This window comes from Fringilla coelebs (assembly GCF_963513975.1).
Source record: "Fringilla coelebs genome assembly, chromosome: 6".
NCBI lineage: Eukaryota > Metazoa > Chordata > Aves > Passeriformes > Fringillidae > Fringilla > Fringilla coelebs.
Window position 1 is genome coordinate 29,083,327 of NC_140034.1, and position 72,089 is coordinate 29,155,415.

Here is a 72,089-nt window from a genome sequence, read left to right on the forward strand (position 1 = left end):
AAAGTTACCTGTAAAACTGGAGAAAAAGCTGGTGTGGTACCAACTCCTCAAATATGCGGACTATCATCTCAAGACAAAGAATAGTGAGGGACTGTTTCAGTGAGTAAGAAACATTATACTGAAAATGACTAATGGCTCAATTTCAAAATACAGAAGTATTTAGCATATTTTCTTAAAGGGAGTTGTTCATATCCAGTGATTACTCTCCACTAGCTTCTCCAAACTTTCACATAATTTCTTGCGCAACTGACTGAAGTAAGATTTTTCTCTTGATATTGAATTATTACTAGCTAGAACTCTGAATAGTAAGTGTAATTCAATTCAGATTTAAGAGACATGGTTTTTACACCCTATACAAATGTGTACAATTAAAGAATACTTTTTTCCCCTCAAGCATTTAGTCATATTTTTGGAAGACTTTGACTTGAGCTTTCACTTATTTATTTGACTGTAAAAATGTAACTGAGCTTCATGCAGCTTGTATCTACTGTGTTCATACAATGCAGTACAGTTACAGAACTTGTGGCAGGACATTTCATTTTCAAGCCCATGCACTTAAAGGGGGGAGGGGTGCAGAAACTAACAGCAAAAAAAAAAAAATTAAGGGGGCCACCAACAGTGGAATCATTTTCTGCACAAGAAAAGATTCTGTGTAGGAGGGTATAAGATAGTCACTATAAGGCTTTTATTTCAATAATTATTCTTTAGCCTTTGAAATGTCATTATAGGTCAAAGAGGCAGCTTTTGTTCCAAGTAGAGCAGAATTTAATAAGAAAGGACTCAATAGATATGTCAGATGGATAATAAATTGAAATGATGTCAAATTATGCTTTGTTACTAGAATCAGCTATGTGATAAGAGTTGGCATACTCCGGTTTTCAAGTTCACTGACTCTTGTGCAGCATTTTCACTTGTTTATTTTGTTGGAAACACCATGCTAATCTGTCCTATCTAGACCATACTCATTTAGTCATCTGCTTACAGCAAGAGAGATAAATGATGCAACTTTATTTCATTTGAGTTTTCATTTCAGGGGATATAGAAAAGGATAAGTTTACTATGAGCAAATTATGGGCATTTAGCTAGCTTCCCCTAGATCTCTATGCTTCTCTAAGGACAGGTATATCCTGGTCATCTGCAGTGAATCAAAATTTTTGCCAACACATTTCTTTGTCCTTTAAGAGATAAGAGTCTATGAGTACAGGATGATGGTTGGTTTCGGTCCACGTTGTGTATGGCACTGCTAAACAGAAGTTTTAATACATGAGGCCTTTTAATACATGAGGTTAAAATTCTAATACATGAGGTTAAAATTTTGACTCTAAAATTAGAGTTTTAGGTATGGCATCACTTTTGCCGGGTAGGAATATTTAGTGACCTTCAGCAGCTGCATAGGTCTTGTTACCTCAGGTCTTTTGTGAGCTTCCAGTTTCAGGTTTTTACACATCATTAAGCATGTCCTCAAGTTAAAATAGAATTTACAACATGTGTTTGAATGTTCAGAAAGAACTTAGGCATAGTTTTGATATCCAATTCATCCTACAAACCTCATTCAAAATGAGAATCCATCAAGCACCAGATTCAGCAGCCATATAAGTTTAAATGTAGTTAAGATGCTCGTGAGTGCATGACACTGGTATGCCAGGTTATTCTCTATCCACATCCCATTTCAGCTCATTTCATCATGCCAACATCTAAATACTATCACAGCTGTCTGGAAAACCCATAATTACAGTCAAGGCTGGCAGTTGCCACTCTGAGAACAGGCAGCTTACAGAATTTTTCTTGGCAGTAGACATCATAAACAGATGACAAAGAACAATCTCCTGGCATGACTGCCAAGTAGTTTGCTACAGGGTTGGCTAGCAGAACATGTTTTGTTGTACTTTATTAATTTACTATCATCCGTCAAGAGCTAACCCAAATAAAGGGAGCCTGCATGTCCTGGTCTTCCCTAAAGTGACTGACCACTTGAGTTAATACTTTTATTTGCAGAGGCATGTTTGCTGATTAAAAGGCTCGAGTGTGCATGTGCATATGGGAGGGAGGGCCACACTGACTCATCATTAGTGAACCTGTTTGTGAGGAACCACTACTGGATTCAATTAGCAGAGCTTTCTCAAGGATGCCTTTTCAAAATGTCACACCTATTTGATGTTGCCTAGGCTGGTAACCACAGGGGGATAATATACACTGGACCCCAACATTTTTCTTCTCCATTTTGCAATTTCAAGTGCATGAAATTCTTCCTCATTAGAAAGATTCTGTCCCTGACCCCCTTATGGTACTAGAAAGGGACTTTAGCAAGAAGTCTGGATTGTATGAGTTTCATTTGGTAAGGGGTGCTCATACACTAGAAACCATTTTATTCAACCTGCAAGATATGAAAGGTATGGAAATCTGATCCTACCCTTTGCAGTCCTCTCGTCCCAGCATATATTTTTTCACATCCATGAAAACATCAGCGTTATATTTTTCAGTTGACGTTGTAACAATCCTGTTTCTCTGGAAAGAGGTAAGAAGATTATTTTGTTTGTCCCTGGGCTTCAGATGGAGAGAGTACTTGGAATAAATACAATATCTGGACGGGCCATACTTTAGTAGATAGAGCAATGCCTTACTTTGCACTGCAGTTTGATATGTCACATGTCTAGTCTTTGCTTCTACTGCAGTACTGTTATGTAAGTAATCCTGGTTATCCAAGAGGAGGGTGAACAGATGGAAAGCAGCTGTTCATTCAAGGTGTTGTTAAAAGGGAGTGTGAAGGTTGGGGTGATCAAGGGAGGCTTTGTGACAAAACAGAGAAAAAAAAGATACTTAGGCTAATTTGAGGTATTAGCCTTCTGCTTTCTCAGTGATGCAAAGAGAAAAGGTAGATTGTCTTTGAAGTTGAGGCACCAACTTGCTAAGAACTGCCCTCTGAGTGCCAAGAGGCAGAGTGGAGCAGAACTGCATTTCAGCTAAAATGAAGCAAACTTATTTGTGTTCTCTGGGCAGTTAAGTCACAGACCATGAAATGGTTTACAAAACTATGGAAAAAAGATGCAAGTCCCAAGTGTGCTTATCTCACACAACTGTAATAGCTGATGTTGGATGAGATTAATTTTCTGGGCAGCATCTTTTATAACCTAAAATATTAATCAATACTGTGAGCACTAAGGTGTTGTCATGTGCCTACTAGATAGGAATATACTCAGTGAGTTCCAAAGGCCACTTACTGCATAAAGAATGCAAGTATAAAAAGGGAGTGATAGTCATCCAGATCTGGGTTTGGAATTATTACCTGACAATTAATATTATTATTATTGGCTGAAGTTGAACGTTTTTCCTATCCTTAAAGTTATCTATGGTGCTTGAAGACTGTTGGTTAGAAACTATCATATAGAGATCAATGAGGAGAGTAATATGTGGATTTTTTCCTGGTTTTCCTCTTCGAAGAAGAGCAGGAGACATGACCTTTCTGAAAAGATTTCCTCATGAATTGTATAAAGCAAATGAAATTCTAGAAGTTCTTATTTTGCCATAATACTGATTGCTAAATACTTTTTTACTGATATCTCTCTTTAGAGTAAAAATAGGTTTTCTTACTTTAAAATCAGGGTATTTTTTCTCTCCCCACACACCCCCTTTAACTGCTTGAGGGTTTTGTTATCTGTGAAATTTTAAGAACATAAACCAATATTAGCATATTTTGATATTCTTTTAACAGAAATGGTTTTACTGGTATTTAAATTTCTCTGATTTTGAATGAAATATATTCTTATGTCATGCATGCATTTTTGACAAAAGATAACATTTGATTTTCTCATTCTCTAGTACACTCTCATTTTGTCAAAAATGAGTGGGAGCATATCTGTAAAAAGTAACCCACATGCTTTCAATTGTGCTGGAGACAAAGGAAACAGTTAAGACACAGATTTTAGCTAAGGTGAGATTTGAATTTTGATTTCAGAATTTTTGAAAGCAAGGAATAAAAATTTTTACAGTCAACAGAATGGCCATTAGAAAAAAATGCAATATTTTCTACATGGTCAAAATTACCATTCTTCCTTTTTTTTTAACCCTGTAAATATATTTTTGTATAATCTTACCACAAAAAATACTGAACTGGATTCTCTTGAGTTGCTCAGCTAAAAGACCTTTTAGGAATGACTACTTATAGTCAGAAATACATATATATTGCTACATTATAGTATAGCAACTATGCCAATTTTTGTTTGAGTTAGTATCCACAGAATGTGTTTGCATTGCAGCACTTTTGTTACACTCTAGATAGCACCCATCCCAAAACCTCAACAACAAACAGTTCCTTATTTCAGTGCTTTTAATAACAATCTGACTTTCAAAAACAGTCAAAAATTCATCATCTCCCAATGTGTTTTCTAAATCATACTGAAGTTAAGTTGTTCTCAGAGAAATATATGTGTGTTACAAAATTCAAATTAATGTATTTTCCTACTTCACTACCTAGTAGCATTCACTATGGAAAGAAAATTTCGTATAAAAAATATAATTTGCTTAGCAGTTCTGGTATGACCCAAATAACCCCATTCATTTCACAGAAACAGTTTTAGAGGCTATGTTGCATTATTCATTAATGTTGTGGATAACAACTTCAACCTCAGGACTGTTGAGCCAGCACTTTCATGAGCAGTAAATTCCCTGAGGGAGGAAATGAAAAAAATTGTCCCTACCCTGAGGTCTGAAAAATATTCCTCACTACAGGAAGAATTTGCTGAGGGGTTGCATCTAATGAGAGGAAATTCTCTGAGATGATAATCATCCCCTGGAACAATTTTGGAAACCTGAAGCTCTCTATAAGACTGCTACAAGAAACTTTTTGTTAATCCTCCCATTCCATGACATGCATATGCTCACTCCTTGGGACATCCTGAAAAAAGCAACTCATGCTGAGAGGAGGGGATTTATTGTCTTTTTAGACCTGGTGTTCTGAATGACAAGAAATGGTGTCCTTACTACAGAGAATATTGTATATGTGAGCAAGACCAAAATATTTGAGATGAGTATTTAAGGAGAGGCAGTGCAGAGTTCATCTCTTTCCCATACCAACAGACAGGATTAAACCACTCTAAACTCCTCCACTAAGCTGACCTCTTCATACTGACACCAGTTTTGAAGTTTGTTTCTTTTGCAAGGGGCAACAGTGGGATTTAAGCTAACACTGACTACGCTTAAAGTTATTTAGTCTACGCTAAAGTTATTAGTCTTTAAGAAAATGAGTTGTTCTTTCCTCCCTTTCTTGCAAAAAATGTGCTTTTATAAGGTAGCGATACTCCTTAAAAATGTTCACTTCAAGTAATATCCACTTCCTTGTTATTCATTTTTTTTACTGTACATGGGCGATTTGGCCACAACATCCTCAGAAGTAACCTCTGTTCATATTCTTGTTAAAAATTAATAGATATTTTGTGACAAATACAGGTTATAAAATTATTTTTGTGAAACTTTCATAACCCGAAAAAGCGTTTCAGTCATGTCAACACTAGGGATTAATATTTCCCTTCTCATGCGTTGCTATACTCTACAAATCATGAGTTTGATTCTGATGTCTTTTCCAGCAACATAAATTAAATCTCTTCCCTTGTAATCAAAGGAAAAAATCAGGATAGGATATAGAATCAGGAATTACATGGTTTTGTTTTGAAGAGCAGTGAAACACGGAGACAGATTGACAGTAATCTGTACCGCTCTAATTTTTTGGAGGCATGAATTATTCAAGGGGCATCACAGCATATATTAAAAATAATTGAAATGTAAGCAATATTGGAACTATGTCTAGCATGCTTCAATAGTTCTAAATATTTGCAAATAGAAAATATGAGGCCTTTCTGATCCTGATATCACAATTTCGGATTAGGATGGGCCTCAGGATATCAGCAGGTTTGGAGGGATCATGACTGACATTTTTTAAAACTAAGATGATAAATAAATACCTATGGATCAGTGTGCCAACTTATGCAGCTCAGGTGAATTTTTCCACAGAAAACCAGGTCACAACATCTGCGGAAAATCACAATGTTTGGTGAAATTAACTAATGTTTAGTGAAATTGTCAGGAAAGAAGAAAGTGAAGTAGTGGTAGCTCTCTAATGGTTGGAAAAAGGAAACAATTTTGGAAAAAAGCCGAATTTAGTTTTGTGATGAAGACAATTTCTGTGAAGAACACAGAAATTATCCAGGAACTTGAAATAGCGTTGATACTAGTTGTCATATTTGGAGATTGTTCATTAATTTATTACATAGTTTGAAAATATATTTCTTCTTTATATACACAAATTAAAATACAGGGAAAACAGTAATAAGTTTGGTTCTTTATCTTTTGAACATCACAGAATCAGTGTCTTGAGGTTTAAGCCTCTTCAAATTTGATTTTGTGGGGGTTTTTTTAGGAATACAAGGAATTATAAATTTAAGAATGTTAGAGTTAAAATAACTTTATTTAAATTCCTACAAATTTATTGTAAACAAGAGATGAAGGGCTTGCAAACAACCTGTAAAAAAAACCAAGAAAAAAATCTATAAATCTACATGAAATGTAAAGAGGTAGTCAATGATTTAAATGAGATCTATTTCTCTGTTTTGGAGTAAAAATTCAAAATAACCCTATCAGGTTTCTATCAAATGGAAAGAATCTCTTACATTAATTGTTTGGGGTTTTTTTATTTTGGGTTATTTCATGCTTACTTGTAGAGTTCCCCTGAGCTTTACCTCTAGCATGAAGCAGTCTAGAACTCCAGGAAGCTACAGCCTTACTGTGCTGTGGTGGAATGAGGTATTAGTTTCTGAATGAAAAACAGTTTCCTCTAATCCACAAACACTCAATGTCCCCACAGCTCTTAATTCAAAGGATTGCAAATCACGACAGGACTTGGGGCTCTCAGGCTTCTGATATATAGATCTATGGTTCTTCCTCTCTCATCCCTTTGCATTCAGATCTCCTCCATGCTGCTTCAGTATCAGAAAGAGAGAGGTGACAGCTCAGTAATGCTTTTTGCATTGGAAGGTGATTCTTCCTATTTTAATCCTAAATTTTCATTTTGAAATGTCATTCCAATATTTTCTAATACAGTCATTCTCCTCATGACCCTTAAAAGCATTCTTCCCACTATTTCAGATTATTGAAGAGCATTTGGTGGGTGGTTTTACCCCTCTTTATGATTCAGTCCAGGTATTTAACTTCTGTGAATTGTTGGTTTTGTCTTTTTTCAGTGTTTTGCAATACCAGCTGTCTGTATGAGATCCTTTACCCAATACTAGATTAATGTAGTAATTCTTCAATTCCTGTTCTTGTAATCTTGTTTTAGAGTAGATTAAGTGGTATCTGCCTGAATTAGCTGTGGCTTCACTTTTTACTTTTATGATTTGCATAGAAAGGAAAACAAAACCTTGTAAAAAGGCTGCAATAAAATAATATATTCATTGATACTTTTTCAATATTTAAAATACAAGGGTGCAACTTATATGATTAATTTCAAGTGTATATGGGTGGTTCTTGTGTTAATTGTAACAATCTAAGAAATAACTACTGAGTCTCAAACTGGCCAGGAATGAATTATTACCAAGAGAATGCAAAGCATAAACTATACAAAGGATATAATAGATCCCATTTGCCACTTTTCTCCCTCTTTCCAGAGGTAATAAACATTTTAAGTCTGCTTTATGTAGCTAAATTAATACACAACAGCTAGCCAAAGAGCCTCATATGTTTACTTACAGAAATATAGTCATTTACAAGGTACGAACTTGCTGCAACAGGGTCTACTAATAGATCTTAAAGGAAGAATCAGCCTTGCACAATGGTGATGGAAATCTGGTGCTTCTTCAAACAGCTAAGAATTAACTAAGAGGCCTACTTCTGCAGAACTATGATGTTCTTATATGAGCTCTGTACTGAAAAGTGCAATGGAATTTAACCCATGAAAAGGAAAAAAAAATACCTTACACCATTTGTGGAATATGCATCCATCATCAGCATACTGACTTTTGTTGTGAACTAATCCCAGCTGGTAAATCAGTGTCCCACAGCAGAGTATTCCCCTGGAGTGGGAGCAGGGAGAGAATCAGTAAGGTAAAAGTGAGAATTCCTGTGTGCGGATAAAGACAGTTTAATAGGTGGAGCAAAAGCTGGATGTGGAAATAAATTAAAAGTAGTAATTCATTCACTGCTTTGCAACTGCAGGCATGAGGCCTCCATGCAACCTTCTGTTCTCCAGGTTGAACCTTCTCAGCCTGTCTTTGGTGGGGAGCTGTTCCAGTACTCTGGTCACCTTCACGGCTCTTCTCCAGACTTGCTCCATTGGTTTCATGCCTTCTTATGCTGAGGAGCCCAGAGCTGGATGCAGCACTCCTGGTGGGATCTCACAAGGGAATCTAACTAGATCTCTGACTAGAGTGACAGAATCACCTCCCCTGGCCTCCTGGCCATGCTGCTTTTGATGCTGCTTAGGATGCCACTAGCAAAATACCTTTTGTGGTCATAAAAATACTGTATGCTATAGCTACAGAACCTCATCTTGCCCCCCACACAAAATAAAGGTGGGAAATCAAATTGACTTTAAAAAATATATTCATGAACTTTAAAATGTTAATAGTTTAAAGCATCAGTTTGGTCCAAACTGTGTAGCATTCATTCTGTCTTGGTTTTATTGTAATTCTTGCTAAGGTCAGAAACAAGGGGGTGGTGTCGGTTCCTTGTACATTGAGATTCCTCAAAAACCTAGCTCAGTGTACTTAGTACAGTAATTATGATTATATTACTATTAGGTCTGTAACTTATGGTCTGTAACTTATGGTCCAGGAATTAAATCTGAATTGTGATATCCTTGGTAAAAATGTCCTTCACCGCAGCACAGTCTCACTAAACCAAATATACATGTAGCAAGAGAAGAGGAAAACGCTGAAAAAAAATAGTTTATTCATCCATGTTTTCACAGGAGGCAAAAGGATATTGGCAAGACATGCTAAAGTTTACCACCTGAGTGTTATTGTGTGTACTGTTATGTTGGCAGCCTTGGCTGCAGTGACCATGACATGGTTGAGTCCTAGGTGAGGTGAGTCCCACTGAGGTGGGTGCACAGTAAGCTCTCTGCCCTACACTTCAGGAGAGCAGACTTTGACCTCTTCAGGGATCTGCTTGATGGAGAACCATGGAATGGAGCCCTGGAGACCAGGAGAGCAGCTTTTGTCCTCTTCTGGGATCTGCTTGACTCATGGGAAAACCCAGGTATGACAGGGGGGTCTAAGAAAGCTGGTTGCAGCAGGGAAGGTATTTTGTGGTTTTTATTGCAGCTTTGAGTTTGGTTATAATGTCACATATACCTATTCACTGGACTGAAGTTTAGATATGCTTGAAAGGGACTGAAATGCCTACAGCAAACACAGTAGAACCTAACTACATTTCTTATGAGATTAGGACTAGCAATTACTAATCCTAGTTTAAATATTGTAAAATAAAACACATTCTGCTTATTTAATACACAAGAAGATAAACAATATTTCTTTATTAGAGCTTCAATGTTGGCAGAGTATGGAAATAATTATTAATTGTCCCTCCCAACTAAGACTTGGGACCAAAACTGGGAAGTTAAAAATACATACTTCTCATATCATATTGCATGTGTGAAAACATGACTTTTGTGATGTATGCATATAAAACATTTCTTCAAAACCAGCTCTGCTCATCCTGTTCCACTTCATACAGTAGTGTGAATATTTGCTTTGGGAGACATGAATCTCACAATATGCTCTAGAAACTCAGGGATGCATTTGAAAATTCATATTTACACAACCACACTTCAGATCTAAATTGGTTTTGGTAATATTTACCTTTAATATATCCATTTTATTCAAAAAAACTCACAAACATAACAAGGTTTTGGATACACCTAATATTTATTGTAAAGCAAGAGTCTTCTTTTGCATGGGACTTATTTATATCTAAGGCAAGAAAGCGCCATTTTAGTACAAAACACATAAACTAGTAGCAGGTACAGAAATAGTGAATGTTTAAATTCCCTATAACCAACAGTAGGTGTATATATATAATGTTTTTGAGGTTTTTTTTGTATTGATTTCTGTGAAGTGGAATCTTTGAAATGAGTGTTAAAATTCTACACGTGGGACACTTTAAGAGCAAGAGCTGACTCGGCAGACTTAAAATTGTTATCATTATGTCTTGTTAGTATGGGAAAAAGGCATGGGGAGAATAAAAGATTTTGATAGTTTTGTATATAAGCATGTGAGGATAATTCTTACATCTGAGGTACAACCACAAGAGTTGCAGGAGATGCCACAAATATAATATAGTTATTCTCTGGTTTTACGGGCAAACTATTGCCTATAGAAATATTTTCAATTAATCCTCAAACTCTATTGAACAACTCGTTTACTTTGGCTACACATCAGGCAGAAGATTTGGCCCTCCAAGCACAAACAACCACAGTTATAGTCCTCCAACTTTTACACAGCTCAAAAAAACCCCCCAAAAAAACCCCAAAAAACAAACAAACCCCCCCACATAATTATACTCTTCTTCCAATTTAGACTAATCTCTTTTAATACATAAAACCCAACCACAAACAAAACCTCCTTACCACACTTATAGTGAAGACCAACAGCATGCATGGCAGTAGGAAGTAATCAGCACATTGCTTCAAGCAGTGATCTGCTTCAGATTTTTCTGTTCTCAGTTAGAGATCATATTTTTAGATTACTTTTACTGGAGAATCTTAATTGGTGGTCCTGTAGCCCTTTGAACAGGATTTTATTGTTCAAATATGGAAAAGCTGTCTTCACATTGTCAGGTAGCATGAAAGGATTGACCTTAACCTTGCAGTCTGCTAAGCAATGGAACAGGAGATAAATAAAATGGAGCTTGAAACAGATTATGTCTGCTCTCAATACAAAGGGTCAATTAGTTATATCATCCACCTGCAGACAGTTCTGTTCTCTTGCACAACCAGTAAATTACTTTTTCCAGGACATTGTATCAATGGTTGGCAATAGCCATCTCCAACTTTGGGTTTACTAAGAACTTCTGTAGTTATTGCAAAGGATTAATTTGACTCTTTTTGGATACCAGAAAGAAATCATTTTTGCACCAAATTCTATGGAAGTTTTCTGCATTTCATTTACCAAGCCTCTTTATTTTTTGTCTCCCTAGTAATAAAAAACAGTGCTGTTTTTCATCTTTATGAAATCTGAATGCCAAATGTATTAATGCATTTGTTTGCTTGAGGAGGACTATTTCAACAGCAATAAGACTTAGTGGCCTTGGAGAGATGGGCTTTATTCAGCATTCAGCAGAGGAACTTGAACTGCCTGCATCTGCCTCATTATATAGGCTATATGCAGTAAGCCACAGTGTCTACCAGCTGCTGGTGTAAGGATTAAAGGGAAAAATATTTAATTTGATGCAGAGGCACGTATGTCATGATTTCTGCTGTAGCTTCTACCTGCTCCCAAGGGTGCATGCTAGATATATGGCATAACACTCAAATCATTTAATTGTGTCAACAAAATATGGTGATGTTTGTTTAAAACAAAAATTAGTTTAGCAATAAAATTGATTAGTTGGTGGTTACTTCACTGTCACTGTGCTGATAGATAGAAAGGCAAAATGATTTTGTTTAGTCTTGGCAGGGGGGGCAAAGTATTCTGGAGAGACCACAGCAAATACACAGAGCATAAACTTGAATTAGTCTTTCTGTTTCAGGAATCAGCAAAACAACAGGGAAGTCTGAAGAGTAACCCAGACCATCTATCAAAATGGGTTTGTGCTCCTATTTTCACTTCCTTGTAAACAAGTGTCTTTAGCCTTCTAGTGCCCAGAAGCATCCAAGAAAAAATGACAGAAATCTTTTTCAGTTTGCAGATGTACTGCCAAAAACAAAAACAAGGGAAGATAAGAATTGAGTAAGCCATTTTCTGGAACCTCCAAACTCCAGGTGACAACTCATATAATATGAAAATAATTCTTTATCTGCAGTAATGAAGAGTATTTTATGCAGAATTCTAATAGAATAACAAAAGGAAGAAGATATTCCTTAGATTTGAAAAAAGGTGGCAAATAAAATCAAGTAAGGAAACACAATTATGTCAATAATGGAAGCATGATTTTTCTCTATCAGAAATCAGATCAGGAATCACAGATATGGCACTGCGAGAAAACCTGAAACTGATCATAATTCTGAATGAGTGGATTTGTAATATTTTCAAATCCATAAGTGATGAGTAGTAATTAGTTAGATAAGATGGGTTATGAAAAAGTAATTAATCTACTGAAACAGCTCAAATTGCTACTGCTTTTTACTTTTTTTGGTGTAAATTGTGCACTGGTTCTCTTTCAAGCAATACAATAGCAGTAAAATAAACTGTAACAAGGGTGAAAAAAAAAGGAAGAACAGCAAGAGCTGTGCTGATAAGAAAGAAAATGCTGCTTGGGAGCATAAATTGCTTCTACTGCTTTCTTGAAGAGGCAAATGTCTATGTGACCCTAGATTCCTCCTTGCTAGAGATTAGGTAATGTGCACTTTACACACAATCACTTCTTTGGTCTTGAGGATGAGCTGTATTTTTCATTACAATACCCTGAAAAAAAATCATAGATGATGGTATTGCATGTGACAATGAAGAGTGAGCATGTGTGACAGTGCAGTGGTTTGGGAGCAAAGGTACACTCAAGAAATGAATGACACATTAACTGTATGTGAGAAGTCACCAGCTGCTCCATCCCCACTTTTAATCCAGTGAGGCTGACAAGACCAAAACTAATTGCCAAATTAGGATGTTTAGTAGTCTACATGTACTGAATTATGACTCCAACTCCTTGTGGACAGGTTATCCTTACCATTTCTTTCCCCCTTGATAGTGGATTACCAGTGTTCTGCTGAACTGTTGGGGATTCTGTATGTAACTGATATGTTTTAAGGAAAAGTGCAAAGATAACACCTGAAGACCCTTTGGTCTAGAGCATAGGAAAATGAATGGACCTGCTTTCTTTTTGCGCTAATATTGAATGCACCTTGTTTGTCATTTTTTTTTTTCACTTCTGCTTCCACCCTTCCCTCCCATCTATGAAATCAAATCAGTCACTTTCTGTTCTGTGCAAGCACCAAGAGATCTCTGAGTAGAAAATATAGCATATGAGCTCAGCATTGTATTATTATATCCTATAGGTCATCAGCAGACACAGAGAAAACTTCAGGTACTACTTTTTCAGTCCTTTGTTTAAACTCCATTTTTTCTTATAGTTTTTTTAAAAAATATGGTTGCTACAGTAACTAGAATGTGGGGGGAGAACACTAAAAAGTGAGGAGAGAATAAAGTAAATATAAATATTAAATGGGAAAGGGAAGGACAGAAAGCCTCTTGCTACTGAAGCACAGATTATAAATTAGTGCTGCTGTGCTGCAGAACAGAACAATTTCGTGGAAGATATTTTTTGCCAGAAATAAAAACCTAGCCAAGCGATATTTTGAAGCATGCCAGTACCCTCAGGGTGGAATCTGGCAAAAGAATCAAGTTGTTTTGCATGTTACCTTTGAAATTGTGTGGTTTTAAATCTTAGCTTGTGCTTTATTGAGATGCAATTCCAAGCACACATAAAGGCAAACTGCTAAAACAGCTACAAATGGTTATTTTATTTACTGTTTGATGGCCTCCCCTGTAACCACTGATTTCTTTCTAACTATTATAACTGTAGTTTCTTGCATTCAAAGTGGTTCCCCAAGGACAACAAAGGAAGCCAGTAAATTCAAAGGCAATCGTGTGAAATGAAATATAAGTTTGGCCTTTTATATGTATGTAGCAGCCAACTATACAAAATTTATGCTTTAAGCTGTCAATTAAATAAGCAGCATGAACTTTTTCTTAGTGACTAAATAACATCCTAATACTGTCCAGTGTTTGGTGACAAAGCTCAAATAGGCCACAGTGGTGCAATAAGGATGACTAACAACTGATTGTGGGTTATTCCATTACCATGTAAGCAATATAGAGCAAGTACCACATGTGAATGAAACTACCACAGGGGCAATTTGTAAAACTCATGCAAGAAATTAATGTTAGGAATATTTATTAAGACTTCAGAAAAAAAAAGTAGGATTGGGTTAGTGTTCACATATTACTTACTGGCCACTTGTGCTTCTCTCTGCCCTACTCCATTTCTTTTTTTTCTACCATGCATCAAATTTCTTGTGTGGGTTATCAGGTGACAACAGATTCCCTTTGAATACTTATCTTACCACTGCATATTAATCCAAGCTTGCATCCTTGTGACGAGCATTATCCTAACATGAAATCATTAATGGATTTTGCCTGAAAGTGATTCATCCTGATAAGGATTTCAGAAAAAGATGCCATTTTTAGTTTTAATTAAATGGCCTGTTATTCAAAGACAGTTGAATTGGTGTTGTTTATAAACATCAAGTGTTAGTGGAATCTCTGAAGCCTTAGAAGTTAGCCAAAAAAAACACATTTTTAAATATCAGGTCCCTGAGATGAGAAGATTCAAGATAAGCATATGTGAGAGTTGGGAGTACATATAATTATAGAAAATTAGAAGTTATAGAAAATTAAGATATTGATGTTTGCAAAAATGAACAAAAGCCTACAGTATTTAATTGCCTGAAACATTAATGTAATATGAAATCATAAGATTTTGTACATGTGCTACCTTAATCATAATTACATATTTTGATTTTCACCAGCACGTTGCACCAGGCTGAGGCAAAAAATTTCTGACATGTAACTCTGTAACAATACAATAAAATATTGTACAGTACAATGCAAAATATGAGGAATGCAATACAATGCAGATGAAGAGAGTCTTAGATAACACTCATGAGTAAGATGAAAAAATGCCAAAGTGATCACACATGTTCAGTTAAACAAGTAGGATTTCTGAACATAAGCTCATCCAGCAATACAGTGATTGTGTATGTAGCAACACTGATAATAGAGATATGGCTTTTGTGAGAAAGAGGAAAGGCTCTTAATGATTCCTGCATGAATTAATTAGCTAGTAGAACTTACTATGTTGGAACAGTGATAAAATTTTAAATATCTTACTCTAAACTAAGAATTTTTCAGTGAATTGTTCAGATTTTAGTCAAACCTTTAATGATTAAGGAGCAGGTTCATCAAATGCATAGCTACAGAGCAAGTTTTTGAAGGTGTCATGAATACTGCCTTTTAAACGTTTCATTACTCGAATCAGTGCTATGCCTAAGAAAATGAAAACTTGACAACATTACTATCACTAAATAAAAATTTTTTCACACATATCAGTCTATAAAAATTTTTTTAGAACTACTGGCATGTAGATTTAAAGTAATCTTTATCATAAAGTCAGACCATTAAAAACTTACCATTCTTTTTATAAGTGGAAGCCCATTATGATACATCCAGTGGACACCTGACTAAGTTATTTAGGAAAAAATGGGCGCAGGAGAGTCCTCCCAAAATACATATTGCTGGAAGAACTTCAGTTTAGCTTCCAAAACACCCTTAAAATTATAAAAATTGGGAATAATAGGCATCATATCTTATGCAAAAAAATTCTTCATTTTTGAAATTTTCTAAATATTTGAGCTTTTGGAGTCTTGATGCCTTCAGTGAATGACCACAGAAAATTATATTAGGCATTGCACCAGGAAGATTTTTTTGATCCCTGTGTTCTAAAAGATATGTTTTTTTAATAATTGTGATTCTAAAGCCTTTCATGAGTTTTAGAGAAATATTAAATAAAAGTAAAGCATTCCTGAAGATTTTCTGCCCTTCTCCTTTTCTTGTGAACACATCTCAAAGTGTGTTTTTTTGAAATATGTAGAAATTACAGTTTGGCTGAGAAGTACTGAGTCCTGCTTTGGTTAGCATCTATGGAAATAATTTCTGAATGTGACAGCTTTTCCTCTTCAGGAAATCTCGACCTGGGTAATCAAAAACTGATTGTATGCCACAGCACTGGAAAATGACTGGTGAAGCACTTCTGCACAGCCCTTGTCCATTCTTCAGAGTGAGTCACGGAGTAACTCAGACTTTCACAGTCTAGTGCCATCATACTTTGACTAAAATAGGCTTTTTCACCCTACCATGATGTACCCAGTATCTGCTTTTTTTTCCATCCAGTCTCCAAGCTGAACTCAACATTAGATATTGTTAAAAATAAGTAGCCCTAAAGCCTGGGGAGAAGGAAAGGAATAGGGCTAACATTTCTCTGCATCAGTGGTTATACTAAAGATTTCCTTTTGCCTTTCCAGCTTAAAAAGCTAAATTTTACTGGCTGAACCAAAGCCTCACCGAATGTTTGAAAAAAAGAATAGCGTTAAGTAATTTGCAACAACAAAAATATATTCCTAATGAACCTTGAAATGAGTCTTCTTACTGAAATTCTTTCTATACCTGAACGGAAGTTCCAATATTTAACACATCACTGCCAGTTATATACAAAATATAAACCAAAGAAACTCCTGACTAATATATCCTGCAAGAAGACTGGATTAAATGGATTTTCAAAATGAGATTGTAAAGCTGATCTTAATTTTAATATCTCACTGAAGTTATTATTCTGTTGTGGGCTTTTAAGATACCACGCTGCATATTGTATGTATGTCATTCTTTATCCTGGGGAAAGCCATAGGGTATTAGAATTAGCTCAATTTGCTCATTTTATCCACCTTCAAAAATATGCAGTTATGAGTTCATATCATTAATAAATACATGTAATTTCAAAAAACCAAAAGTTTTAATACACCTCATTCTAGAACATATTTTAGTAGCATTAGTGTAGCAAAACACTAGCTAAAATGGAACTAGATAAATTAAAGGAAGGGATTAGATTATGTGGTTCCCTATGATAGCAGGGTCCTGGACTTGATAACCCAAGATTGTTTCTAGTCCTGTCTCCTGTAGAAAGAGATACTGATCTGGTGGATTAGTGAAGCAACCTCACCTTAGCAAAAGAGTAGGAGCTAGATTGTATCACAAAGTCATAGCAGGTATGGTACAGAATGCCTGATCAAAAAGAGGTAAGTAGGCCACAGCACAGAGGAAGATCTCTCATCTTTTACCAGTACAAAATTCCCCATGTCCCCAGATGTTTTGCTGATCCCTTCCTTCCCTACCTAAAATGGATGATGAAACATCTAACCAGATTTTCTCTTAGCAAAATCTTAATTTGGAAATAAACACTAACCCCAGTGTTCTTAAAGACACTTATGCCTATCCACAATTGTGTCAAAAAAATGTAAGTGTTAGTTTAATTTATTTCATGTTTCTTTTCCACCGATCTGCTTAAATACTGCAAAGGAAGAACATCTGTTCACCCAGCTGGGTGGGAAAACAGAGAAATCACATGTAACACTGTCTCAGCTGTCCTATTCAAACCACTTCTAGTTTCTAGTGGACTATGGTGCAATGGAATTTGGTACCACTTCCATGATAAAGACTAGATACTGAAAATAATACAGTATTTCACTGTGGGTGGCATATTTTGATAAAAGCACCAGCTGCCTTTTTGCCTAACCTCAGAAAAACAAACTTGGAGAGTTTCTTCAAAAATCACCCATTTTATTTTAATAGACTATCACAATCTCTGTAGTGTTTTAATTGATCATAGGCAGAAATGAAGTTACCAAGAGTGATATATGAAAGGGCTTTAAAATCAGTCTGAGAATTCTTTGTTCATACCTCAAATTCTTTTCCAGCCCCTCTAATTTCCTTTTCTCTTTCCATTAGAGCAAACATTCCATGTCGTAACAGTCAGCCTTTTCATGTGATGGTTTCCTTAATTTTCCCAGTGTGCTGTGATTGTTATGGGTAGGGTGTTTGGACCATTTTGTTTTCTTCTTGAATTGTAAGACAAATTTACTTGGGCTTTGATTTAAAATAAAAACTTTAGAGTCCTAAATCTGTTGGTAAATTTTATTCTTTTTGGACTGCTATTTTTGTATTCTTCCTCTCCTCTTTACGTATTTGCCTCTCATGAATTTGAACATTCTCATGCTGGATGTACTTGCAGTAGGTGCTATTACAGTAGCATTTTTTATTTCCTTCATGTTCCTGTCCCCAGAGGTAGGACACAAGCAGTTGTGTCACTTTAAGCCAAGTGTACTATGGTATATCTTGGTCTTCGCTTTCTCACAGTTTCTCCTTTCTTATTCTAAATGCTAGTCTAGAACACTTTTAATTTTCATTAGTTTACTCCATTATGATTATGTTTCAGGCTATGCTGCCTGTGCAATTTCCTTCTTCAGAGAAATTCCCCAGTTCCTAATGTAACTATATCCCTTCTATATACACCATTGTTTCGTTCACACATTTGGGTTTCAAACCTCTACCTCAGGTCTTGAGTAAAGAGCTGACAGGATTCAAAGAATGCTATTTTTGAAGTGTTAGTCTTAATTCTCCTGCCTGAGAGTCAGAGTTTATCTTCCAAAAGTTTATCTTCAAAAAGCTAAGGTTCACAAAAGCACTCCGTATTTCCATGCTTAATTATTCCTTTATCCCAAATTTATTCTGCAAGTAAAGACAGCAGTCACCTGCATCAACAATTTACAGGTTAGAGCAATAAATTCTGTGATGTTGAACACTCTGTGGGAATCATGAACCAAAGAAAAGGTAACCAATAATGAACCACACAGTGATCCCCAGATAAATCAGATATTCAGTTCATGTTAAAATAGACCATTCATTGTTATTTTCTGTGGAGTAAGAGCTATTAAAGTAGAGATATGCCTTGTTATTTGACATCATATGGGCCGTATTATCTAGAATGCTAAACTGACTGATCATAAAGGTCACTTCTGACTTAAAGAGCTACAGTTCTAGGAATTACTGTAGGTGGTGACAACATGTAGAAATTGCTATTCTAGATCATGAAGAACCAATAAATCTGAAGTTAGATCTGATACGCAGATAGATCTGATAGATCTGCATTAAAAGGGGAAGTAATCAACCAAAGAATAAAATTAAATCAAACAAAAACTAACTGAAAGAAACTATAAATCTGCCATCCTTTTGACTCAGTCTTCCCTCCTCCCACTTTCTCTCTTTACACAAGAACGCATCCCAGACGGAAAGTAGAAAAATCATGTAAAGGGGCTGCATTTGTTTGGAGGGAAGAATTAACTTCTTAGGAAAGACTTAAACTTTATAGGTACTCAGGAAAAATTTTGATGCTACAAAATCTGAAAAACAGGTTCATAGAAATTAGCTAGGGAGAGTGAAATTGTTGATATACTCAGTGGAAATTAGGTCAGTTGTGTGGACAGTTAAAGGAGAAGCAGGAAAATGAGATCCAACTGAACAGGTGTACATTGCAGAAATGTCCAATATATTTTTAATTGGTTAATCACTATTGACGATACTGACATTTACCATCTGGTTAAGGTCAATGGTCTTCAAACACCTGTAAATAGTAGGAAAACAAATTTTATATAAGCTCAACAGTTTTAGAACATAAGTGAGCATACATTAACTTCAGCAGTTTTAGAATATGCTATTTCTTTATTGTTTTTTTTTCTTTTTCACTCATCATGCATTGCTACTGTTTTCTTATAGGTTTGAAAAGAAAGCAATGGAAAAAAAGTAATAGTGTGTCTTCCTGGCTTAAAATAAAGTCAATTTATACTAGAACTTTATACGAAGAATGCTAAATTTATACTAAGAATGCTAAACCAGACAGTATTGGGTATTAGTATCTTAGTATTGGAGATACTAAGTCCACCCACACAGAATTCTAGGTAGTCAATACTTTTCATTTCCTTGGGGGTAACAGATATGATTTTATACTCAATACACAGGAGCCACATATTGATAAAACTGCTTTCTGAAGACAAACTAAGGATTTAAATGGCTTGTGCTATCACAAGCTACAAAGAAGAGCGTGAGACTAAAACTACATTTTGACTAAAAACTGTTCTTTAACTCACTCTGCATTCTTTGTTGCCTTTCTCTGTAGATGAACTTTCCCTGATAGCTTCTTACTGCATTTTTGGTCTTTCTCATGCATTAGCAGAGTAGTTTATTTTCCACAGAGCTCCAGGCAACTATGAGTTCCTTCAGCTATTATCTAAACACAGAGGAAAGAATCCCTAACATAATCGCATCTGACACCAAACACATTGGTGTTTAGTTGTATGTCTGGGCTCTGTGGCTTCAGTAGCTAATTTATATAATGAAGTAGATAATTCCCTTCATCCTCTAAATATAAGACATGAGCAAGTTTTCATGAGGACAAAGTAAGAAGCAGCTACATATAGCTGGTAAGCTGGAGCTCCCTGAAACAAAATTGCTTCAATTTTGTGTGTTAATTATTCAATATTTATAAGTGTTTGCTGTGACAGATGGGAAAGTTTGTCTGTGTCAACCTGGTTTTGACACATTTTGCTTTGTGAATGTGTTTCTGTAATTGCCTTCAGAAACGATGTATTCTATTTTCATACTGTAGACTGTTTATGTCTATAGTTAGGTCAGAGTACAGGGTTCATTTAGGGTGTGGTATCTGTGTCTCCTTATTTTCAACAAAATACAAATTTATCACTCTATAATCACCTTTCAAGAGTCTTAAGGAATTCTTTCCAAAAGAAAGGTGTGGCTGGTTTTTTTCAGAAATTCTCTTTTGCATAGCTCTCAACTCTTTTGATCAGGCAAGATTATGATCTCATTGATTTTTTTCCTGTCCAAGAATATAACTTCTTCATCTGTCTTTTAATAAGACCTCTATAAAATGAGAGATTAAATTCTGGTTTGCTTTGGTTACATCTATTCTTTTTTTTTTTAAATAATATTGTGGTGGTTTGACTTTGGTTGATGCCTGGTACCAATGAAAGCCACTCTATCACTCCCCCCTCCTCTGGACAAAAGGGACAGAAAACAATATGATGAAAATTTCATGGATTGTGATAAGGACATGAAGTGCAGGCTTCCCATGAAATCACAGCCTTCTTTGGGCACATCTGTCTGCTCCGGCATGGGAATCTCCACAGGCTGCAGTTGGATTTCTGCTTCCCATGGACCTCCATGGGCTACAGGGGCACAGCCCAAATCAGCATGGGCTGCATCATGGGCTGCAGCTGGCATTGGATCTGTCAGACACAGGGAAAGCTCCTGGGAGTTTTCTCAGAGAAACCACACCTGTTCACCCACCACCAGCTCTGGTTACCCAAACCTTGCCACACAAACCCAAATAAGAATATGCTTCTATTTTACAAATTATATGTGGTAAAAATATGTCTTTGTGGGCACTGAAGTTGTGTTGAGATAGAAAAATTTCCACTTCCTTCCCTGTCTTGGGCAACAATATGTCTGAGAAACAGCCACAAACAGAGAGTCCATAAGACTCTCATGAGGTCCCACAAGTACAAATGCAGGTTCTGCACCAGGGTTGGGGAAATCCCAGACATGTGTAGAATCTGGGACAAGAGCCACTTGAGAACAGCTCTGTGGAGAAGGAGTTGCAGGCTCTCATGGACAAAAATCCACACATGATCCAGACATGATCAAACACTCACAGCCCAATAGGCCAGCTGCATCCTGGGCTGAACCAGAAGAAGCAAGGCCAGTAGGCTGAGGAAGGTGATTCTCCTCCTCTCTCCTGTCCTTGTGAGACACCACCAAGGGTGCTGTGTCCAGGTCTGGAGTCCTCAGCACAAGAAATGTGGACCTGGTGCACCAAGTCCAAAGGGCCAGTAAGATGATCTGATGGCTGGAACACATCTTCTGTGAAGACAGGCTGAGAGAACTGAGGTATTTGAGCATGGGGAAGAGAAGGCTCTGAGGAAACCTCATGGCAGCCTTCCAGTACTTGGAGCTTATGAAAAGAGAAGGAGTGACAATGTGTAAGGATATGACAAGGGGAAAAGTCTTTAAACTGATAGGTTTAAATTAAATATTTGGAAGTAACTCTTTACTGTGAGGATGGTGAGGCACTGGAAGAGGTTACCCAGAAAAGCTGGATTTCCTGTCCCTGGAAGTGTTCAAGGCTGGTTGGATGGAGCCCTGAGCAGCACAATCTAGTGGGATGAATCATGGCTATGACATGGTGTAGGAACTTCAAGGTCACTTCCAACCCAAGGCTTTCTATTCTCTTATGATAATATTGTTTTAAACCCATATTGCTCTCAAATATTTTGACTGCTGATCTGTACAAGTTTTCTTGTAGCAACACAACACTAAATTTTTGTTCTTCACTACTTGTAAAACTCTTTTACTTTTGACAGGTCCACTTGGCCCTTTAATACTTATAGAAATCATTGTTGTTGGCTGACAGATACCAACAGTTTTCCAGACTATAAGTATATAATTCCCTATCTGTCAGCATAAACCTTGCTGATAGTTTTTATTAACTGTGAACATCTCTAGATGACATAAACAAAAATATTGATTGCAATGACCCTTATGTCTTTCATGATAATGTCCAGATTTTTTTTGATGTTTCTTAAAATGTCAGGTAAAAAAAATTCAACCTTATGTTTGACTTTGTGGGTTTCTAGAGCCAAAATATTTTCATGATCTTTAAAACTTTAGTTATCTGGACTCTGGGGTTTTTTTGTGTTCCACCTGCCTAATTTACCTTAATCCCTTCAATAAATCTTGTGTTCTTGCTTGAACACCAAACTCCCATTTAAGGGCGCCCATTTGGGGCACTCTCAACTGCAGCTTTCAGTGGTGTGCTGGCAATAAACCTTTTTCAGCAGAGACAGGTAACTGAGATTGCTGCTCAGAGCCATGCATCAGCAGTCTGCCATCAGTTTTTCAGTTTTGCACAGTATCATCTTTCTCCTTTTTTTTAATCTTAAATCATGTACTTTCTTCCTCACTATAATACTTGGTCTTTTTGTTGCTCTCAGGTTTTTTTCCCCATCTTTCCTGCCCCTTATTTTTTCCTTATTATTTCCCTATAAAAGAAAGACTTTCAAAGTAGAAAGCATTGAATAAACATGTGAAAGAAATATGCCACAAAGAGGCACATACAGCTCCACCTTCTTGTATCAAAGTATACATAACTGTTTTCTTTTTTCTTATTAAATAACTTATTAGGAGGTACTTCACACAGATGAATCAGTCTCTAGTGTGGGTCTCAATTTACCTAATTTTCTCTTCCTAAGAGTTGACCATAACATTTAATTTATCTATTGAGACTTTTCTAAAGTAAATGGAGAGAGCCCAGTACCTCCAGGGGATAATTAATCTCAATAAATGTAGATGGCTAGGGCAGATAGAACAATTCTTTCACTGGTGGTGCTACCTGCGGATTTAATCACTAATCAGCGTAAATTTTTTCCCAAGTGCTATTGTGCTATTTTGATCTGAATGAACAATGTCCAAATAATGAAGACCAATGCCATAATGTCACTTTATTATTTGCTATTTCTTTGCTGACTTTAGATCTTGGTATTATACAAAGTTTAGCCTAAGGACATGTTCTATATCATGAGAATTCAGAGCTTCAGATTTTCAATTAAAAGAGCCAGCCTATTTTTTATAGGATATAAGTCTCCTGAGATTTAATTTTTTTTTTTTGACAGGTTAGACACTTGATGTAATCTTCTTTTCAGAAGTCCATAGGTGAACTGTTTTTTCTAGGTCCAGAGAAAAAGTGCCATGAAAACAACTTATATGCACATAAATATTTTCTTTTCAGTGTCCTAAAAATGTTACTAAAAGACAATTAATGTGAAAAATGAATACTTTATACTGTAAGAAGTGAGAGCCTTTTTGGATATCAACCTCATTAAATTCTCATTATTTACAGATGAAATGGTTTGAATTATCCTTGTAAATTTTTTTTCCTGATTTTCTGTTTCTTCCATTATTCTTATCAGCAACATTTTTGTCAGTTCAAGTGCTTAAATTTATATTGAGTATTTAATTATTTTGACAGCTGATAACAATATGTTAAATAGGTAGTCAGTTGAATTATTTGAATAATTACCTGAATTGCATCAAGAAAAGAATTAAACAAAAACTTTCAAAAGACACTACGTCAGTAGAATTCCAAAGAGATAAATATATTGGTTTTCAATCCAGTCACAACAGAATTAAAGTCTGATCCAAAGCCACTGAAATCAATAGGAGCATTTCCACTGAGCTGGCCTTGGATCAAGCTCCTGATGCAGAAAGAAAAAAATCGAAACTCCTTTTTCTGTATTCATTGCGCATGCAAAAATAAAGGAACTTCATCCTGTGCTCAAGTGAAGACAAAGAATCTTGATCTTGAATAAACTACTGTAACTTCTGTTCACATAGAACCTTGTTCAATCCAACAACGACCTGTTAGATATAAAATGTTTGAAAAAAGAGTTTTCAAATGTTTTATTCCTAACAGTTCAGAAACAAATTTTCTTAACATACTTTTCAACCTAGAATGACTAGTCACTCAACTTAGACTATAGATTATTCCTTTTCAATATATATGTTCTGTACAGCTAAACATCAAGGAAGCCACCAAGTTACCAAAATAAAATAAGATTACATTATATACATGGAAAATACAACATATCTAAGATATTAGAAAATATTTTTTTTTTTTAACTATGTAAAAAATGCAATCCGTGATTGCAATATGGAAACAAAGAAACTACAGGGGCCTGAGGGCCAGGGACAATTTAGGACAGCACAATGTCACTGGTGAAATGCTTGGATACTGAAGATGGCATTTGTGCACCTTAGAGGTATAGGATCCTCCTTCACACTGCATTTAACTATATCAATATTTCCACAGATTCCTGAGGTTAATCATTGAGTCTCTTGGCAGTTTTAACAACAAATGTTGTCTCTCTTCCTCAGTGTTATGTACCTCATGATATGTAAAGCCTGTTTTTCACGAAGACCAGATGCTTTAAATATTTAATTTTTGGTGACTAGTATGCCATTTCTGATAAATTTAATTCTAAAACTTCCCCTGGTTTTTTTAAAATTAGTTGTTGTTCCAATGATAAGCCATTTAAACCTCGGTCTATTGTGCACCCTGACACAAAAATCACTAGAGGATAGTGGGTTGGAAAGGATTGCTTTTTTGAATTTTAATTTTTTTTTTCAGTCCAGAACTTGTTTTATATTCCAAGCCCATAAAAACTATAATGTACAGTCATAAATAGCATTTCTTCACGTGATACAGGAGACTCTATGCAGTGTTCACAAACTGGACTGCAGGCTGGGGGTTGTAAATTCCCTAGTTTTCCTCTTTAGTCTGTGGGAGTGGAGAAATGCCTTTTGTAGCATTTTAAGACCTGCCTAAGCCAGTGAGCCTAGGCCTTTTCTGCATCAAAAATTCTCCAAAGAAGTTTCCTCTTGATGAATATGGATTCATTCACAGCAAATCCCACCCTTTCTTCTTCCCTTCTCAGTTCAGCAAAACACATGAGGGTGTACTGCAGACTGCAGAGAGAATTTCCAAGGCAATACAGTGTTCCATTGGTCTGGAGACTGATGGTTCATTTTACAGCTGATACGCCAATTTTTAAGTCTGTTACAGAATAATACATGTGTGACCATAAATTTTTGTCTTCCAGACACTTGAGTGGTGAACATTCCACTGAGATGCATATGAAAAAATGTATATATGTAGGTGGGAAATTAACCAGATTTTAAAAATGTTGTTATGATTCTTGGTGATTCTTGTCCTTCTTCATAACAAGAAACAAATAACTATGATTAACAGACAAAAATAAAACCTTTAACCCTTTTTTGTTTCACCACACTCTTATGATGAGTAGGTATTTGTACTATTTTTCATTTCTCTCTAAACCTTCTATATTCTAAAATGCACTCTATCTATAATACTGAGAACACAGTTATAAAATGCCATGCTAGCCTTCTTGTTTGAGCAATTTTAAATGTACAAAGCTGTACCAAATTCTGAGGTCACAAATCTTTATTTTTTTCTTTTATTGTTGTTTTCCAACTAAGCCCAAGGTTTTGATATGTAGTTCAGGGGTCACATTGATACTCAGAGACAACTCAAAGTCCTTTCTAAATTTTCTGTGTTGCTGGAATCCTCAGAGTCAATTGCAGCTTTATGTTCTGTCTGCCCACTTCCATTTATAATTCCTCTTTGTGCATTTAATGCATATTTGTTTCAGTGGTTGTCTATTGTCAAATAAAGCATACAGTTACATAGCTTTATGGACTCTAATGCCTCAAATAAAAATAAAAATATAGATGTAGTGTGTAGTGTCGCACGCCAACTAGGATGCAGTAAAGAGCTTTTAAGCTCTAAAATCTAAAATTGCATACATGACTTATAGAAAACATTTTGAATATGCACCACTTGTCATGTATTCATATGACATTTTCCATTAATGATGTCACTTTCATTATTTTTTATTTTAACTGAGTAGTGATCTTCAGTTCAAGTACCCTGTCTCTGATTATAATGGATGGTCTTACTTTAAATGAAAATTTGCTCCTGTCATACAGAAATCTACTATTATTACATTCTATTAAATGTCAAGAATATTAAATGAAAACATAGTGAGTATGAGAAACCTCTTTTTTTATGCAAGTTTAAGAGGGTTTTTTCAGGTATTTTGAAGTGTCAATGGCTATGCTGGAAAACAGTTGACTGCTCAAAGCTTCCAAAGTAAAAAGATAAGAAACTATTTTATATCTAGGTAAAGGTTTCACTAAGGCTTCTTATTTTTTACAGACTTCTTAGAAAGAAAAATTAGATGTTCCAGATTATTATCAAACCACAGACACCCCAGACACTGAATCTACCTAAAACTCAGCACAGATTTACAATACAATAATTTTATAATCAATTTTTTATGTACTATATTAGACAAATCATACTGTACAAATTCATTGGTTTCATATTATGGGTCTCCTACTGGAAAAAAAAAAAATCTGCATAAATCCAGCCTTCTGCTCAATCTCCTCCTCAGTTGTATTGTTAGGCTGCTACCACATCCCTCTCAAGCCACCTCTTTCCTGGTAAGCAACCCCAGTTGGCTCTGCTGCTGCTCACAGGCCACGTGCTCCATACCCCAGCTGTCTTGGTGGCTCTCTGCAGTTTATCATTATTTTCCCTGCAAATTCTACTCAAGTTTTCTTATAAGTTGACACCCAAACTGCACACAGTACCTAAGTATGGGTGTCATGTGTTGGGGGAGAAGCACTTTCCCCAAAACAATGGCTCTGCTGTGGTGAATACAGCATGATACTGATGATGATGGCTCTGCTGTGATAAATACAGCATCAGACACCAGACACTGATGACCTTCCCTACTGCCAGGAAATACACTGGTTCATGTTCAGGTCACTTTCTTCCTGAGGGCCCCAAGGTCTTGGCCACAGAGCTGTGCCCTAACTGGTCAGTCTCCTGCCTGCATTGTCTCAAGAGGGTCTCCATTCCCAGGTGCAGGACTTTGTGTTTGCCTATGCTAAATTTCATAAGGTTATCCTCTAAGTCCATTCCTCCAGCCTTGTGAGTGCCTCTAAAAAGAATCCCTGCCCTGGTCCACTTCTCACCCCCACCCCTCTCAAGTTTTGTGTCACTTGCAAAATTAAGGAGTGCAGTTTGATCATACTCCGAGTGTCGATATATTTGAATTTAATCCAAAAAAGATGTTTCATTCCTCTTTTAAGGAATGTCTAATGCCTGTCCTATTGTAGATAAACAAAATAGACAATTGTTTTATTCCTTTTTTTAATATACACATATGTATAAGCAGGCCATATTGTGGATGCTTTCGCCCATCCTAGAGAATGTTCCAGCAGTTCTTTGTTCATGATGCTTCTTCAAATACTATTGTGGGACTATAAAAGGTACAAATGTAATTTGGTTTTCTGACATTTTTACACAAAGTGGAGACACTGGCTGTTAAAGTCTTGTAGAAAAGATTTCTTTTGATTAAAAACAGGCAAGAAAAAAGTAAAAAAACTATTAATACTTTTATTAACATAAATATTAACATTAAAACCTGTTAATACTTTTATTTAAGAACTATATTAATCAGCAGAATCCAATGACACCAGGAGAAGAGGCTCATGCAGGAATCTCGTCAAAAATGAAAGAACATGTGTAGAACTTTGGTTTTCTCCGTTTTTAAAGAAATATTATTTCATGCTAATAGCCAAATATTGGCAAAATAGCAGATGTGAAAAATGAGAAAACTGAATATAAAAATTTTCATATCAGTTCTTAGACTTTATGCTGTCCCTACTGAATTGTGCAAGGAAAATGAGCTGACTTAAATATCATTTCAATTAATGTAAATGAGAAATTGCTCTACAGAAATCTAGTCATGACAATGTTCAGAAAATAAGTGTTCATGAGTCTAATTTCTCACAGACGTAAACTATTGCATCTAAATGGTTGTGCTCAGAATTCAATGTAAAACAGAACTGTACCTGAAAATGTTCAGCAGTAATAACAAACAGAAAACCTTCTTGAAATTATTAACTTTTATAAATATTTCATATGTATCAAACCTGTCATGTTGATTTTAAGGCAAAGAGAGAAGTGTAACAAATTATCTCAAAACAAGATTATAACAAGTGACAAATTGGCAGACCTTGATATCAAGTTACTTAAGAGAGGAGGACAAAAATCTAATGATCAGCCACTGCTATACAGGAAATATTTATTGTCTCTGAATATACCTAAAAGAAAACCCATTATCTACACAGTTCCCTGCAGAATTAAGAAATTGAGAAATTAAAAAAACTACAAATAAATCATTTGTCCTTGAGCAGTGAATTTGAAAATTCCAGGATGACTGAGGTAAGTTTAAAAAATACCCTAATGAAACTTCTCAACTTTTTTGTTAAGAAAAGAAATAGGGTTTTGGGGTTTTCTTTCCGTAGTCAATCTCTGGCATCAGAGTCAATTTTTTAAATTCATCTTCTGTTTTAGCAGTAGTCAGAGGAGGCTGAAACTGGTGACTTTGGTTTATATTTTTAAGGAAATTTTCTATGCTCTGTAATAGTCAGGAAATAAAAAGCATCTGCATTCACTATATGCCATATTTTTCATTCTCTTGTCTTAACTTGAGCTCATTTTTTATCATTAATAAAATAAAACAAGAATTAGAGTAGACCATCAGCTCTCCTGAATAAAAATACATACCAGATCGAGGAATCGGGTATCCTTAAAGACTTCTGACTGATGTAAGTTTTAAATTCAGTCATCCTCATTCTTTCCCAGTTCTTAAAACCCACTTCACTTTACAGGTTTATATTATCTTAATCATTCTTCCAGTGTCTCCCGCTATCTAACTGAGAAGCAAAACCCTTTTTTCTTTCCTTTTTCTTTTTCCTAGCAAATTTTATCCAATGTCACAATAAAATTCCAGTTGGATAGAGGCCAACAGCCCAGTTTGGATGTCTTAAAAGTATCCATTTGTTTTGTTTGGTGTTTCTGTAATCCTTGGCCCATAACTGAATTTTAATTATCAGAGAAGTATGTGTGATTAATTAAAAAATATTTGTTCTTCTGGCATATATTCAGCTTTATCCTATAACAGGAACTGCTGACATTTCATATATAGTGCCATATCCATCAACCTGCAGATAGTTTTAAGCTTGAATACTTTGAATTAGTTTTTTACTTTGGCTGCTGATTGAAGTCCCTTTCTGTTGAGAAGTCTATTTCTTACATATGTCGTCAGGGAAAAGGAAACTTTCCTGGAGCCTCACTAGTGACAAAAGTTTTTGGGTTGCAAATGCTCAAATTTCAAAGCTATGTAGAGATGCTGAATATCTTAAGAGAGGTTATAAAGGACTCATGCTATGAGTCTTAATGTTTAGCAATAAATCCCAGAGGCAATGCCATACCTGGTTTCAGGTGAACAGGATGATGTGGACTAATATTAATACCAATAGAATTGAATAGAAGTTCTTTGCCTCTCTCACTCTAAATGTTGGCCTTCCATGTTAACAATTTTATAGCTGAAATGTACAGTGCTAGATACTTCTCCAAAGTAAGAGGTGAAAGTTGTGTTGTTATTCATACAGATGGTTTCATTTCAAATTTAGTGGCACACTAAATTATGCAAAGAATAAAAGAGAGGGGCAAAGCATTGTTTTACCCTAAGTTGGGATGATGGTTCTTCAATTATGTGTGTTTCATTCTTAATCTTTTCCACTTAGCTACTTTGTATCTTTTTCAATACATAACTCTTTGGGGAAAAAGAATATCTTGAATTTAAAAAAACAAACAGGACACAGAATTTTGTTACCCTTGGGGGAAAAAGTACTCTTTGAATTTTGAGTACAAAAGGAAATGTCAACTAATTCAAACTAAAACAAATTGCCTCTAGCACCAGCCTGTAGAAAATTATAGCAGTATTGTGGTCAGTACAAATAAATATATTATTCCCCAAGATCCACTGCTGCATATAACTGATTTACAACATCAAACATTCTCTGGGGTTGATAATGAACTATATTAGAAGAAAGGTAGGAACTGAGAGTAGCTCTGCACATTTCCTCCCACAATCTTTTCCACAGAAATTGTCTTGAGGAAAGGAAAATTAAATCGCCCAGAAAGTAAATCCTAGGTAATGTACAATAATAAATGATGGCATCATTTGGCAAGTGCATGAAGTACCATACTTCCAGTTTCTTCACTGTATGAGTTTGACAATGAATGCAGTCATTCTGTATTTTTCCCAACAGAGATAAACTAGCTGACCTAAACCGAGCCAGAGTAGTTCTTACACCACCATTTTTGCATTATGGGAATAGCATCAACCATTGCAGCTTGTGAAATGAAGAGAAATTCTCTTTGTTTAGAACACTCTCAACTTGCTCACAGCCCTTTTAATCACATTCCAAGTTAAAGTTTACATTCTTTACTGCAATGCAGTGTAGAGGTAGATAGCACTGTCACTGAAAATGTGCCAGCCTGAGTGTTGCAGCAGTTTAGTTGCTATATTCTCCACAGCATTTAACTGACCATTCTGGAAAGCAAAATGGCTCATCCAAAGCCTTGCCCCAGTTGTCGTGCTTCTGACACGTAGAGTCAGTCATTCTGGATCAAGTCAGAATTTCTCCTCCAGATCTCTGCATTCAGGAGAGACACACTCTCCAGATGTATAAAAGTTCTAGCGTGTTCTGAAAATATACTCTTTGTTATTTCCCAGTATATTAGTTAGTAGTCAGAACATGCAATTATGAGAAATAATTTCATGTGTGCATGCCATAAAAAAATGAAAAAATGAGTAAGACAAAAAAAAAAGCCTCTAAAAACATGTAAACTGTACAGATAATAGTTAACTGCCTTTTGGAACTCTTAATTTCTACATTTTATGCATTATCACTCAGAACCTTTTTCCAGTTCATGGAGTGCTGGCATATAATTAATCTGCTGTGTATATTAACCTTTAATATCAAACAAACTTACCTAAGCAAATGACGAAATGGAGTGAAGCAATGACACCTTATCTTAATGCAATGGAGATTACTTGGAGTATTCTCTTTACTTTGCTTATCCTGTTTCCTCATCAGAACACATTAACTTAAATCATCAATAGATAAGATCCTAGATTCTGTTCATTTAATCAAAAAGACATTTCAGTTGTAGGTGAGAAAGAATAGCATTTATTGAGCACACCATCAATACAAGCATTTCTTGGCTGTGATCCAGCTCAACAGGCCTTGCTTGTCTCAACAGACAACATAATCAAGGCAGAATTAAGTTTTCAATCCCTTTAGTTTTATAATGCCTTGTAACTTCACAGTCCTATTATTTCTTAAAAAAAAGTTGTCCCATTTGTTTTTGTAACCTGGCCACTCATCTCACAGCAGGGATCTAAATTTCAAGTATACTTGAGTTATTGTGAGAGTTCAGCCCACTCCTCAGACACAAGTCTGCATTTCCACTTGCCTTTTATGATCTGCTACTGCATTTGCAGTCATGTGCATATGGTACACAGTGAAGTGTGCTTGTACCTTCAAAGCTAAGAGCAGCTCCTCAGACTATACCTGTACTTCAAAGAGATCATCAGGAACTTACTAAGGCAGGACTGGACAGGAATGGAAAATGTGGTATCTCACACTCTTTCTCCTTTTTCATCTGTCTTTCTCCATTCATTTACAACTATTGAAGAGAGCTTCTTTATTTACTGTAGAAATTATTAAAATTTTTAGAATATTTTGCAGCATTCAAAAAACTGGTTGCCACACTGCTTTATCAAGAAGGTGCTGCTGACTCAGTCACAGCATGCATTAAGTTCAGATTAACAGAAAATAGACCCTATTTTATGTTGAATGCTGAAATGGTGCATCATCAGGTAGCAGCAGCTGGCACACAGATATGTGATCTTCACTTTTATTTTTGCTTAGAAATGTAAGTTGAGATGTATCACGTTCCTAATTCATAGACAGAAAAAATAAAAAAGGAAAAAATTTGCTTTCAGAGACACACTGAATCATATCTATGGTATAATACAATGGTAGAGAAAAGAAAAAGAACAAAACAGCAAACTCACTTAGCAGCAGGAATAGTAGTTTTACCAAGTAACAGATGTTAGTCCTGTTGTTTAGTACTTTCCTGGAAGATATTAAAGTATGTTAATGTGTAAAAGTGTGTTTAAAGTGAAAAAAAAAAATCAGAATAGAAAATTCATATAGAAAGTCATGATTTCTTGGTCTGTAAGGAATGTCCTTTTGTGGGCCCAACTTTAGCATTAAAATATGGCTTCATCATAGAGGATTGGAGTTCAACAGCCATTTCCCTTTCCTGTCTATATTACTGGATGGTATATTCAGGAAGGAATAATATCAGTTAATCATAGTCCTAGAGCATTCAGAATGATAGTGGTCATCTCTAGCAGTGGCATCAATGATTTGAAAAGAGATTGAACAATTAACTCTACCTCTTTATCTGAGCTAGATAAAAACATTGGTCCCATTTCCAGTATACTGACTCAAGTAAGGCTTTATAGAGGCTTAAAAGAAAAGGCTTTATCAAGAACATGTTATCCTGACTTTCACCTCAGTTAACTCATATTTGTTGAAGCATAAACTTGTTCTGAATACAGAGTGGAAATTTTGGTAAGTGTTCTCAGTGTCTGTTAGATTCATAGGTTGGTGAAAGTGAAAATGTGTTGGTCATCTTCAGTAACCCAGCAGGCCACATCTTGATATAAATATATTTAGCAATAAACATATTTTAAAATTCATAGGAAAATCTGGATGAGTTTAAGACTTTGCCATAGGATGGATGCAACTTTTTGTTAAAAAAACACATATAGACAGAGGGATTACACACATCTGATGAAAGCACATGCTGGTGAAGACTGTGAAGCACTGTTCATTAGGAAGTGTTCTACTTCTGGCATCTGATTTCTGTCCTATCAAATGGTGCATGTAGAGCTAATAATTTTCTTTAGCGGATCTTGGTTAAGTAGAAATAAACTACTAAATGTAAGAATGTGAAAAAAGAGCATTTGGTTTGGTTAGAGGAAGGGTCTTGCAACGTTCAACTAAAATGACAACCTCATAAGAAAGGAATTATCATTGAGGATTGAAGAATTACTGTTACCAGTAAGTAAAACGCAGTTTCCATGTGAATCAAACTCTGGTTTAGATTTCATTTCTATTCACTTTAAATATGAAGAGGACTCATTGCATATGGCTCCTATACTGAAATTCAATTCCAGGATCAATGCCTCACAGATTCTCACTGATTTGTAGATCCTCAACACGTGTAGCTGTTCCATGACTGCAGGCCACACAAGAAGTCATATGCAATCCATCCACTGTTAAAGCTATCCTAAGCTAAAAAATATTAGCTCCAAACACTTTTGGATTTACAGTTAATTCCTTTATTTAATCCAATACCTAACTTAATCTAGTTCTAAAAATTACTGCATAAATATTTTTTCAGAAAGTGAAAAGGCAAGTATTTACATGAAGGCTAGGTGTTGAAATATGGAATCAAACCAACTGGGGCCATCATATTCTGCTATTTAGTCAGAATTTTTTTTTATTATACTCAATTTAAAAATTAATTATTAATCAGTATTTGAGAAAATAATGTTTCCATAAAAATAACAAACCAAACCAAAAGCCTATGACGCAGAATATGGAGCAAAAGGGCATCTACTTTTCAAAAATCACATTGTTTCAATTTTTTATGGTTTAGAGTAAATCTGGGGTTTTTTGCCTAAATATGTTTTATCCTTTATTCTCAAAATAAAATTCCCTATGTGTACCCTTCTTCTGTCCCTTTACCAACAGAGAACTGTTGCATGGGATGAAATGAGCATAGACATGGATGGAAAGTTCTTTTTATTATTTACATTTATTAAAAAAGCAGGTCTCTAGTTCAGACACAGATGAGAAAGATTATTATTAAAAGAAGCAGAGGAAGTTAAAGTTTCCTGTTTGCTTCCAGTTGAAAGTTTGACAGCATTATAACTATGGTCATCTTCATTCTTCAAGTGTGGGTGTCAAGCCTGAACCAAAACTAAGAATTAGATTTTGATAATGAAAATTCAAGGATGAATCAGACATAGAAAAATTATGCTGTTTGCACCAGTTATTTAAATGAAAGCGGAAAATCACAATGTAAAAATCACTAAGCTCCAGTATAAGGCTTGATCTTTTCCTTGGGATAAGTCTTTATTGCTGATGCTAGAGCAGGGATGACTTTTCAAAGACATTAGGGAAGTAAGAGAAAAACATTTTAATTTTTTCTCCTGCAATACTGTGTGTACCTCCTTTGGATGTTTAAGACTGCAGGCAATCAGTTTCCCTAGTGAGGATTTGACCTCTGGATTCCTGTTGTTTTCTACACCTGCTTAAAGAACGAGAAATCAGAGAATTCTAATATGCTTTCCTTAAAGACATGAGAAGTAGTTTTTCTGTGTCAATGAAGTTGTTCTTTGCCTTCTAAGTCAGGCTTTGATGGAATGAAGACATGGGTATGAGCAAGGGAACTCTGCCTTCATGACTCTGCCATCAAGAGCACAGAAATGTCCTTATGCCTCGGAAACCAAGGCAGCGATTTGGACAAAAGGACAGGGGAGAGGCTAGAGCAGAAAAAGCCTGAAGAACTCCTAGTTTCTTTCCTTGTTTTATATGAATATTTTTATTAATCCTTTCTACCATTTTCCTTAACAAACCACATTTTTCCTGCATTTACTCAGTCTCTCCCTGCTGCAGCTGCAAGCCTTCACACCATCATCGAACTTCTCCACCTAATCCACTCAGCTTGTAACAACATCATTTGCTTTGTGCTTTGACCATTGCCCCACATTTCTCCCAAAACAGCAGCTCTGTTCTCCAGTTCTTGAAGCCCTTTAAAGGCTCAATATGGGGAAAGGCCTCATGGAAAAATCATCTTTACAGTATTTCTAGGTTCTTCGGATAGCCTGTGAAAATAATTCATGAAGCTGCCTAAGACCTAAGCTATGACAGAACATTAATACACAAACCACACAGAATTACACAGGGAGTAAACAATAAATGGCACCAACAGGAGCATACAAATGTATTGGATAATTAGTGTGATGAGAAAGAGTTACACAAACTGCAAATAACAACTAAATATTCCATTATAGTATCTGTGTACACGCAAATTTCCTTTATATTTTTACATGTGAGAAGGAGAAATGTATGTTTTTGGTGCTTCCTTGTCTGTCTTCCTTTGATTCTTTTTATTCATTTTATTCCTTCCTTTCTTCCTTTTTTTCTTTCTAGAGACTTGTGAAACCAGCAAAATTTTGTGACAGCACCTGAATTTTGCACAGTACAATATCATAAATCAATATCATAAATCAATTTCTGTGTTCTCTCTATTATAGACAGGAGGAGGGTTCATTGCATTTACAACTTGCTGCAGTGATTATTATGGCAAAAGAAAAAAAATGAAAGAAGAAAAATATTGCATCTGTGACTAGAGCAAGTCTAACAATGGTTATCACATAATTTATTTAATGACTTTTGCAATACCTTTTAAAATATACTCTAATATAAATCTTTGCAATTTTTCACTGAGATCTCAATGTTTGAGAATGATTGGAGAGACAACATTCACTTCAGTGTCTGAAGAAGTTGTGGAACTAATTCAACCCAGTAAAATAATCTTAGCCAAGTATATCTGACACCTGGGAGTGAAAAAGGAAGCAAATATGATCGTGACAGAATTCACTGCAGGAAGCAACAGTAGCAGTGATTCTGTCTCAAGCCAGAGGTGTTTTACTGTAATTGCTGCTAGATGATCTAACATACACTCTTTTTCTGTAATACAGCCTTGGATAAAGCCTGGCTACCAGCTGACTTGCTTCAACACCTGAATGCCAAAAAGTGCAATTTTAGAAGTGACATTGCTGATCTATTTGCAGAACACATCACCTGCCACTCGCAACATTGCTTGGGAGGGGGATCCATTAGAAAAAGAAGCTCAGAACAGAAATGAGGAGCTTTTCTTTCTTCTTGCTGGCCTCTTTTCATCTTCTCTTCTTATATTTCAGTAGGTAATTTTTCCCACTTCTTCCAGGCTCTACGCTGTGGTAGTGGTGCTGAATGCTGATGAGGCTCTGCTTAATGCAACTTCAGGCAGTGCAGCCTAAGCTTTCTATAGTCAGAGAGCCTTTCAAGAGCCTTCAATTAGCAAGCATCTAGACAGAAAAGATAATAGAATGAAATACTTGATAAGCCCTTAAAAAGAGACCCAGTGAAGGTATCAAGGCAAAAACTTGAACACGGTATTATCGTTCAAATACTTGGTACATATGTACAGTCTGAAAAATATAGCTATTAATATAGATGTATATTGATTAGCTAGTGTTTATCTTACTTCAATTACAAACATTTACTTTGATATCTCTATTACTGGTCATATCTCTATTGTGCTTTAGATCTAATTGTGCTTCATCTATCCTGTGTTTAGCTGGAACCTGTACAGTAAGTCATATTTTAGAATTGAGAATTACAATTAAATTCCTATTTATCTAGCAGATCCTAAATAATTTGTGTGTTCCAGTGCTGTGCTGCTTTCAAAACAGTTACGTCACCATGCAGACTTTGATTAGCACAAATGATATTTCAATTATAGATGGGTAGTGCCTGCTGAAATAAAACTCACACCTGCTTGACTAGTCATTTATTAAATATAGATCATAATGGTAGGAGCACCATTTTGGAGTTTCTTTTTCTTTCTTTCTTTCTTTCTTTCTTTCTTTCTTTCTTTCTTTCTTTCTTTCTTTCTTTCTCTCTTTCTCTCTTTCTCTCTTTCTCTCTTTCTCTCTTTCTCTCTTTCTCTCTTTCTCTCTTTCTTTCTCTTTCTCTTTCCTTTCTTTCTTTTCTTTCTCTCTCTCTCTTTCTCTATTTCTTTCCTCCTCATTTATAAATATTGATTACCACAAACAGTACACTTTCAAAATATATAATTGATTCTCCACAGTATAAATAAAATGGAAACAAAGTGCTAATCACCTTTGAAAACTTTCAAATTGAATGTTCCAAAGCATCAAAATATTTTCACATTTGAATACACATGCAGAGCTAAATTTTGAAGTTGAAATTAAAGTCCCTTGAGAATGAAATATATCTCTTCATAAGCAAACAGGTCCATCGAGACAAGTGTTAATTATTCAATATATAGATAAATTTTAATTTACATAAGAGAAAAGAAAGACATATTAGAAGGGGACATACTCTGCATTATGCACATCACTTTCTAAATTATATTCAGAAATAAATTATGACAAAAAATTAGAGCTGTTCAAGTAATATTTTCAAATAAACTAGAACTACACTCTTTCAGCTTTATTCTGATCCAGATTTCCACTCAAAATGGAAAAAATACTCCTTCAGTGGTATGCATAATTTCAGATTTCAAGAACTGGAATTGCAGAATTTTTTACCACCAGTGGCCTCGAAGTAATTGTAGACCTCCATGAAGACCCCACAGACGATGCCATTACAGCAGGTGACTCCTCCTTTGATGGAATAGGTCAAAGCCATACACTTCTTGCAGAGACTGCAATCAAGTTTCACCCCCATTTGTTTTAGTATGAAGTGATACAGATGAGCAATAATGCAGCATTCAGGGTTCTCTGCCTCAGCCATACTTTCCCTCTCTGACAGTCGGAACAGTGATGGGATACAGAAAAATTGTTAAAACTTATCTGAGATTACAAATCTAATTTCAATTGGATTAAAGAAAGATTTATAAATTAGGTATCGAGGGAAATTTATTTTTTCACTCTTGATTGTGTGAAGACTTGTATATGTGTTTATCTTTACATATTCAAGTTAAGAAGACAACAGGACAATTCAGAAAAAGGGTATTATTTAAACACATACACCACAGTTGTCAGGACAGAAACCTCTGCAAAATTGTGCCAGACAAATCACTCATTAAATAGTTATTACTTCAAGGGAAGAAAAGACATTCTATTCAACTGGGTAGGTTATTTATGAAAAATGAGATGATCGATAGCTGAGTACTCTGCCTAAATCTGTTCCACGGAATAAATCTCACCTGACTTGTTAATGTGGTGACAGCTATGAATCTCATTATTTGAAGTTCTGACTGCTGGACACGAGTTTTATTGCAATGACTGCCATGAGAAACATTTTTACTTAAAAAACAGAGTACTAAAATCACAAACCCCTACCTTGAGGCGAGCTTGCAGCGGATCTATCTGTTCTTGGTAGAGTTGCTCTCCATAGCTACTGTGGGTTTAGAGCACCTCTTTGTGGTATGTTAGTGAGATGTTACTTATGAAAAGAAAATTCATAGGAAAATGTATTTCATGCAGTGGATAGAAACCTATTTAAAAAAAGAAAGAAAAAGTGCTGGAAAAATATTAGTGTTAATTGTTAAATAAGTGATGAAGAGTAGTAATGTGCATCCTTCCTGTGTTCTTTTTCTGTAGTTTCTGTTGGTGTTCTATTAAGTGTATCCTAGCCCATGAAAAGTTATGTACAATATGTATTTAATATCTATTACACAATCACTATAGCTTCTTTTTGGATATAATAATAATAATAATAATAATGGTAATAGATATTGTTGGTTCTAAAATACTTCCTGCAATTATCTCAAAATCTATGGTGAAGTACATTTGCTATGATAAAGATGAAATTTTATCTAAATAATGTTGCACTAAAGCTTTCCTTTATGCATCTAAATACATAAGGATGGAAAGATAAAAGGTAAATTGACTTCAGTTCTACCACTGAGTCATTCCTTCATCAGCTGAATCAACTGCATCCCTTTTACTCACAGAGAAAGGCAAAGGCATGTAAGAATGATGCTGGAAAAAGGAAGTACATACCTTACTTTCTCCCAGAGATAATGAATTTCCCAAGGCTTCTCAGCTGACTCTGCAAGCAACTCTCAAGGCAGCATACTTCCAGGATTTAGAGGGAAGATGTTAAGGCAGAGATGTCTGTTTTGGAGAGTACCTCAAGGAGTTATATTTATTTATTTTGTATAAAAGAAGCAGTTCTTTATGAATCAGTGGCACATATGAAAAGTGCTCTGTTATGAAAATTAGCATGGGAATAACATTGAGTTCAAGTGAGCTTGTATAATTAGTTTTTGATAGTTTAGTTTTTCAAAGGAAGAATTTTCAAAACTGATACTTTCAAATTATTCCATTAAAATAAATGATAGATTATCTTAGGAAAATACAAGTATATTTTAAAGTATTAGTGTTTTAGTGTGGAAACTAAACTAATTTAGGTAATAGGAAGTAAAAAATTCTAGAGTTTAATCACAAGTGTATAAGCCATCACACATATAGGCAAACTATAGAAATATCTCCCTAGAACTGCATTTAGAAAATTATCAATGGTCATTTATTTTGCACGGCAAAACTTGGAAGGAGGATCAGACAGTTTGGCATTATGCATACATAAAGTACATGTTTTGCCATAAAAATAGTATCTAATACAAAAAGCAATAAAAAATATTGTGGGACACAGAAATCCTCTGTCCTTGCCCTGGTAAATACTCAGGGGGGAATTTCTTGTTCATATATGCTAGAGAATAAATCAGTCCTCAGAAGTAGGACTTTTATGTGCTAGGAGACATTCCCATTGGAAATTCATGTACATTTTAATATAAATGAGCATTTATAATTTAGAAAGCTTAAATCCCCCACAACTGTTCCCTAACCACCATTTATGTATAATGCCTTTGTTAGTCTGTCAAGCCAATATTTAGGATTTTTTTCCTATTATTGTGGAGGCCACTCTTGCAAGGATTATAACATATGACAAATATGGAAAGATAAGAGATTTTGGTATTTACTCTAAAGCTTATGTCAGCTTTCCTGCTTTTTGAAGCGTAAGCCTCTTTTTGAATTGTATCCAAATAGCCAGACATCTTGTGTGAAAAATGTCTTACTATGCAAAGGTCTGTGAGATGACCATGGAATTCAAAGGGTATTCTGTCCATTGGGAATTTTAGTAAGTAAAGGAGTTTCACTTCAGCTCAGCACAGTTGTTTGAAATTAGTCTGTAAGCCTTTTCCAAATTTTACTGTCCTTTTATTCAGAAGCAATGCTGCAGTCATGCTATGCATTTTTAGGCTGACTAGCAAACTGAAGCTGCTGGAAGGTGGTCTGCTACAGTGAGACAGCAGGGCTACACCTGAGCTTTCTGTCATGCCCATCAGATCGTTCTCTTGTTACCTTGACAATGAAACTGACTTTAAGGAGCAGAAAAGTTAAGCAAATACCCTCACTGTGCCAAGGACTGCAGTTTACTGGGCTGTAGGGAGCTCTCCAACAGTCTAAGATATGGATGTTATATGTGACCACTACTAAGACACCTTTGGAATACTGGATGTAGTCTTTACTGTGGATGTGTCTGAATGTTGTGCAGTAACATTTGATAACAAATTTCAGATGTGTTAGAGAAATTAATAATGAAAAATTGGTTCAACGATTTGTTTCGGTTGTTTTTCCGTTCAGGAATTATTCGTGCTTTGGCTACAATTTTCAAGAATTTATCATTATCTGTGGATTATGTGAGAGGGTTTGTGAATTATTCTTGATCTGTAACTCATTCACTAGCAATTAGCTGGAAGAAATACACATTTTAATTCCTTGATTAAAGATGTGACTGCTCCCTACAAGGGTGAGAACAATGGCTAAATTTCAAGTAATGTTGAGAGCACCAGACCCCAGAAGAGTTGTACAGCAGGACAGAGAGCACAGGACACACATTTGATTCTGAAGTGTCTACACATGCACACAAATGCAGCTGCAAAACCTGCAAGCTTTTTACAATACATTTGTAAAACTTCCAGTTTCAAAATATTCTTGCTACTAAAATAATTTCTAGAAAGAAAATAGGGGGGAAATGAAACAAAAAGAGATGAAGAGATGCAAAGACAGACAAAAAAATATTGTTCTGAAGAATACAATTACTTTTGATAGTCCTAACAGAGACTATGAGCAAATGATTCATATGACCTTTTCTTTATGTCTGTTAAAACTCTTTGCTAATTACAAATTCATAGTCAAGATGTTTATGACAATGTTTTCAACATGGAAAACTAAATATATTTATGTTTCTGCTGATGATTTTGAATGCCAGCAGTTGGTAGGAGCACAGTCATGGGGATTTGATTGCTACCCTGGCTTTTTAGAAGTGATTGCTGTCAATATATACTGGGTAACTAACTTTGCTAGTACTGGGACAATGGTTAAAAAGTTTTGCTTTAATTATTTACTGGTAGGATAAATGCAGAAGGATAAATCAAAATTATATCCATAATGAATTAAATTTGTCTCAGCTTGATGTGGCTTGACATCCAGGTGCTTTTCTAAACCAAAAAAGGTTTTCTTCTGAGCATGGAGGATAAAAAGGGTCAGAGAGAAGAACAGTGACACAACAGTAATGAATCTCTGGTGATCTCAGGAGTAGCTGTTTCTGTAAACAACCCCTCTCACAGAAACAAGGGGCCTGAAAATACGTGACTGTGCTGCCTGGCTTTTCCAGACACTTGGTATGCATCCAACCAGTGGTACCAAGGTTGCTAATACAAGCAGAAACTGAGAGGATGGAAAAAGACAACTGAGTCCCCTGCATGCTGAAAGCTTCCCACAGACTAAGCCATCATCAGCTTTCTCATCATTCTACGGAACAACTCGCTGTTCCCAGTGACATCCAGACTCCTCTTTGGCTTTCACCATCCTGATTCATGACATTTCACAATATAAGCAAGCTTGTATTTTTGTAGGTTTTGTAGCTCCTATCGAGATCTGCACAGTTTGATAAAACAGCAATTGCTTCTAGAGGGGGAAGCTTAAAACAATTGTGACCCATTTCTCCAACAAAAAAAGCAGATACACATTATATGGCATCTCCTGAAAAATCGCATAAGTAAATAAATTCCATCAAATGTACAGTTATCTAGCAATATAGCCCCAAAATGTGTAAAGAAAATGAAGTTTCTCAAATTTCCCCATTGTAATTCTTAAAACTTTTAAGGAAAATATGTCTTTATTTTTTTTATTTCTCTGTGAATACTGCTATACTTTATCAAGTGTTTAGAGCTCAGTAGGTACATTTTTGTCCATTTGAAATCAATTCCAGTTTGGTAGACTCAAATATTTTATAACAGTAAGGCAAGTTTGAAGTATATACTTCTGCTGATTGGAAGCAATATGCTCTACATTTACAACCTCAGACTCTTCTTTTAAAGTCCTATCTAAATGATTGACAATGATATATTTTTGTTGCTGTATAATTGCATTCTGAAAAAAATATTGGCTTTTCCTATATAGCTTTTTCCTATTTTGCCTGAGAACTTCAGACAAGTCTCTATTTATGTGCATGTGCCTGTCTGCTGCCCGTCTGTGAAGGGAAATTACAAATTTTTGAATATTCTGAAACTGCTTAGGATGCCATATGCTTCTTTGTCTGCATACTATTTTAGTTTCAGTAAAAGAAGAAATTACAAGTATATTTGTAGATTCAAGTATCTAAAAAATTAGGTAGAGTTTTAATTTTACAATTCAGGGAAGAATTTCAATTAAAATCAGTATTGTTTTTCAATTTTGTAGGTAAGGACAGTTCATTAAAACACTGTTACTGTTTAAGGAAAAATTTTCATTAATAGCAAATTGACCAGAGGGATTCTACAGGTGTATATTGAAAGACTGTTTTACCAAAATTAAGCTCTTACTTTTGTGTAAGGATAAAAATAAATCCTTTAAAACTATATTTCAAATAAAAATGTACATGTGAATACATAGCCTTTTTTTTTTTTTAATGCTCTTCTTTTCAAGTGTTTTGAAGAAGGGAAAAGTAATCATGCACCCATATTTCTATTTTGCCATCAGAATTCCAAGTATTTTCCCTATAATTATTTTAATTAAATACAATGAGTTACAATGTGATTATATTGATACGCAGTATGTTTGCGAGACCCTTTCTATGGACCCCATAGTTATTTTCAGTGGTATTTCACATGAATGCCTTTTTCCATGGTTGAGGTATTTGACTCTTTTGGGGAATCTAGTCATTTTGCAGATGTGTATAATTGACTGAGCAGTCTTTGAGGACTTCAGTTAATTTTAGTTGTATAAATGTATGCGTATTTATTAAAGCACTAATTGGAAAATATAAATTATTTGTATTATTTAGCCACTATTAAGCTGACAGCTAAATCACAAACCCTTCAGTGAGTGCACAAACACCTCTCCCTCATCCTTTCTCTCTATGCCTTTTCTATTCTCAAGGTCACGACATTCTCCACTTATATCTCTTGCTGTGTTTATTCTGGTTCAGATGGCCACTCCACTGCACTTGTTCTGATTCTCTGAGCAGTAAGATAGCTCCCACTGTAATCAGGGTATTTTTTCCCTCTGGTGACTGCCTGCAGCCTTGTTTATCACTTGTTTTGCTCTTCCCTATCTCTCCCACATCCCCATCCCTTGTCCCCAACTCCTCCCCGAGCGGACTTGTACTCGTTCCTGAAAGCATACTCCCTTCCTAAAGTCAAGTTTCCATAATTTCAATTTCAGGGCTAAAGCTGTGGCAATGAGAAAGCCATCACAGCAGTAAAGAGCAAGAATTGCTATTCTTCCAGCATCCATGAAAACCCTGAATTCAGCACTGCTTTCCCCTGGAGGCACTAGATGGCAGCGTGGATCGCTGCTGCATTGCATCAGGACCAGAACACGTTCGGAAGGAAACAGCAGCAAGGGTTTACACGAGGATTTTAATTGAGGAGAGGAAAGCTTCATTGTGGATGCTCTTCATTTCCATTACACTTATTTTCAAAACTCTCGTTGTCTTTATAGAGAAAGGCTAATGCTGAATATCAAGCCCAGTCCCCCACTATCTAAGGCAGTCACATCTATAATTTATTTCACCTTAAAATGACAGGCGCTTTTTTCTTCCATGGCTTTTCATGAAAGGTTGTTCCATCCCATCTACCATATTTAATGAATTTGTGTCTGAAAAATGCACTTAAATGCAATTTTATTGCTAGCTGAATGAAAATTCATGAAAATTGTCCCGAGAACAGGGAACAGTAAGATACAAAGATGAACATGGGTAATACATAAAGGCAAAATGATCTAAGGGTGAGTTATATGCCTGGCCAGTTTCTTTTCTTTGCCATTTAGACGTTTCTCTTATTCTGAACAGACTATGAACAGTGGTTGAAGATGATCTCTTGCACCAAAACACTTGTTTACTTTTACTGCAAGACAACCATCCCTGCTTGTGCTTATACTCAGAAACAAAAATCAATTCCCACAAAAGAAGAATGCAGGAGAATGGGGCAGGTGATTCTGATTAATTACCTAGAATCATATAGTAAATTGACATGTATAGTTTTATTTAAGGAAAATTGCATCTCAGTAAAAAGAAACATACAACATAGTAAGTTGGAAGGCATATCTGGAGGGTATTTGTTGAAAGCAGAACTAATTCTGATATGAGATCAGTTTGCTCAGAGTCTCGTCAAGTCAAGTTCCGAAAATGTTCAGGAATTTTTGCTCCACAGCCTCTTTGGGAAGAAAAAGAAGAAATTGGCAGAACCTGATGCAGAGGAAGTTCCTGCTAAGCATGAGAAATAACTTTACTGTACGGATGACCGAGCCCTGGAACAGGCTGTGCAGGGAGGTTGTGGAGTTCATCCCACTGGAGATGTTCAAGAACTGTCTGGGTCAACCCTGTGCCACGTGCTCTAGGATGGCCCTGCTTGAGCAGGGAGGTTGGAGCAGATGGCCCACTGTGGTGCTTTCCAACCTGACCCATTCTGTGAAAAAGAGGGCAGATGAAGACAAGAAGCAGAGAATGGGTGAAATGCATCCCAGAGCAGCAAGGTAAGAGCAGTGTCACTGACATTGGGCCATGTGTGCTCCTGTGCGTGAGCACAAATGGATTTGGAGCTGGGGCAGGGGGCAGAGGGGAGCAGCCACAGTTAGCAGGCATCATCTCACTGGAGCAGCCTCTCCAAAAAGAAAATTCAGAGCACTGTGCCTCTCTTCCCTTGCAGAGCTAGAAAGGGCATATGTCTTTTATCTGTCTCTTCCTGTAGAAGAAACCTTGTTTCATAAAAAACAAACTTCAGGCTGAACAACATCAAAACAAACCTTGGCTTTTGTCCATATTTATGTCCCTCCACTCAGTTTTCATGTGGAAAAGATCAGGGCCAAGACTTTTTCCAGCAAAGGTCACCCTTTCTGTTCAATGAGGCTCTAAGATGGCCACATTCCTTATCTTCTCTGTGGCTTTCATCTGACTTATGACAGGTACATTAAAAATATCTCCTGTACAGGAGTGTGTTACCTCTTTTTCAGCCTCCATAAACTAAAGTCAGATGAGAACTTCTGGTCCAAAGTAGGAGGCAAGAATAAATGGAGGGGATCTAGATTTGTTTGAAAAAAAAAATTAAAATAACTGGAAAATCAACAAACTGGGAAAAAAAAACCCTAGAAAGTGACAGAAACATAAGGCTCTGCTATGTAAGTCACAGAATGGGCTCTGTCCTTTTGTTTGCTACTACATGATATTACAATGGGCAAGGTACAATATTGATGTTAAAGGCAAGACAAACTACATTTTTAGTGCTTGAAAATGGTTTGGGTTTTTTTGTTTCCCAATGGGGACATTGCTTTCTTCTTGATGAGTTCCAAAAGTTTCTCCATTTACTGAGAAAAGAGCTTATATCTTAAATTCAAATACCCCAGCTTCATAAAAATGTGAGTGATATGGGCCGACTGTATTTAGCAGAAATATTGCAATTGAATCAAAGCAAATCAACTGATAAAATAAAATTCCTAAAAAAATTTGGCTGGTACAAATCATCATGATTTGACTTAACCACAGCCAAGCAAGCATATGTTAAGTACAATGTGAAGGAAAAGTTTCTGTACTGTAACTACTGAAATGTCAAATTAAACAGAGATCTATTCACTAATACAGTGAAATGACTGGAAATCTGATGTTTTTTAGGAATAATTTTGTTAATGACAGCTTCTTACAATGTGCTTTATTGCTAGAGCATGAACAAAGTCTTCTAACAGCCTAGCTGATCTCCAGTTTCAATTCCAAAACATATTTGTTTCATTTAAAGCAAATTTAAATACTGGTAAGAACTAAGACATTGTGGCAGGTATGGGAAGGAAGGCAAAGAATGTTCCAGAAACATGATTCCAGGTACTTGATTTTTCTTCTCTGACATACATAAAGGATGGAGAAGAATAATCAATCAGTAGAGTGACTCGGAAGGAATAGAAAAAAATATTGACAGCTAACAGTTTAGCAAATAAGAATTGCATGTGTGTAGATTTATTAAGAAATAACAGAATCATTTCAATGAATTTACAGAGCTTAGCAATGAGGATTAGGATTCAAAGAGAGCAATGTGTGTTTCAAGAAGATCAAAATGCTGGAGAAGTTAAAAATATGATGAGTCCATAAAGCATCTTCTGGATTTTGTTTTTTAAAGATACAGTGAGGTAGTGTATAGGTGTAACTTTAGGGAATAAGACAGGATTGTGGCAACTGCTGAATAATACTGTATACTAGAATGAATACTCTCACTTGCAGCAGCAGCAATGTCCAAAGCTTGATTGATAGATAAACAACTATTTCAACATTTGAGATTTCAAGGAAATAAAAAAATTCAGTTTTTTACTTCCTCTGATGCCTAGTAACATTCATTTCATCAGAAGTATTGAACAGCAACAGTGTGGTCTTGTACACAAAACAATTTAATTTGGACCACCTTGTTATGCAGACACTGAAGGAGTTCTGATTCAGTTTCAAAATAAAAAAATAAATCCATTTTTTTATTCAGCAATACTTTTGGGTTCATCTACTAGCAATGAGTTTCACATTCTAATAGTGTAAACTATTACTATTATGTGAAAAATCCATGTATTCTGTTCAGTAGGATAACTTCTTGTGAAACAAGTGATAAGCAATAACTTTTTTTACTATACTGACTCTGTGCCATTCTTAAGGCATAGCAGTGTTTTCCACTGGACTGCTAAAAGCCATGACTTCATTGCAGTAAAAAATGACAAGCAGTCTGCATGTGCTGCAAAAGAAACTCAGTTGTGCATTGCAAATAGCATAACCTACATTATATTATGGCTCATAGCAATAGAATTGGAGGCAATTCACATCCTTATCCTTGACATCAGCTGGATTGTCACTCCAAGTAATTTTCCCAGCTGGAAACAAATCCATTGGGAACTGATTTTTTCACAATTCAATAGTGTAGAGTCCTACCACAGAAAATACTACAGTAGCATTTCCTTGGATACCCTTCTAGGTGTTTATCAAGAGGGGGAAAGGCACCATAATTGGAAGATTGATAGGTAAACAAGGAATACTTTTCCATAGAATTTTTTAATTCACCTGTTTTATCAAGGAGACTTTTAACATTCTTTCTTACATTTTCATCCCATTTATTTTTAAATTATCTGGGGGTTATTTATTTTTTAAATATCTCATTAGCTCTGCCAATAAACAAAAATGCCAAGGAATGTAACAGATTTGTTTGGCTGCATTTACTGTTTGGGGAAAACAGAATTATAGTTAAGAGACCAGAAAGCAACAATTTCATGTAAAATGCAGTGCCTGATAACAGCTTTAAGATATTGACTAATCATGCATGGCCTGGGTAGCTGCAAAAATACAATGAAAGCAAGTATCATGCCTTCAGAGATGCATGAATTATCCATCTGTGTGGAAGATTTTGGAGTAGGTTTGTAATATCACTGTCATATAAGGTAACTCCAAACAATAAGAGCATGCAAAAGTATTTGAAATAATTGGTTTACAGTTACAATTTTAGTTATGAAACATTATACTTACTTCTTTTAGGCAACCTTATGAAACATTATACATACTTCTTTGTCTGGTAACCTCTAGAGGGAATCCCTCTTCCATTCTTGGAAACAGTATTATGGTTCTTCCAAACTTGGTTTTAGATGAAAACCAAAAATAAAATATTGTCTTCAGGTCCAGATTAAAACATTCTTTTTTAAAAAAATTATTTATTCTTTAAGCTTTCCTCAGCAAAATATTCTTCTAATAAGGAGTAAAAGCAGTATAAAAAAAGAGTATTTTTTCAATATTTAATTAGAATGTCTATTCTTTCTCAGAGTGAGAGTTTTTATACATTGCCTCAATTATTTCTTAACTCTAAATAGTTTGTCTATTAAAATAATTCTCTGTTTCCTACATTTAGATGAGTATTAATACTTTAAAAATAATCTTTATTCATTCAAACACATAAAAATAAGTTAAAATATCTGCTCTGCTTTGCTTATCAGTTAGCAAGGGGTTTGCCTTTTTTTTTGGTGTAATTTCTCAGGAAAAATCCAGCAAGGCTTGAGCAGCTTGGACTTTGCCCACTGGAGGGAGTGCACGGGCGCTTTTCCACAATGCGAGGTAATGCCTCGTGCTCAGCTGGGGAAGTTTTTCTCTTCACAGGTTGTAGCTATAGAAATAAACTCTAAAGGTGTATAAATACATGAACAGGTGAATTATTAAAAAAAAAAATCTAATGAATCGATGGTCGTCCTAAAGGCTAGACTTTCCAAACAATGTATAAATTAATGCTGAACTTTCCAAACCCCTGCCTATGAGCATTTATAGACACCATTAAAGTTTCTAATTTCATTTCCCTCAATTAATAATGTCAAGTATTTGTCTAAGAAATTTTTCCAGTAGGAGGGAAGAAAAGAAAGGGAAGGAGAATGAAAAGGGAAAAAAAAATAAGAAAAAGTGCAAAAAGGGGGAAAAAAAGGGAAAAGGAAAGGCTCAAAATCAAGATGGAAAGAGACATGGTGCTCTGGAGATCTTATTCTACATGCAGCAGAATGTGTAAGTCATTGCTAATACGAGATCAAAATGTATATTTATGAGGGGAAGTGTGTTCTTCTGTGTATATATATCAAATTGTCCATGTTTTACTACAAACAGAGATGTTCTTTGACATACCATATGTTTGTAAATTGAAAATAAAACAGAAATCCTCATCACATTATTGTTCTATCACATAATTCTTATCAGTCCTCTCTTGTAGTCATAATTGGGTTTCATTTTCTTTTCTGCTCTTCTTATGAACTATTTCCTTCAGTTCAATGGAGTTTTGCATGAGTATGTCTCAGAGGAACTTTTCTCATTGTGCAGTGTATAGTTCTAATGAAATAAGATTCTGTATTAGTAATGTCACCAATTTAGTTAGAATTAAAATATATTACAAACCAAGTATGCTAAATAGAGATCAGTAGTTGAATGCTAAGTTTGATAAATAACTCAGCCAAGAGAAATCAGAGTAGATTATGTCAAAAAAAAAAATGCATCAGTCACAAGGAAGTTATTTGTTTTGAAATAGATCTTAATACCTTTTTAAATTTGAGTGAAGTATGAGTTTGATTTGTGGTAGTTTAGAGCCAGAGATGAAAGAAATTTACAGTGTGAACTGAAATATAAGGCTGTGTAGTGGGGATTAATAAGAAAACTTCTATAACCTTGAAGCCTGGTAGAAGCATTATAAAAGAGAAAAACACCTGACTGCATCAGATGTCAATATGAAACCAATAGCAAATATAATTTGCCAATTATCTCAGTCATGTTATTTAAAAAATAACACTAATGCAACATTTTAGGCTCCAATGTAACTAAATTCAGAATATAATTCATAATGATAAATATGGATATTGAGAGTAGATTTTAACTGAACCTATAAGAAACACAAAGTAGGAACCTCTGTCATGTTCACCAAAAATATGACAAACAGGATAAAAGATTTTTTCAGACCGCAAATTATTGAAAAAGGGTATATTTCCGCAAATCCACAAAAGACAAAATATTCAGGGTAGGAGATATTCAAATTCATATATTTAAGATAGAACCATCTGTTACCTTTTTCATGGTGCTTTTTAATGAACTGCTTGATGCAGTTCAACTGAGTTTTGCAAGACTGCATCTTAGAGAAATATGGTTAATTAGGTAATGCCATCAGTTAGAACTGGGCTCCTCATGAAGGAAACTCTTAGCATGATACTTGTATCTTACATTCTTTAATTGTAAAGTATGAGGTCCAGAATGCTGTTTTTCAGTGTCTGACATCCTTATTATATCAGATGACTGTCAGGCAGAGCACCACAAGCTGTGTTCCCAAATACCAATCCAAGATGTAATCTTCTAAAAGGTCCTTACATTCTAATTGCTGTGTCAGTGTTGGAATGAGCTGGCAATGAGATTTTTTTCTGCTTTGCTAATTTGGGCCAGACAAACTGCAGTATATATTTAGTTTAACTTCTCTGAATCTCAGATAAAATACCCTTACACTAAATGGTATTACACTGTGTATCTTAATGTAATACAGTAGTTTTTATTGAAAGATTTATTTTTTAATGTTGTTGATAGAAATGTCTTAAATGTCAAATTTAGCTCCACCTAATTAGTAGATTTTATAATGAACACAAAATAATAATGTAATAATTTTTGTAAAACATTAGTCCCATTACCTTTTAATTTTTCAAACATTCTCTTCTATAACCAGAATTCTTTCAAAAAGAAAATCCAGAGGGATAATTACCACCAGTGGTTCTACCAGCTCTGGGCAGTCAGAAGCACAGCAGCAGCTTCTTAAGGAAAGGACTGAAAATAACACCACTGAAATGCATTCCTGCTCATACACACAAGAAGATACTCTAGCAGTGAGTTAATATTAGCTGCCTATATATAATGGTTGCTGACAGGTAAGCTTGTCAGCGAATGTATTATGCTTAAGCTTTTTGTATGGGCATTCCACTGATTCACAAGTTGTATTATGTAATGTTTGCTTTCTGTAACTTTCACGGTGCTAAGAGGTTGAAGATTCAAAGATATTTTTCCACAAGAGGGAGCTAATACTCCTTACTAGGTCCTGATGGTTAAATTTTCTTCATCAGGAATCTGAAACGTGGGCATGCCACAGAGGGAGGGAAGGAGGGGGAAAATGGCACCAGAGTTACATTTCTGTTATGCCCATTCTAAAATGTTAAATCCCTTGTCAGCTGATCTGTCACAGTTGAGGGGTGGCATTTTAACCTTGGAGAGACTCTACTCAACGTAGGATCAATAAAATTTCATTAGCAGTGAGTTACTTTTAAAGAAAGGACTACATGGATATTGTCCACAGCTATGGTCCATAACTGAGCTAAAATTTGAAATGATGAGTAGCTAGCCAAAGAAACTAAAAGGAGCAAGGAATAAAGAAGAGTTGATAATAAAAATGAACTGATCAGTCCTACCTTGATCACTTTCAGAGTAGATTCTCAATCACAGACTTAGCTGAAATTGGTGATAAAGCATTTAGATTTGATTTATCTTTGCACTGAAAAAAAAATAGAAGTGAAATTCAGAGAAAGAAGGCTGGCACCTAGTTAGGTGTAGTACGTTGAAAAAGGACCCAAAGTATTAGTAACAGACTTTATCAAAGGGTGAGAGGGGAGAATAACACTTGAAATTGACAAATCAGTTGTACAATAAGTTGCACAAAAAAAGACCAAAACAGGAAAGTAGTACATTTCAGCAGTTTACAGACATGTTTTCTTCTGCATCCAGAAAAACAAACTACCCTTTTTTAAGAACATTTTTTTATTTTCCTCCTTTTTTTGCTCATTTTAAACTAACACTTTAGTCAATCAACAAGGCACGTAGCCATAGCAGTGACTGCAGCAGCAATGACAAGTTCTGGTACAAAATACCTGAAGGAGCTTGAGAAGAGGTTCCTGGATTCAGGGAAACTTAGAAGTTAACTAACTTATGGTTATTCTCCCCCTTCCTTGACAAGAGTCAGAAGAACCCTGACTCTCTTGCTATAAAGCAGAATGAGGGGCCAACCCCAACTCTGGGGAAAGAAAGAGAAATTTTCTTCAGAGCATTCTTCAATACTGAACAAAGGAAGTACTACAGTAAGAAAAAAATAGTTATCATTTCTTGCAAATTTTTTTTAGTGTTTGTGTATTGCTTAAGGCTGAGCCCTTCAGGACATTTTCTGCTTATACAAAAACATACACTTTCATTTCACAAAGTATATCTTGCTTCTGCAGCTGCTAAGATAAACCGGAATACATCAGTGAACCCAAAAGATTCCCAAGCGAGAAGCTAATTAAAATTCCATCCACTTCTAGAGATTGTTCGCTTGTTTGTCTGTATCTGACTATTTTATGCCATCTCATGATTTCTATGCAGCCTTAGTCATGACTCTTGAATGCTGGAGATCAGCAATACCAGAGCACTTCTATTCCTAACGCTACACCAGTACTCTGTGCCACTGCCCAGCTCCTGCTGAGAACCTTCCCCAGCGTTCAGAGATATTGTTGGCAAAAAATTATGCCTCCTGCTTATGGCTGTAGTGAGGCATGAAGTACAGCTATCCCGCTGTGGTCCTGCAGTGTGAATTTGGAAAAGAATAAACAATGATCCTGTGTGTATTTCCTGTTACACTACCAGTTATACATGTTATCTATATCTATATCTATATCTATATCTATATCATCTATATCTATATCTATATCTATATCTATATCTATATCTATATCTATCTATCTATCTATCTATCTATCTATCTATCTATTTCTCTCTCTATATATATATATCTATATCTCAAGCTAATTGGATTGTTTCTTCATCTTCCAATTGCAATCAGGGATTCCTTGATGGCTCTATGCAGTTACAGCTCATTGACACAGTCCATCATTCCGAGCGCTGATTGCAGAAGAGTCATTTTCCAGGACACAAGTGATTTCTGTGTTGTTTTAATACTAGTTGGATAGATGTAAAAGATACCTTTTGTGTCATAGTCCAATATTCTGAGCTGAAATTTCTGAGGGGAAATTTACACTGTGTGAAATTAAGAACTCGATCAGATACTGCAATTTTGAGATCCTTAATTTTTTTTTGAAAAGACCCCTTTTTTCTCTCTATTCAGTTGATGAGACACATTGATTGATACATCACAAAAAAAAAGATCGTCTAACAATTGCAAATTTCAAGAGGTTGAAACAAATGGAGAATGTTTCTATGTTTCCCATGGAAATCAAGTATTGAGAAATGGTCAATTCTTTGAAAAGTTGGTTAGACAAAAGATGGTTAGACTCAGTATTTTATACTGAGTTTGAAGGTCAGCAGTCCTTTTCATGAGAATGTGAGGCGGTCCAAACACATGAATTTTACTTGCAAGAGGAAATGCTTTGACCATACTTACACAGGCATTTTAGGGCAGTGTTCTGGTTTGTTAACAGTTCAAATTTTTAAGTTTGGAAAGCACAACAGTAATAGTCCATAATGTTCAATACCTCTTTGATGGATAGAGACAGTCCCTGTTTCAGGTTACAAATCAAAGCAAAAAGCATATAGGAAAAAGTAAATAAATTTAAAAAAAAAACTGAATAGACATTTTTGGTACCCAAAAGCTGCCTTTGGAAATAGTTTATCACATTGATCAAATTGTCATATATTTCCTGAGCTATATTTCTCGATCATTTTCTTTTTTATGTCATCTTTTATAATTATCTATATTTTTCATAAAGATTCAAGTAAGGTCAAAGTAATTAACCTGAATAAAATGCCATGGTTTTCTTCATGGTTTTCCTGCTTTGTCAAATTCCAAAACTCTCCTTTTATAAGACCAAAATCAACATTGTCAATCATACTGTTAAAGAAGATCTTATGGTAATGAACACTTTTTCAATTTTAAAACCAGGCAAAAGGCTTTCTTTAATCCATTCTGCCTTATATTATGACAGTTTTAACATTAATATTTTTCTCATCTTGAAAAAGAAGACTAATCTATTTTTTCCTATTTTTCTTTTCTTTTTTCTTTTCTTTTTATTGTAATAGTGAAGCCCAGACTAAGCAGTTTTTAAAATGGATCTGATAAACTAATATTTAAGGACAGGCTTATAATTCCACAAGAAGAGGGATTTTTAAAGGTGTTGTACTAGATGCTGGATTTTATTCAAATTGGGAATATGGCTCTACAGTCCCTTGAAGTTCCATGCTCTGTTCTCAAACAAAATCAGGATTCAAAGGAAGAGTAAATTTTTTTTCTTTTTTTTTTTTTAAAATTTCATCTCAGGAGTCTGATTTGAACCATATCCAAAGTGCAAGATGCAATTTTTATTTTATCCATACCTACTCGCTCTGTATCCACTTATCTACATCAAAAGACTTAAGACCTAATTCTCTGTTATGTTTCTATTGTTTTGTAAAAGATGAAGGGTATGTAGGAGTCTGAAGAAGAGCAGGAATAATACCCTGATGAGGTAGTATCTTCTGTACGGAGCTCCTGTGTAAGATGTCTACCACACACTGCTCATATTCTCTCAGATAAAAGAAAAGCCAAAATACAGAGCTGGGAGATGGAGAAGGCAAAGGAGACAGAAGAAGAGGATGTCACAGTGAGCATCTCACGCTTCCTGTCCCATGGCAGAGCAGGAGCCAGCTTCAGAGCCTTGCCATCCATGGCACACAGCTGCTTGCAGTGCAAGCCTGCACGTCCTGCAGTTTGAAGGCGCAGCTGCAGCAGGGTTTGAAGAGAAGAGACAACAGGTGAGCGCAGGAAGATGAACCGGGGGTCCATTCTAATTCTCACACCTGACATTTGTGCCAGGAGGTCCAACAGCCTTGCATCTCACTGTGGATTTATTTGACCTGTCCCATAGGCTCGCTCTGCCTCGAAGAAGAGACACAGTGAGGCACAGGGACTCAGTACTCAGGGGATTCCCTTTGCCTATGTGTGGGAATTCAGCACATCCCTCCGGATGTCCAGAGCTACCGAGAGAACCCTTGGGGGGCTCGGAGGTCCTGGAATGTTGCCAAAAGTGCCTGGTGGCTTGACTTTGATCCCTCTAGGGATGTGCCACCTGCATATGAGGATATGAGAATCACTGGGGTTTGAATGATATAGAAATAGTATAATTACAGGATAAAACACAGGTTTTAAGGTTTTGGTACAGGGGGGTTACGGAGACAAGATGGAGGAATTTAGGCCTATCTCGTGGTTCTTCTTCCTTCTTCATATCATCCATTTTCTGTGTGACACAGATATTTTTGGATAGGTTCTTGGTGAAGGTACACTTGCTAATAAGAATGATAAAAGGGACAAAAGGTAGATAAGATTTACATAGGTATTGTTATAAAAAGACACGACTGCCTCGTGGGTGGTCAGAGTGCCTTTGGCTGCCTTGCTGGTCAGATCCCGGCTGGGCAGAGAGAAAACGTTGTAGATAAGAAATAATAAACAACCTTGAAGACCAAAAACCTGAGAGTCCAGCCTCGTCCTTTGAAGCCTGATTGGAACGAACCATCCTACGCGTGTCTGGGCAGAGACAGACAACAGCCGACCCGGACACCTATGGAATCCTGCACCTCGCCTTCCTTTGAACAGTGTCCCTTCAACAGTTTTTTTCCCTGTTCCCATGGGTGGCTCCTTGGTATGCTTCACCTTTCAGAGCAAGAAATAATGCAGGAGGATCACTCCTTGTTGGATTCAGCTCTTCATTTACAGGCCAGACACCGCGGCTTTTATGCTATTTTGTTCACTAGCACATCCTGATTTTATTGTTAACATAACCTAAAACATACCACATGCTTGGTGTTTGCACTGTGAGCACATTGAGAAGTTTCCACCTATCCCACTTTTCAGAATACATCTGGTTAGTTCTTACCTTTCCAAGTGAGCAACCATATTCAGTACCAGCATTTTTTATCAGCTGCTGTTGTCTGCCAGCAAGACAAATAGCCTTGCTCTGCCTCCAAGCCAGGTCAGTATAAAAAGCTTCCTAACAGTGATTAAGAAAAAAAGACTTTATCAATATAAAGATTATATATAGCATTTAAGAAAAAAAAAAGCTAAATAATTCTCATATTGATTACAGAAAAATACAATTGTGAGATTCAAATATTTCAGAGTAGAACCAAAATATTTGAAAAAAAAAGCCAGTCTAAATGGCATTATTATAGAAGTTATTTCAGAATTGCATTATATTTTCTTTACTCCAAATTAAATATATAAACTTGAGTTTTTTTAATTAAATAATTTGGACTTGAAAACTCTATGCTGATAACAATTTTCTTTCGAAGGATTTGGTGGGAATTTATTTTTGTTAAAAAAATGTATAACAAAGGCTTTATGAAACAGGGGAAAGAACTGTCTGTTAGTGACAGGTTGTTTGGTAACTGAAGTTTGAAAACTCTCTTTCATAATCTACAATAGTTGCCCTTGCAAAAGTAGAATTTCCTTATGCAAAACAGTCTGTAAAAGCTACAGAAAATATAACTGAGGAAGAGCAAATTGTTTGACCTTGAATTCTTTAGGATTCAGGTCTTTGTGGGATGTTTAAAAAAACCCAAATATTTTTAAAATTAGCCTGTCACCTTACTTAAACAAAACAAAATACAGGTTTCAGCTGACAAGCAAAATAAATCCTTGTAGGATGCAATGACACACTTACAATTAGCTAAATAGTTTTGAGGAGTTCTTTTCTGATATGATGCACTTCTTGAGTGCAAATTATGACCATGATTGTGCATGTAAGTAAACATATGGAAGCAACCTACACACTTCAGTAAAGATTTTTAAAATTTCCTTTCAAATTGCAAGTTATTTTATGTATAATTAAATCTTACAAGTAATACATCAGAAACTGCTAGTGTATTTTTTGAGTCCTTCAACAGAAATTATGTGAATTCTACACTTAGTTGTATTTCTTAATTATTTACAAGATTCCAATAGTCAAGCTCAACTTTTTCTGAAAGTACAGAAATAAATAATTCTTAGGGACTTTTTACTTAAGGGTCAATCTTTTGTGAAAACAGTCCTAAATAAATAGAGGTGCAGATTTTCTGAAGACAACACCTCAAACCATTTATGGCCACAGAAATGATTTATTGACTGAGAACACCACCTTTCCTTCAAAAGTTCTAATAAAAAATTGACAGCTGCTGTGAGGGATAAAGGCAAAGGCATTACAGAAAAAAGTGTATACACATAGGACCACTAAAATGATTAAAGGATTGAGCAACTGTCATATAGGGACAGGCTGAAAAGAATGGGAATTTTTAACTTGTGACAAAGATGTCCCGGGGGAGGCACTTATCAGCTTGTGTAAGTACCTGAGAAAAAATGATGCAGCCAGATTCTTCTCATTGGTACACAGGGAAAGGACAAGAGGCAATTGGTGCAAACTGAAACACAGGAAATCCAAATGGAATTTCCATTAGACATAAAAGTAATATACTATGAGGGTGATGAAACATTGGAAGAGGTTGCTCAGAGAGAATATGGAGTCTTCATCCTTGGACATCTGCAAAAGTCAGCAGGACACAGTCCTGGGCAACGTGCCATGGTTGACACTGGCTGAACTGGTTAGGTTGGACTGTAGGATCTCCAAATATCCCTTCTAACCTTGCTGAAGGCAAAACCTGAGGCATCAACCTCAACCATTCTGTGATTATATGTGGGAACTAATGGTAAGAACTGATTGTCAAGTCTTAGTTAAAACACAGTTTGGCAAGAACTTATTTCTGCTGTCCAGAAATACAGATTGAAGAAATGTAGTCGTATCTTTCCTGTAGCAATGAGTGAAACATGCCAGAAACTTGTACAGTTCATAGAAAGGGGTTTCTGAGCCTTGGCAAAGATTATGCACTTGGACTCTCACAGTTGCAATAAAATCGCTTACTTGTATTTGGTGTTTACACCAGATGGGCAGAAAAACTTGGCTAGTAAACAAGATATCAAGTCCTTGCTTGTGATAAATGAGGCAGTTCACTTTTTTTAATGTAAGTGTTTAAATATCTTCTGAGGGTGTCACTTAATGCTCGTAATTTCAAGTCTAATTTCACAAGATAAGATGTGAAATCACAGAAGTACAGTTTGGGAGTCAAACACATAGCTGGACATTAAGTTATAAACTGGTGTTACAGTCTGATTCACCATTCGGTTGACAGTATCATCAATCATGGGCCATTCACTTAAGAGATGGACTTGATAATCCTTGCAGGTCTCTTCCAACTGAGAATATTCTGCAATTCTGACAGTGACAATTCTGCACTAGTCACACTCATGAATCACTTGAAGCAGCCTGAAACTCTTTCTGACTGCCACCAGTCAATCAGGCTGTCAGGGCTGCTGTCAAAACATTTGAAATTCTTCACATTGAAGTACACAAGAGCTTCAAAAGTGGAAATTAGGAGTCTAAGTCTTGTGAGCTGAAAAGTTACTTCATTAGTTTAGCAGGAAATCAAGTTTTAATTCAATTCACCAAGTAATGAAGAAATTACTGTGTCAATGATTAATTACCCTCCCTGTTTCACGGATACAAGAAATTCTAAGAAGAAACTTTATCAAAATGTGAATTATTTAATACAATGGTAGCTGCAATCGTAGAACACATCATACCAAAAAAAAAAAAAAAGATATTTGCACAGCTAGGTTTTTATTGTTCAGACAACAGAAATGGCTGAGGACAACTTATGCCAATGACCTGGATGGAAAAATTAGGCACTCCAAAGTGTATCCACACAGCATTTGGTTGGCAGAGAGAAGGAGTTCTATATACTTTGAAGCCCACCTACTTTTTGCCTCTTACATTTACATGGAGTCTCTCTTGCTCTGAAAAGCATCCTCCAGCCATGCCTGGAACCATGTCTATAGGTCTATCATCTATATGGATCCATGCAATCCTGATCTTTTGGACTGCCTTCATGAAGTGTCTGAGATGAAATGCAGCTGTATCCACTTTTACTGTTGGCATTTGTTTGTCAGCATATTCAGAATAAAGAGCTACACCTTCTAGAACATGGCTAGGCATAAGACCATGGATGCAAAACCCTAACACAGCCATCATGGTAAATTTATAAAGAAATCTCAGAGCCATGCCCCAAAGCAAAAGAGAAGCAAAATTAAGGCTCCTTCAGTTGCAATATAATGCTTGTTTTCACCCTATCATGTGAGTTCCAACTTGTCACACTCTTCTTACTGAATGCAGCTCCTCCAGGAAGCTGGGACCAGACCCTCGGAGGCACAGCAGGGACCCGCAGCCCCCAGACTCTCCCACTCTCCCTGTGAGGGTGTAAAAGCCTGGGGGTTCCTCTGTTCTGAGCCCCTCAGAGGCACCCCCTTGAGCTGTTACTTTGAAACTTAGTTATTGCACCAGGATCAAATTATTGGAAGGATCTGGACATCTGAGACTCAGTTATGGGAAGCCTGGGATCGAGCAGGTGAGGAAACCTGGTGTGACTGTGTGAGAGCAGGAGGGGCAGCTGGGAAAGAGCCTCAGACCCAGCCCAGGTGGCGCAACAGTGACCATGCCAGAGAGCTCCTGGATGGACAGACAGGGTTGTTTCCTAGCACTCAGTGGAAAGATGCCTAAAGAAAAATTTCCAGCAACTTCTTTCTTTCTGCTACTGCTTTCTGACTATGGCGGGGTATTTTTTGTTTCCACCAGGATCATTGCAACCACCATCTGAAGTGATAATGGTTGATCCTGCACTATTCAGAGAGGATTAGAAATCCTTTATGCCCTCTGATGCTACTCTTGTAGCTGTCAAGTGTTCATGCTGTGTCATTTACCTGCTCATTTTGATGAATATGTTTTGCATTACTTACGTGCCTAAATACAGCAACCACATTAGCATGCTGTGAACCGTGTAGTCCTTTTCACAGGTCTTATTTGAGCTGCATATTCTTCTGCAAAACTACTGTTTCAGCTAAACAATGAAATATTGACTTTTGGCTGAAATGACATTAGTAATTATATTTTTCTGCTTTCATTTAATTAATTAAATAATATCACTTCTCTGTTCTCACATCATTATTCTTCTATTCAGAATGCCAATATTTACCAGTGGCTTTCTAATTTACACAGTTTCTCTTCTCTACTGAAAACTTATGCTCAGTTATTCTTCTCATCCTAAGTGCTGATTATTATAGTTCAAATATTCAGAAGCTGTCTAGGATATACTGAGATGGAACTTTCAAAGCTTTCAAATCAAAGCTGTTACTGCTGTAAGATCTTTGATGAAGTAAGGAAATATATTGTTTCAATTAATTTAATTATTTTTTCTTACAAACAAACTAATAGTTAGCTTTAAATCAGAAAGCAAAATAGCAGAGTTTTGTCTCCTGTATCAATGAAATTATATAATAGCCTCCAATGGTGATGTTAACATTGATACTGCTTTGTAAACATGTAGAAATACAGTGATGTGGTTCCACTTCGATACGATCGCAAAAAATAGAAGGAAAATGAAAAAATTTGAGAAAACTAATTTCTTACAAAAGTGTGCATAATATGAAGATCTCACAGTCTTGTGGAATACATTATATTCAAGGCCTCAGTGATCTTGAGCAAAATATTACCACTCTATTGGGACTTTTACTTCAGATTTGAGAACCCCATTAGCATGAGCAGCTGCTGAGCCTGCGGGGTGAGCCTGCTGGAACTCCCTGGGCAGGTCTGTGCTGAGTGCTCGTGGCTGCTGTGGCAGAGATGGCATTCCAGACCATCAGGAGAAGATGTGATTTTTTTTTGGTACACAAAATAAAAGTTACTGCAAAATCAGAGGAAGGAGAAACCTCTTCATGAATGGAGAGGAAAGGTCATCTAGAGCCTGCCTGATGCTGCACAAAATGCAGATTCCTGGCCTCTGGAAGGGTATAAGACACATTTTAATATTCTGCTTTTAAAAAAGCAGAATTTTTAATGCCATTTTCGTCACAATTTTCTTATGGAGATGTCTCTCACTCACTCCCTGTGCAGAACATTGATGGAGGGAGCGGAGATGACGAGCTACATTCTTCGGCATTGTTACAATGAGTTTTGAATTAATTCTGTTGACTGGGTTTTTGCTACTGCATTCAAATATATTAATAAATACACAGACACTCTCACTGTTGTCAGGAGGAAGGATAAGAGAGAGATCCTAAAGTATGCTAGTGGACACTTCATAGAAATGATTTACATTTGAAGCTCATGGAAAATAATATATAGTGGGTGACCACAGGAACAGGTGCAGGTAGAGCCATGAATTGTCTAAAAAATGTACTGGTGTCTGGAAAAATAGCAGCTGTTTCCCTCTTAATTTTGTGCACTAGTGAACTCTTACTTGACCATATGAAGAATGAGTAGGTCAAAGTGGATAAAATATCCCATGGAGAAGAGTGATTTTCATTTTGTGCTTTCTTTTTCTAAAGGAAAAAAAAAAAGAGAGATACAAAAATTAGCATAAAGAATAAGATCAAAGTTTTATGCTCTGAAAAACTTTATTTGAAAAATGAACAGGAAAAATTTTCTCATCTCTACAGATATTGTTGCTAGAATTTATGGGAATCTCGTCATCCCTCATAGTGTGGCTAGTGGCTGGCACAACTGACAGTAAGAAATCTGGAAAAGGAGAGGAAGAGTTAAAAAAGTAAAGTAGATGGATCTAGTAAGAAGCAAATAATAGGTATATAGGCATCATAATTTGCTGCTGAGAGAAGTAATAAGGTAGAAAACACACTGAGTAAATCAGCACTCTGTCAGGTTAGATTGTCAGACGAAGCCCAGGGAAACAGCCAGAGGGTGTGTATGTCCACACTTATACTCCTGGCAGCAGAGTACAGTGGAAAAGAAATCTCATTTAAAGTCCAGTCTCTATCAGAAACATGTTTCCTGGGAAAAAAGAAATCAATGTAGAGACTGCCATATTCATTAAGTGTCCAACCTCAGCAGTCTGTTAGGGTCAACTCTGAATTTTACAACTCCATTATACTCCAAACTTTCCCCATTATTTCCACATCTTTCTCCCTCTGCATGCAGAAATTACCTCTCCTCTCCTCATTAGATATATAAAACTGCAATTTGTATGCAGTGTAGGAGAGAGGTGCTGCATTATTAATTATATACTGTTATCTAATTTTTCCCTGTAAAAGAAAAAACATTATTGAATGTACCATTACACTTGTAATTAGGCTTAAGAGAGAAGTGAGAGCTTTCTTTGTGGGAAACCTTCATGTTTTAAAATAATTTGGTTCCAAATATGTACCAAACATGCTTCTGAAAAAATATTTAATCCTACTCTATGTGACATCTGTCCGTCACTTTTTAAATTAAGTAGATAAAAAAGAAACAAGAATATTTAAATTCTACTGCACTGCCATGACATCATCTATCATCGGATGTAATGTGACATGATATTTACTAAATGCATTTGCTACTAAAACATCATGAAGTAAAGGAAAAATGGTAATGTTACTATAAAATAACAAAATATCTGTCCAAATAATGTAGTTTTCAAACAGAAGTTTTAATTTTTTCTGGTGCAAAGGTTTCCTAAGCAGGTTTCTCAATATCTCTTTTAGTACATTTGTTGTAAAGAATGCTTTTTTTATTCAAAATAAGTTTTTCCAGAAATAATAGTTCTATTAAAATTTTGTAACCTTTTTTATTTCTGAATTCAGTTACAATGGTTGCCTCTAACAGTTGCTGGTGAATAGATTGATAATTGTTCCCTGCCCATATGCAGCTAGAAGTTATTTGCACTACAATGAGAAAGGACAGTGATAAATTGGTCAGGTCCAATAAAAGAAACACTTAGTGCAAAATTATGCAGAATCTAATTTCAGGAGAAAAGTGACTGAGTACTAAATACTGAGAGTACTGAGAAAATCAATGCTGGCTATTGAGAATATATAATTAATCCTGTGAAAAGGAACATGTATATTTTACAGTCAAAGTGACTCCAAAAATTCAAATACAAGGTTTGGCTTAGAGAGAACATTCATTTCAGAACCACTTCAGTAAAATATTTGATATTGAGAATTACAAGCCTAGGAGAAAAGAAACTAGTTCTCTCTTCTAGTAGCTTTCTTTTTGTTTTTCCATTTAGTAAACTGATATGAAGCAAAACAAAAATATCAGCAACCCCAAAATTTGCAAAGAAACAAAATATCTTCATTTTAGGATTTTCATTGTAGAAATAATATACATTACAGAGAAATACATGAGTTTGTTAAGTGCTATTTCAATGACAAGCTACAGTTACACTGAGAATTCTTATAGTTTTCAAGGGTGTCCCTCAAGGTAGACTAAGGCATGATCAGGCACCCCAAAATGGTACTCCCAGGTGAGGTAATTTCCTTTAGGTCCCATCAGAGTAACAACCTTGGTACAAAGCATTCCTAAGCATTTCATCCATTTATTTCTGTTAATTTATTTTTTTACTTTATTTTTAGGGGGGTTTTAGCATAATCTAATTCATTGTATTTTACATGAAATAAATTTTTATTTATTTATTTATTTATGTAACTTGTTTGAGAGAACTGTAATTTCTGACAATGCAATGTGTTCATGGTATTCCTAGGAAAAGAGCACATTTATATTACTGCATCAGACTGACTCTTTCCATCTTTTATACACATCAGGAATTTTGAAGTCTGGCATTGTGATATCACAGTACCAGCCTAACTTTGGAAGAAATTTTTATACATATATTAATCTTACCCCTTTCCCCAACCCCCACCCCAATCCCACCAAAATTCTTGAATAGAATATTATGGGAAAGAAACAAGGTCAAATTTTTTCCTCAAGCTAAGAAATTATTTCTGTATCCTGAAACCCTTGTGGTACTTGCATCATCTCTTTAATCTTACTGAAGAAGGTATTATTCCTTCTAAGGATGGAGTGATATATTCTCATTCACAGGGTTCCTCTCTGAAAGAATTTGCATGCTAGATTGCAGTCCTCAGGTCTTTTTACCTTTTCATCAGAAAAGCTTGGGATGTTTTCACTATGAATGATTAGTCAGTAGAAACAAAGCTTTAATTGAAATATGAATTCCCTAAAAAAAGCTAAAACACTGTTTTGTTAAATTAAATTTTAATCCAAGTCTTTTCTAACAGGACTCATCCCAGATCTTTTCCTTTATTTGGAACTTTCTGGCAAGTCAATATCTATGGTTAAGTACATATTTTTCAATCAATGATAGATACAGGGATTTTTTTTTCTGCTGTTTAAACAACCTATTTCTACGTACCACAGCCCATTTTATGCTGCTAAATTAAATTATTCTTCTTATTTTCATCATAAGTGAGCCCCCTGTAACTCTTTCAGGTCTTTTGGAACTTGTCTAAGAGGAAGGAAGGCACAACCTGAATCTATTTCATTTTCTACAAAAAAGATAGATTTAAAACTTTTTTGGCATCTGAGGTCTAATTGTATTGTTATTTCAGGTGAAATTAAATGAGAGGAAGATTTGGACTACATCACAGCATATAATTTGTTTATGTACTAGAAAATTAAGTAGATTCTGTATTTTCAATAACAAGTCCAAACTATTTCTGGTATTAACTTACAGTGACATAGAACTATAACAACGAAGGTTACTACAACATAAATTATTCACGAAAAAAGTGCTTCTTCATTGAAACAGTTATTGTCAATATGCCATATCCTCTTTAAAATTAGTCTGTCAGCTTAATTGACTACATTGAAAGCAGAAAAAAGAAATTGTGCCACTCTTCCCTCATCCAACAACATTAGAGCTGGTCTTGGTAAGCCAGTGAGCATCAGTATGCAATGAAGATTTTGTGCTGCAAGTAAGGAGTGCCACAAGACACAGCACCATACCAACTGGAGAGCAGTGATTTATTCAAGTGCCATTGATGAGGTTTGCTCTCTTTCATCAAGTTATGTGTAGATACTGAAGGGACCCAGACCTGAGGTGAAGGCAGGTTGTACATTTGATTTTTGATTATCAATCATTGCAACAGGACAATTAAGATACTGAAAGCAGCAGTTTGATTCCTAATGGTATCAGCAAGAATCATTCATGATTTATTAATACTCATTTGATTTTAAAAATCCCATTAAATTATCATTATCAAATCAGTGTAATATGGGAACCATAGAGTTTCTCAAGTTGCATTTCTAACTACAGTAATAAGAATTGTATTCAAATATATATACTTTCCTGATCTACAGCTGAAGCTTATTGAACCATATTTTTCTTCCAGTAGCTAGGAAAAGGAAAATAGTCCTGATGTGTCCACATCTTTTTGGGGTTCCTGCTGAAGTTTAAAACAAGCAGAATCCTGATGCAAATGCAAAATCTTGTCTATAAACTCTAAACCCTTTCCAATGGAGTCTAGGGTGACAATCACATATTAGTCACCAATGCTGCAAGGTAAACTTATTTATGGAGCAGCATGCCATAAATGTAAAATAGTTTAATCTCTAGAAAAATGGTGTATCCCCCAGTACTTTATTTTTAAATGTCCTAAAACATATGGGTAGGTGTCTTTAGCATATTTGGATACCTCCTGAAAGGATCCACTTGAGATATCATGTCCCAGAATCCCTTCCTGCTTCTCATTTTGCCACTTCTTTTGCAGGAATCTCTCATTTTCAATTGCCTAGGAAAGAAAGTCTTCCAAAGATCCCAGAAGTTCATGAGGTTTGATCAGAATAAATCCTTTATATAGCAACTTAGATGAATAAATCTTTTTTCACTCTATAACTATGAATTTGACATAAGCTACTATTTTATAACATTTTTTTCCTTTCACAGAGGAGAATATTACAGTTTATAGGTGTTGGAAAATAGAACTTCACTTTCAAAAATCATTGAAAATATCTTCTGCATTTCCTAAACAGTTTTGGGGTTTTGTTTTTATTCTGGAGTAAAGGTTTCATTAGAAATAAAAACACATGCAAACTTACTTTGATTTTAGTAGAAGAGTGCAGGGTTTTTTCCAAAACATTACAAAATAAGATAAAATGCTAATGTTACAAAGCATAACTGTAGCCAAAAAAGCAGTCCTTTAAGAATGATGAAATGACAGGGATCAAAATAAGCTATTCAGTGAAAACTTTTTTGCAAATTAGTCAATCATCTGTACCATTTGAGTTCCATCCAATGAACTCCATCTGCTTTCAGCTTTCCCTTCTTTCACAAAGCCCAGCCTTCTACATGACACAAGTTTCTTGGTACATGGTGTCAGAAGTTCCTTTCTATCGAGGTTAACTGTCAGCAGTCCACGTTAGGCACAGGGCCTTTGGTTTGAAGATCAGATTCATCTGTCCAACTTCGACTCTGTACATGAGACTATGAGGAAAACATCTTTGTGGATTTGTTTAATTGTGTGCTAGTGCAGATCTTAGATAAAGTTCTATGTGTGGAGGCCAAAACCATAATATGAAAATATGCCTGAAGTGTTCTTTCATACAAATGTGCTATACAGGTGCAGACAAGACCAAGAACAATGTATGTTCAATGTCTTTACAGTTCTTGAGTATTTTTTAAGAGACTGTCTTCCATCATGGTCATCAGCTCAACATAGGACCATGAAATATGAAGTATAAAGAGAGAACTTTTTCTGCTCAGTCTCATCAAAGATATCAAAACCTTTTCCTTTTTCATTCTGTCCAGTGTCAAGATTCATTTGTCTGCCTCATCAGTCATCTTTATTCAAAAGGCTGTGGTATCACTTGATCTTCACTGGCTTCAGGAAAAAAAATTCTGAGATATTGGTCTGCTTTGGTATGTTAGAACTCCACATATTTGGGTTCTGAAAATCTTATTCACTCAACTTCAAAATAGATACCAGATTTCATCATTTTAAAAAATTATTAAGGACTAAGTTTAAATATAAGGATAAAACTAATCATACAGTTTTCTACAGGATTGCAGCGTGCATGCCCAGAAACTTAACAGAACAGGTTACATTCCTGGAGATAATACATATTCATCACATTTCTATTACATATCCATCACATTTCCTGAATACATGCATATAGGCTAATTATTTGTGTGAACTTATTTGAATACGAGTAAAGGTATTTTGAGGGTCTTTGGTGGTGTTATGGGAACATCTATTTTCTCCAAATTCCCCTTTATGGTCCCAGATCTTCTGAAGAATCTTTCCTGGAGAGTATCTCAAATATGTGGTTAGGTTATGATGCTCTTCTTTTATCATTCTTTACTTCAGCACTCTACCTCTGTTCTCAAAACTGACACTTCTCTAGTACATCTCAATCACCAATAAAAGTTAACAAGGAAGCATTAGCTGGCAAAAGACTCATTAATAACAGATGCAGGGAGCTAACACAAGGCCACATTAATCTCTGGTATTTGTGCTAAGCCCTTTAGGGAACAAAACTAAACATTAAAATGAATATAGAGATCATACACTATTGTGCTAAAGTTAGAAGAATTTTCCAATGTCTTCCCCTACTGATGCATAGACTTCTTCTTAAAGAAATATAACCTGTTCAGTAACATTACCTTTTGATTTCTTCAGGCAATATAAAGACAAAGAAAGTTCAACAGATTGCAAATGTCATTGTATTGCTTTAACATTCTGCTATTAAAAAAGGCAATCTTTTTATTAGAGTGCATGACAGAGGAGCTTTCCATTCAGTAAAGATGTGACAGGTTTTTTGTTAAATTGGCTAAAATGAGAAATGAGGCTTTACACCTTTGTTCCTGTCAGGTTGTGCTGTCAATGAGAAGCTGGCAGAAAGAAACTCTCCAGGTGGTATAAAGCTCTCATAGTAACAAGTCCATAAAATAGCTCTGACCTAACTGTTCACCCACATATGATCAGCAGCAGTATTGCCAGCTCCAAATGTCCAGAAATACCCAGTCAGTTTTAAAGGAGTTTTTGGATAGTCTTTTATTTTTCAGTATTACACTTAAGCTTAAAGTTTCTACAGCCAGGAGGACTGAGAGAATGTCTTTTTAATAAAGAAAATCTAGCATGTTAATTAAATCCAGGGGGTTCTTAAGACTTACAAGACAAATAATAAGACCGTGAGAGTTTACAATGCAAAGTCAAAAGGGAAGAGCTATGTTACAGTCAACAGAATATTTCTAACAGAATATTTCTGCTCCAATGTTGCAGACATGAGGCTTAGGGGTCTTTCTCAGAAAAGATAATTTATAAAGCACAGGTTTTTTGTGTTTTTCTGGAACTATTTTTAAGCCCTCATGATAAATAGATCAGGAAAATTATCTTTTTTTTCCCTCACTAGGTAATTTTTCTCACCAGGAACAGAAATATTCCCTGACTGTTTCATGCAGATGTAAAAACTGGTGTATTAGCACAATGAAATATATGATGCCAATAAGGCTTGGCAGGGGCTCAATCAGCTCTTCTGGTGAATCTACAGCAACTCCAAATCACTATTGGCCAGTTTAAATTTTTATGGATCTACCATTTTTGTAATATTTTAATGCTGTAATCTGATGAACAGTTAGTTTGTGATGAACTTTGGTCCCATAATTTATAACACCATAAGTAACTGTACATTTAAACTCACTGTAGGGCTCTGTCAAACTATAACCTGTTAAGATCTACAACAGCTTTATATACTGCAGGTTGCTTTACAGGGCATACATTACAATAAGATGAATAATGGTTTACAGACTCTTTATCTTGTTTCTTCTTCACCTTCCTTTCTCATTTATATTCCCTAAAACTTCATATCATCTTTAACCTATGCTTTACCTGCCTGTAGTAAATGTTTTCAAACAAAAGAAAGGACAAACACTGGGCTCCGAGAATGTTTGATATTAACTAATCTTTTTTGGCTCGAGACCACTACCATTCTTGTTTGGATATCTAAAACAGCATCAAAGCCCAGAGTGAAAAATAAGTCAGAGTGTAAGGTAAGCTTCAGTCAAAAATTCCTGCCTGTCAAATTTTAAGAAATCAACATGGTACTAAAAAATCAAAATACATAAAAAATCATCTCTATTGAAGGGCAAGATTTTTCACGGGTTTGGTATTGTGTTGTTACAGATCTGTTTAATAAAGACCAATGCAGCTGAAGTAGCATTAAGAAAAAAATTTCCTTTCAATGGTAAATAAAACAGAAGTGGTAGGACACTTCCTGAATAAAAGGTGAAAAACTGGAAATCCTCTCTGAACTGCTTTACTATGCACATTTTGTCTACACTAGCTGACAGAAATAAAAACCACCTGCAACAATAAACTGCCTACAGTTAGGCCACTATGAAAATAAAGTAATGGATAATTTAAAAAAGAATGTTACTGACATTAGAACTAATCAAAAATCAAAATGTATTTCCAACAGCAATCAGCTAAATTTATTTCTGACTTTATCTAAATTGATATGTTCCTTTATGTTCCTTGGAAGGTTTTTTTTAATAGATCAGGAATTTCTAACAGAAACCTTTTCCAATGCAGTGCTCTCAACCAGCTCTAAGACACTGTGATTTTATTCAATCTTTTTGTCATCATATTTCTTCATTCTTTCCATTAGACTATTATTATTATTAATGAAAAAAATTGAAAAGGGAGATAAGAAAGGTCTAGACCAAAATCTAGACCAACTGGAAGCTTTCTAGTGTATGGAACACAAGCTGCAGTACAGTACTTGCAGCTGGGTCAGGCACACACAGATTTACTCAAAATGCAGAAGTTCATTTTGTGATGCTTAAGCTGAAGGTAGTGGTATTGCAACAGCCTAGAGTTTCATGTCCCAGAAGCCTGGTCCAGCAGCTGTACTGTGGGTGCTGGGGGTAGTTCCCTGGGAAGTGTGCTAACTGCACACACCTATAGGATTCCCTCAGAGTTTTAGGTGCCAGTTCAAGCAACAACATAAAATAAAACCGTAACCATACATTTGTCCTATTTAACTGTTATTGAAATAACCTGAAGGTAAGCGTAGGGATCTGAATATGTATGGTCTTGCTTTTGTTTAAAGTTTACCTTGGTTTATTTAAAATTTCAGTAAGAAGCTCTCATGCAAACATCCTTTATGAACAGAATTGCTTTCTTGTGTGAAAATTGTTTATAATAGCTTAAATGACCAAAAGAAGGAATTTCTCTCCATGGAGAGGACCTATTAAGCATATCCTGGGAGAGCCATTCAGGGTTTATCTGATGCTTTGTGCATATGGGTTTCTCCCATACAGGAAAATTAGTTCATAATCTGTATTTGCATTCTATTTTAATAAAACAGCTATTTTATTGTACCATTTGTTGCTGGAATGTTCTTGTTAAGGTAAGGAAAGAGCTCTGCACCATCCTTTTCTCCCTCTCTCACCATGCACCCCCCTACAGAGCACATGGACTAGCTGCATTTCTTTCAAACTTTTAAATCTCTTTCTGTGCTTTGGATGTTGCTATAACACACAAAATTATGAGGAGGCACATATTTTCTTCACCTTTCTAGTGGGCAAAACTTTAAAGTGAGAGTGGCTATGGGGGTTTTTTTTTTGTTTTGTTTTGTTTTTTTTCTTCTGATACAGCCTCATTGAGCGGCCCAAGATTTTTCTCAGCTAACAGAGTAGTTTGTTATAATGGAGTAAATTTTGCTATGTAAATCACTCTAGAAAACTGAAAGAAATATGATTCACCATAATTAAGGAGAAATTACATGTACTCTGTTTGGTACCAGTCCAGTTTCTTCAACCAAAGGCAGTTAAAGCACACAGAAAATATTTACTGTAGACTTACTTAAAATATTTGAAAGTATTTTGAGTTATTTCCTACATAAACAGCACCTTCAGAGTTAGACAGCAAACAATGTCTCTGGCAACAGATAACCAGTAATTACTTTTTGCTGAAACCACATTAATGTTCTAAATAATGCAGTCACTTCTGTGTTAAAATTTCATGAGCTTGATTGCAATTATTCTTCAGTTTGTGTCAGTCTTGGCTCTGCAGTACACTCTGTGAGGCCTAAAAATAGCATCAGCTGTGACTGCTTTGTCCTTTTTTGACACTAGAAGACTGTAAATGTGGGTGGAAGTCCCTCTGCATGTTCTTAAGAAGTTGCCAGTTATGCACAATTACCACATTTGGTTTAAAGATGTTCTCTGCTCATTTCTTTCCTGTAAAAGAAAAGCAGGGAACAAAACCCTCTAAACACCCTATTAATTAGAAAAGACAACTTTTGAGCGTTACTTGGGGAGAAGCTGTGGCCTCAGCAAAGAATTGCAAGTTCACAGCAGAACCCCATGGAAAATATGCATTTCATGGACTTCACTGCTGACCTGAGAAGGAGCAGATTTCTATTCTTTCAAGTGATTGGTACAAGTGTGGAAACCCAGACCCTTCGTGGGGCACTGGACATAGTTCCCTCAACTAGACGAGTTGAAATAGCCTGTAACAATCACTGTTGGCTGGGTTCATTTCTTACAAGAACAGCCAAAATCCTGGACATTTCTCAGTATTTCACTGTACTTAGATTAAATACAACCAAGCCTTGTCATTCTTTTATTTTTGTGGAAATAGATCTTACACAATAGATTAAATTGTGTGCCTTGAGTCATGAATCGGTTTCCATTACAAAAGGAAATGGATCTGTGTGGGATCTCCTTCTTCCTGCTTTTCAGAAGTAAACAATTTTTGCCAAGATTTTTTATCTACCGCTTAACCTGCCCCTCAAGTGATTGGCACACTCCAACTACTATTTCTTTTTTAAATAATTACCTACACTTGTCCTGATTTTACGTGGAATAGAGTTAATTTTCTTATTCAAAGCTGGTGAAGTGCTGTGGTTTGGATTCAGTATGAAAATAATATTGATAACATGTTGAAGGTTTAATTGTTGCAAAGTAGTGCTTCTGCTAAGTCAAACTTTAATTTTCCCATCCTCT